Below are 72089 nucleotides of genomic sequence, written 5' to 3' on the forward strand. Positions count from 1 at the left end.
GCATTCCACCCACAGACAGATGGGCAGTCAGAACGAACGATACAAACTTTGGAAGATATGCTTCGCATGTGTGCTTTGGATTTTCAGGGGAGTTGGGAGGATTATTTGCCACTTGCAGAATTTTCTTATAATAACAGCTTCCACTCCAGCATCGGTATGGCACCATACGAGGCTTTGTATGGTAGGAGGTGTAGATCACCTATTTGCTGGACAGAGGTCGGGGATAGAGCCTTGTTGGGGCTTGAAATTGTGCAAGACACCTCTGAGAAAATCAAAGTTATTCGTCAAAGGCTCAAAACAGCTCAGGACCGACAAAAGAATTATGCAGACATTCGGAGAAGACCTCTTGAGTATGAGGTTGGTGACCATGTGTTCATCCGTGTTTCTCGGATGAAAGGCCAAGTCAGATTTGGGAAAAAGGACAAGTTGTCGCCCCGTTACATTGGGCCGTTTCAGATTTTGGAGAGGCTTGATCCAGTTGCCTACAGGATTGCTTTGCCACCGGGATTCGAGTAAATCCATAATGTGTTTCATGTGTCGAGGTTGAGGGGTTACCTCCAAGACCCGTTACATGTGATTGATTATCACCGGGTTACTGTTGATGAAAATATGGAATATGCTGAATGACCGGAACGAATTGTTGATCAGCAAGTGAAGCAATTGAGAAACAAGTCCATCCCAATGGTGAAAATGGAATGGAAAGAACACTATGGGACGGATGCTACATGGGAAAAAGAGGAGGAAATGCGACTACGCTATCCACATTTGTTTCCCGACGAAGGTAACTTAAGTTTGGAGGACCAAACTTCCTAAAGGGAGGAAAACTGTGATACCCCCGTTCCGTAATATGCTAATTGGTCCTTAATTTGAATATGATTATGTGTTTAACATGATTTTGTATGCCATTATGTGAATGTATGTGATTTTGGGATTCTATCTGTTCACCGTAGGAATATCTGTCTGAATAATCTACTTTGAAAATTAAATTGAAGGCCTTATCGGCTACAGAACCCGAAATCGATTACGCCATTGTGATTGGCATAATTTTTAGAGCTTACGGTGAAATTTAATTGAAAAATTGATTCGGACTAGATTAAGTTGATTAAATTGATGAATTAGTGCCCAATTACTCTATATTATTATAATATGACTTAGTGGGGCCCTATATACTCAAATACCCTCTTTGTTATTCTTCTTGGCTGAATTAAACTCAAGAAATAGAAAAGAGAGTCGGCTAGAGAGAGGGAAAAGAGGAGAGTTGGGTGTTTGGATAAAAATTGTGAAGAATTGGAGGATTAAACTCAAGAAATTGCTATAGTTTGGAAGATTGAGCCTCTAGGTAAGCATTTGGTCTTGAATTCATAAATTTGAAATTGTGATCTTGTAAGTTCAAGGGTTGTTTGTGATCAAGAGCATGCAATGAGTTGATTTTGTTAAGTTTGAAGTCTTAGAACTCTTGCATGTAGGAAATTACTTTGAATTTTGTTGTCTAAGTTGAGAATGTAGCAATTCATCACATGCATGTACAATTTATGAAGATATGAACTTGAATGTATGAAATTGTTATGTTAGAATGAGTTTGATGGGAGATTGGGGCATGCATGTGAATTATTTGTGAATTGAGCTCCATTGGGTTGTGATTTGGGGTCTACATCATGTTAGTATGATTATATTTGAGAATTGGGCCATAACATGCATGATTTGTTGGTTAAAAATCGAAGTGGAGCTCAAGAACTTAATCTGGAAAACCCAGATTTTTTTATGTCCGCTCGAGGGGGGTAATTGCCGCTCGAGCGAGAAAATCGTGCTCCCAGCACTTTTTGCAGAGTTGGATGTCCGCTCGAGCGGGATATTTCACGCTCGAGCGGGGAGCTTTTGTAGACAGGCCTTCCGCTCGAGCGCCCTAACTCACGTTCGAGCGTAATTTTGAAGTAACCAGTACTTTTTCAGGCCTTTTGGGTTCGCTCGAGCGGGGAAGTCCACGCTCGAGCGGGGACCCTATTTTCTGAAATTTTGTTCATGCGTTCTGTGTTTCGTTTTCCGTTCTCTTTCACTTGTAATCACTTTTAGGCGTGTGTTAAACGTTGTAAATGAGTTAATGAGATAAGAATAAAGCCTAAAGAGGAATATGTGAATCAAAGAACGGATTTAACTGTTAGTGACCCTTTTGTGTTCATGAAATGTGTAGGGTCAAGCTCCAAGGCAAATCCTCAAGCCGATCACTGTGAGTAATATCAATATTCGAAAGCTTGTCAATGTCCAAGTGTTTATTCCCTTATAAACTTTATGAGTTGCTAATTGGGATTGTGGACAAAAGTCTAACATGAATAAATGAATGGACCAAAGGTCATTTTGACAGAGATGAATGGACCGAAGGTCGTTTCGATAGAAATGAATGGACCGAAGGTCGTTTTGACAGAAATGAATGGACCGAAGGTCGTTTTGATAGAAATGAGTGGACCGAAGGTCATTTTGACATAAATGAATGGACCTAAGGTCGTTTCGACATGAATGAGTGGGCCGAAGGCCGTTTTGACATGAACGAGTGGGCCAAAGGCCGTTTTGACATAAATGAATGGGCCGAAGGCTGTTTTGACAAAAATGAATGGGTCGAAGGCCGTTTTGACATAAGTGAATGGGTCGAAGGCCGTTTTGTCATGAATGGGAAATCTGAATGGGCCAAAGGCCAGAATGTTTGGAACTACAGTCACTTGATTTGAATTTTGTATAGTTATATATCTGTTAAGTAGAAGTATGAATTGGGCCCAAGGCCGTTTGGAGCATGTTGTTCTACATATTATTATGTAACCTCTGTAATTGATATTATTTATTGGGCTATCGCTCACGCTCATTCATGTGTTTGTAGGTGAGTTAAGAGAAGTCCAAACCCAGCCCCAGTGAAGTCTGTCGGGAACAACAAAAGTTTTGGAGGGTCAGCCCTTGTGTCTCACGCACGAGACCCATCCTTGCCACTTTGTTATGTATTTATATTTTGTCTTGTTGGCAAGGACTTTTTGTATATCTGTATATAGCTTTGTTATGAGTTGACTCAGTTTGGATGATCCTGTCTGTAAAGGATTTTATGATACTGTATTTTGTTGTGGGTTATTAACGTATATGCGTATGGTTTGTTTTAAAGTGCATATAAGCACGGCTCTATGGACAAAGTTCTTAATTATTGCTTTCGTTTGGCCCCTTCTCTCTGATGAGTTATGTCTGTTTTGGTTTGAGGCCGTAGGTAATCTCAGGATTACTGGCCGGTTATGTCCTTAACCCATAGGGGCGGGTTCAGGTCACGACATTTCCTTTGCCAAGGATTGATCAATTAGTGGACCTAGCAGCAACCCACACTTGACTCAGCTTTCTGGATGTATACCGTGGATATTACCAGATCGCTATGTACAAGTCGGATCAGGAGGTCACTTCTTTCACAACTCTAAGGGGGTTGTATTACTACAAGGTCATGCCCTTTGACCCAAAAAATGTAGGGGTAACATTTCAACGAATGGTCACCAAGATATTTACGCCATTGTTAGGCAGAACAATAGAGGCTTACATTGACAACATGGTGTAACAACCACCTCCTTAATTAATTGTTAATCCTGTGATTTGCCTTGTGTAGCTGATTTTTTCTGCTCCACAGAGGGGTTTAGTCTCCTCGGGTACGGTAGCCCTACAGTTTGGACTATCATGGTTCTGAATTTGGTTTCACAAGTGCAATGTGAAACAGAAAACAAATGAGAGTCCAAATCCAACAAATCTTAGAAAATCCATTAATCATCAGAGATGCCAAAAATGGATTGCATTTTCCAAATTTTAGAGTCACAACCTAAATATTTTTGAGAAATTTAGGAAACCTGTGACTCATGCCAAAGGCCACTTGTCCGTCGTAACCAAAGTTGTCTCAGTTCGGGAACTTAGGTATGAGAGGGGAAGGTCATGAATTGAGCACTCCCCTCATCTGATAAAAGACCGGTCTCTACTAATCATGATTTCTATTTTATCAACGTTATATGCTCTTGCTCTGATTATTAATATGCTAACTTACTATGTGAGACACACAAGTATAGACTATTTTCGCATGCTTTGGAAACGACTTGATTTTATGTGATTTGTTGTTTTTAAAGAGTTTTGAGTGCACACAACTTAAAAGGAAAAATATGAGCTCGTACATACATTTGATCAAAATCATCCCGAATGCAAGTAAAATAACCTTCATACACTGGCATTCAAACAGTTCATTTCGAGTAAGCACGTAGCGTCATGGTAATATGCTAAGCATGGCAACAATCACACATATGAATATGCTAAAGCAAAAAATGCTTACCTAGTACTCTGAGGTAAGCCAAAAAAAAAGAAAGCAATTAAAAAAATGCATGATCCTAACAATGCACGCGATTAATGCAACACATACAAGAATTTAACTATTAGGTTCGGCTTATTAACATGTCATATGGATTGACTCAAAGCATGCGGTAGCACATGTATTCAAGCAAGTAGGAAATGACAATAATATTCAAAAATGATGAATCGAACCTTAATGCATGCACAAATGGATGCAAAACATGGTAATGATATGAAATGAAAACATGATACTACATACAACCATGATAAGTATATAAATAAAAGGGAGAAAGAAATAGGGATTGGAAGACATACATCAAATGTTACAAATTTTCCCTTGCACAAGAGGGTCCAAATGGCCTAATTAACTGACTATTACAAATCTGAATGAGTGAACCAATTAATTATTATAAGTTCGAATGAAAGCAACTAATTAATTACATAATATGAATCTCAAAGCTAATCTAATGGACTTGAATGAGCGGAGAGTCACATGCGTACAAGCAAGAACATCCTCCGGAAACCTCTCTGTTTACTACCAGAAGTTGCTCTATTTACAGTCAGAAAATAAGTCTGTTTTGTTCTAAAAAATCTTCTCTATTTTGCTGGAAAATGCCACTGCCGTACAACATCCTTGGCCGGCTAGCCTGATGAGATGGTCGGTTGTACAGAGTAATGGCCAGCCAGCCACTATTTTTGAGGAATCCACTGCTGCAACAAAATTGGAACAGAGCAAAACAGAGGGCTTCCAAAAGATATTCATCCTTCCTATTCCCTCTTGTCATGTAAATTGTTAATGAGGGAGTAGGTTTGCTTTCTAATCATCAATCATAGCAAGGTTGCTACATGATGATCTTGAAAGCAATAGGAGAAGACTTAGCCAGACTCAAAAAAAGTCCTATGTTCGTTACCTCCTTCCTATCATGAACTTAGTCAAGGAAGAGGTAGGCATGCTTCACTCACAAATCATCAAGTCACGAGATAGCACATGATGATCACAGAGCAACCAAAATGAACAAAAGTAACAACTCAAAAAGTGTTGTCAACCCATCTCCCTACTCATGCAATAAGGTTGAAACATCCTTTTCCATACTTCAAAGTGGAACTAGGAGAGTTTTCAACACTTGTCAATAAATAGCTCTCTAGGAGCAACAAAGCAAGTAAGAAAAAAAAAAGAAAAAAAGAGAGACAAAAAGCAAGCTATCTATCAAAGCTTAAACACACAACTTGCCAAAGTTGTTGACAACTCCTCTTTTTCATGGAACAAGGATGAGACATCCATTTCCATGTTACGAAATTGATCGAAAAAAGAGTTTTTTAACACTTTGAGCACGGAAGCTATTACCTAGTTTCAAGGTGAACAACAATAATATGAAAGTAAGAAATTTACACTAGATAAGTAAACTTGTAGTGGGGTGGCTAAGCCTAAGCTCTTATTCTCTCATGACCACAAGGTTCCAAGAAACATAATGAAAGCTAAAAACGATCAACTCAATGGATTGGCCATTATGTCCTAAACACACGAAATCCGAGAGAACTTATAACAACACAAATATGATATTTAAAGCATAGGAAGTAAGAGCACAAGTAGCGGAGAGGACTAGGACCCTGTTATAAGTAAGCCCATATTCAATTCATATCACATACAAACAACCTAAACCTAATGCTAAAAGGTACTGAATTTAACCAAAACAAGTGAAAAGAAGGTAAAAAAAATGAAAAAAAGATAAAGAGGTGCACAACAAATGAACTAGCCAATGAAAGGATGGCTAGTTTACTCACTTTTAACGCAGTTTTAATTACATTTTAAGCTTAAAAACAACTTTGAAATCAGTATGAAAGTACAAAAAAAAGAGAGAGAAAAAAGATGGCTGAAGGGTTCAAAGGCTACCTCTTGAAAGAGATGATGTTCTTCTTAGTTCACAAACCATAAACCAAGCACTCTCAAAGAGCTGAAATTGTATTTAAAATTTCAGCAAAAGGCTTCAAGTTCAAGCTTATAAGGTGTATCTATAGTGTATGTATATTACAAAAGAGTAAAAAAGATGGTTGTGCAAGCTATAGGCTCTTGGAAATTTTTTAACCCCAAACCATGAAGGGGGTGTTGTATTTATAAAAAAATAACTTCTCACATCAGAAATATTTGTAAAAGAGACAGCGGGCCCAAAGCATGTGCATGGGAGTAGCTAGCAGCTGTCAAAATATCTGTTATGCTGAACATGGCCGGCCGGCCATGAGGGTGTACGGTAGCCCAATGAAAATGGCCTGTTGGCCAGCTATTCTCTGAGTGGTTGGGCTAGAAAAAATAAGGTTTTAGTCCAAATGAGGTGCAAGGTTTAGGTTTTAAAGCCTGAAACTGAATCCTTTCGCTGAAGATTTTGAACGATTGCACAACGTAACATTTCATCATCGAGTGTTAGAGTGAGGCGCTCAAGTCTTAAGGGCAGTCAAAATGGGGTGTCTACACCTTGCTTATGTGTTTATCTATTCAATATGTGCCAAGTGTTATTTGTATTGTGATCATGTGAACAGATATATAGAGAATGGGAATTAAACCTATCTGAATTAGTAAACCATAATACTAAAATAAAGAGCTCGAGATATCTTTTCTTCATATTGTCTTCCCTTTCCCAAGTTGCATAAATGCCACAGTGATTTTGCCAATCTACTTTTACTAACAGGATATCCTCGTTCCTTAACTTCTTGATCTTAACAATCTAAATAGGTCGTTCTTCACATGTATAATCATCACTCAAAAGCACGTGGGTAGGTTCAATGACATGAAAAAGATCCTGGAGATATTCTTGTAACATTGAAATATGAAATACATTGTGCATGTGTTCCATATCAGAAGGAAGAGCTACCCGATATGCCACTAGGTTAATTTTCTCAATGATCTCATACGGTCCAATATACCGAGGTGCTAACTTGCTTTTGGTTCCAAAATAAGTCTGCCCTTTCATCGGTGTTACTTTAATAAAAGCATGATCGCCCACTTCATATTCTCTATCCCGTCTACAAACATCTGCGTAGCTTTTCTGTCGGCTTTGTGCTGTTTTCAATCGTTGATGAATTAACCTTACTTTTTTCGTTGTTTCTTGCAAAATTTCGAGTCCAAGCAAAGGTCTGTCTCTAACTTCAACCCAACAAATCAATAACTAACATTTCTTGCCATATAAAGCCTTGAATACCAAGGCTTGAATGGAAACTACTGTTGTAAGCAAATTCAGCTAGAGGTAAATGGATTTCTCAATTTCCTTGAAAGTCTAGTACACACATACGCAACATATCCTCCAGAGTCTATATTGTCCTTTCTGATTGGCCATCTGTCTCCAAGTGTCTTCCCTCTAGAGTCTTCTAGCTTTTTATGTTGAATAGGCTTAAAGAGTGTAATTAATCACTAAAAGGTTTTTAAGCCTTAATTAATTCTAAGTTTAATTTCATAAATCAAATTCACTTAAATAACTCATTCTCATCATAATCTAATTTACTCCAAACTAAACTAAGCTTAATTGAACTCGTGTGAATTAGGCTCTAATTCCCTATAAAGTTCTGTTTTGTTCATTTAAGTCTTCACAGCTCATTGGACATTATATTTTATTATTTATTGGCTTCTACCAACCCCTATTATGGCATTATCTCGAATTACTGGCCGGTCACTTCTCTAATCCCTTGGGGCAAGGGTTGGGTTGTGACACATGGTGAACAAGAGCAAGGATGAGTTAAACTATCTCAACAACCTAGTACAGATATTCCAAATCTTGAAGACTCATAAGCTACGGCTAAATGCATCTAAGTGTGTATTGGGTGTGGGATTAGGCAAATTTCTAGGCTTCTTGGTGACCAACCAAGGAATAAAAGCATATCCTTCCCAAATAAAGGCCATTCAAGAGCTTAAAAGGCTAAATACCTTTAAGGCGTTATAGCATTTAATGGGGTTAGCAGCCGCGTTGAACAGGTTCATAAGTCGGTTGTCGGACCGGTGCAAACCATTCTTCCAAGCATTTAAGTCGAAGTTAAAGTGAGACGAAGAGTGTGACCGAGCTTTGGAAAGCTTGAAGGAGTACTTGTCTTCTCCATCACTTTTAGTGACCCCAGTACCTAGAGAAGAGCTATACCTGTACCTTGTAGTTTCCCAGTACGCCATTAATGCGGTGTTAGTGTGTGTAGAAGGAATACAACACTTGCACATCTTTTATGTGAGCAAGACAATGCTAGGAGTTGAAACGAGATACTTGCTATTAGAGAAGCCTGCCTTAGCTTTAATGGTGACATCTAGGAAGTTGATGCACTATTTCTATGCCAATATTGTTGTGGTGTTGACCTCATTTCCTTTGAAGGCCCTATTTGAAAGGGCGGCCTTTTTTTGGAAAGATACTAAAGTGGGCAGTAGAGTTGGAATAGTTTGACATCAGGTTTCAACCTAGAACAACAATAAAGGCCCAAGCATTAGCAGATTTTGTGGCTGAGTTCACTCCAGAAAGTCCTTCTGTTTGCTCGATTGACCTGACTAAGGAAACTGAACAAATAGGGGAAATACCGCAAGATTAGCGCAACCCCCACTACCCAGCAACAAGTTGAATTACCACCTCAAGTAGAGGAATTGTGCAATGTGCCATTGAGCTTGGCAATGATTGCACCACCCACTGTGGTCAATGATACATTGCTAGGGGGTGATAAGGTAAGCCGCACAATGGCAAGCTCAATTTGTGATGACATGCTTGAAAAAGAAATGGTAGGGCAACCGAGCAATGAGATTGACGAACAAATGGCGGACAAAGACTTGGAGGAAATAATTGATGTACCAGACCCAAGACATCTTCAAACCTATTCACTTGTTGAAAGTTGTTCGTGGGATAGATGTGAAAGCTTTTCATGGATGGAGCTTCTAATAGGCATAAAACTGGACTGGGAATAGTTCTTATCTCGCCAGATGGTCTAACCATTGAACAGGTGATCAGACTTGGGATTCTAGCGTCCAATAATGAAGCAGAGTATGAAGCACTATTGGCTGGTCTAAAATCTACCTTTCGGATGAAGGCTAATGAGTTAATAGTGTACAGCGACTCCCAATTAATGGTTAATCAAATATTTGGCGAGTACGAAGCGAAGGGTGATAGGATGGCCAAGTATTAGGAGCTGGTCAGAACAGAGATTAAGAAGTTTGAAGTGGTCAGGATAGAACAAATCGTTTGGGATGAAAAAAGCGTTGGCCGATTTTGCGTTGATGTTAGACACTTCCATTCCAAACCCTTTACTGATTGACTTTCTTCCAAGGCCAAGCATTGAAAAACCTGAAGCGGTAGAGTATTGTACGTTGAGCCAGGACCTTCTTGGATAGACTTCATCATCACTTTTTTTGAAAGACAAGATTTTTCTAGAAGACAAGAAGTAGGCGAACAAAATTCAAGTGAAGTCATAATGGTTTTGGCTTTCCTTATCTCTGGCATTGTGTAAAAAATCTTTCACAAGGCCTTACTTAAAGTGTGTCCACCTTAGCAAATTGAGGCATTTTTTATCGAAATTCATGAACGAATATGTGGAAGTCATCAAGGAGGAAGGTCTCTAGCCTACTGAGCTATTTCACAAGGATATTGGTGGCCCTACATACAGGCAGATGCATAAAAGTATGTCAGAAAATACGAAAAGTGCCAGAAGTTTGCATACCAAATCCACCAATCGATCAGAGAAGACTAGCCCTTGGCCTTTTGCAATGTGGGGTTTAGACATAGTGGGACCACTCCCAATCGTACCGGGCAATAGGAAATTCTTCATCGCGATAACGAACTACTTCACCAAGTGGGTTAAAGCAAAAGCACTTGCATCCATTAAACAGAAAGACATGAAGAAGTTTGTCTGGCAGAACATTATTACTCGGTTTGAAATTCTAAAGGCTTTGATATCAGACAATAGCACTTAATTCGACGGGAGATTCTTTAGAGGTTTTTGTGAAGAGCACAAGATAAAATTCTACAACTCCATACTGGCATATCCTCAGGCCAATGGTTAAGCGAAAGCATCTAACAAAGTGATCTTGGACGGGTTAAAAAATAGGCTAGAGAAGGTGAAAAGGAAGTGGGTTGAGAAACTGCCCTATATCTTGTGGGCCTACCAAACTACCCCACAACAATCGATTGGGGAGACACCATGAATGCCTTTGCTTACGACATGCAGGCTGTCATCCCTTTAGAGATTGATCTTTCCACTATCAGAAGTGAAAACTTTGACCCAGATTGAATGACGAAGCAATAGCCTTAGAACTTGACCTTGCTGAAGAAAGAAGAGAGAGAGCCCTGATTCATATAACGTCATATCAGCAAGAGTTGTACAGAAAGTATAACAAGGCAGTACATCCAAGGAAATTCAAGGTAAGAGATTGGGTTCTACACAAAGTTATAGGGAATACATTAGTGCCTGGTGATGACAAATTGGGACAAACTGGGAAGGACCGTACAAAGTGGTGGGGTTGGCAGGAAATGAAGCTTACCACTTGAAAAATGTGGACGGCCAAGTTGTTCCAAGACCATGGAACACAGCCAACTTGAAGTTATTTTATTTTTAGCTACAATACTTGTAACTTTTTCCAACTTTTTGCTTGGCATTAATAAAATAAGTAGACAGTTTTCTTTTCAGACTTTACCTTGTGGTAGTTTTACAATGTAATTGTAATACTTTAGTCAGAACTATGAAAAATCTTTGACCGAGCTAGTTAGCTCAACAAAGTAGGTTAGTAGGATTGACCAACTTTGTAAAATCTTTGACCGAGTTGGTTCGCTTGGCAAAGTAGGTTGGCAAGATTGACCAACTGTGGAAAACTTTAACCGAGCTGGTTAGCTTGGAAAAGTAAGCATTTAAGTTTAAGTGAAACATAAAAGCAAGCTGGGTGAGTAAAAAGTTATAGAATTTTCATTGATGTTTGAAGTCATTACAAAAGGTGGGGCGGGTAGCCTGGTTACATTAAAAGAAAAGAAGAAGAAAAATAAGAAAATGAAAAGCCAAGTCATTACGCGGTCATAGCACAAGGTCATCTTGCTTGGTTGTAGCGCCAGTTTCACCCTCAGCTAGCACGACACCAGCACCATCTTCAATGGTCAGATCAATGACACCCTCTTCAGTGGCAACACTCGGCTGAGTCTGGCTGGCAATCTCTTGCCGAGTTGAAACATCTGTCTGCCGTGCTGGATTAGTGGTTGGCAAGGCTAGAGTGGCATTTGTCGTCTAGTAATTTTCTTCATCTACCTTAAGCAATTTTTGTTGCACAGCATTGGCATACCTCGCCATGTAACTTGAGATAAAATAAGGAGAGGGTTCATGAGACCTCTGAATCTGTGGCCTGGCTGAGCTTCTCTGCAGCCGCACTTGAAAAAGATATCTTTGGCAGCCTCCCACTGCTGAACATAAGCCTCCTTGCTGTTCGTATAACCTCGATCCTTGGCGTATTCCACTTATTTTTTCTAGCGTCATGATCTTGGCGTATTTAGCATCCTTGAGCTTCTTTAACTTACACAAGTATCTGTTCTTCTTGTCTACCAGGGTCTTCTACTAACTTTCATCAGTCGTGTGAACTTGTTTAGCTAACTGGTCTCGCTCGATACTCAGCTTGTCCAGTTGAGCCTTTAGTTCTTTTAGCTTGACGTCGTTCGCATTGTTATTAGCAATGGCCACTTTTGCAGTCTTTCTCAAGTCCAGCACACGTTGATATGCCACTTGACTTTTTTGCATGGCCTGTGAAACATGTTGGATGATAAAAAATAGAGCAAATAGTTGAAATAGAAAAGAGAACAACTAAGGATGGATGACTCACCAACACCAGCGACTTAGTGGCCAAGCTGATGACTTTCAGGTCGGTGAGTTGCTCATGCCTTTCCATGTCGGCAAGTAAGCAAAGACTCTTAGTCAACTTGAAGGCCAGTTGGTTATCTTTGTCACCATAGACCGAGTCTGCTGTGGTCACAGCTCAGCCCTTGTAGGTCATAGCCGGTGCCCACACCGAGAGGGTAGGGGGGTTAGCCTACTCGGTCTGGTTTTCCTTTAGTGGAATGTCCAAATCAAATTACTTAGTGGTTTATAATTCGGTCTTCTCTTCGTCCATCAAGTGTTGCTCGACAGGCGTAGTTTGGGCTCTTTTGCTGAAATGAAGAAGTCCTGGTCGTTGAAAGGGAAACAACAACCGCCTTCATTTATTTGGTGGGCTGTTGCTCGGTCTGGGCATCAGCGGGCGCTAAAGAGGTTTGTTCAGTGATGAGGGCCCTAAGTGCTCTTCTCTTGGCCATATCTTCTTCTTCGGGTAAGGGAATAAGGTTGATTTCAGGCAATATGGGATTTAGTTCAGGTGAAGGCTCAAGGAGGAAGTCAGTGACCTTGCTTTTTCGTTTTGTCACTATATCAATAGGTCGGCTCAAAGTTCAGCAGGTCGGTCCAATCCTTATTTCGGTATCTTAGCACGACGTTAAGAGCTTCTTGGTTTGCATTTGCAAAATGAAAGAAAAAAGAAGACCTTGGTATTCACACTCGCTGATCCTTTTTTTGTGGTTAATATACCAGCTTGGCCCTAAGGCCTTAATGTCTTCGTAATTGCCTGAGATCTAGTCGTTATCGTACAAGTCTTTGGTCGGCATTCTTTTGACGATCTTCTCACGACCACTTTTTACTTTTAAATAGTAGCACCAGCCATTGTTTATCTGCCCTAAAGTGTATTGGTGGAATAGCTCAACTAAGCCTTAATTGATGTCTAAGTGGTGGTTTAGCTCAGTCATGCCATTTATTATCCTATATGTGTTTGTGGAAAGTTGTGTTGGGCAAAGTCTTGGACCGGGAAATGTAGTCCACCCTCCATTATGGATATCACGGTGAAGGGGCAGAACCCTATTCAGTCTCAGGGCAGTATGTCTTGTTTGGCCAGTTCAAAATGTGCATCATCTGGAATGTCATAGTCTTTGTGGAATTCAGCTATAGCACCTGGGGAGCTCACCATGAAGTAGTACTTGCCCATGGAGATGGAGGTTAATAAATTAAGGGTTTGTTTGGCTTCTCAGGGCGGCCGCAGGATGGTGTATGTTTGCTCGACCAATTGGCATCGCCAAGGAGCAATTGTGAAAGCATGCCTGGCAAATCCTAGTTAAGTCTGCACGATCGAAAATGAATTGTGTTATGCTCAAATGTTGATTGAGCTAAAATAGTTGTGTAACTTGATTAAGTATAGAGTGTAATGAAGTGCTAAGCAAGTTACTCGGTTGAGAGAACATGCAAATGTTGGTCTTGGCTCGGTCATTGAGTTAGGTGTGTTGAGCTGTGGTAGCTCGGTCTCATGAATGAGTAAGGTTTTAGCTCATTTCAAAATATGAGCAAGGTTTTGGCTCACCAGAGTTTCAAGTTTTAGCTTGGTTCAGGGTATTAGCAGGGTTTTAGCTTGATCTCTCACGCTAGCAAGGTTTTAGCTCGGCCGTAGTGTCGGCAAGGTTATTAGCTCGGTCAATTTCGTAAAGATACCACAAACATGAAGTTTGCTTGGTTATGGAGTGATTTCGGATCAAACTCATGGTTCTTAATTGGTTTTTCCCAAATCAGTATGTTCATTACAAAGAATAGAAGACTAAGGGTCGTCTGAAAGCCTAATTTGATTTCAAGACTGATTTTACCCATATTACAGTAATTATGAGTGTTTCAATGTGGATTATGGGCATGGGTATCAAAATAACAACATACATGCACAAAAAATGAGAAGAACAGTATGAATTTCAATAGCATATACCAAAAATGGTAGAAAACTTACTAATTTGGGCTCGAAATCAGATTCCAATTGGTAGAACAGTGTCTTCATGCGATTCTGAGCTTACTGTTACAATGGATGTGCTTCGATTTGAGGCTAAAATGCAAAAATCTAAATAGTTAGGGCTCTGGCTTTGGAGTTACAGGTGAAGAAGATGAACGGTAAAAGGAATGGCTGCGTATGAAGGAGTTATATATGTAGAAGGCAAAAAGGCGAGACAATTCCAAATTTTAGGGGATGTGCGTGATGACTATAATAGTGCACGGGCATAATCGGGGCTAGCCACATGTCCCAGAAAGGACATCGCGTTATAGTGGTTGGTGAATGTGTTGTACGACTGATGAGACCACTTCAGACCGAACGGGTTTTAAGACCGAGCAGTCTTGGTTAGCTCAGTATGATTAAGTCTTCTAGCTCGGCAGTAAGGAATAATCCCAATCATACACTGCAGATGGAATTAAGGGGCAATTGAGAGAGCAATTTGTGTAGCGAAATTGAGTTGAGCTAGTTGGAAGTGGCTTCAAGGCTTGGGTCGCATAATGGGCCGAGCTATGTCTTGGTGATAGCCTGGTTTTGGGCCGAGCAAAGGCTAGGCCGGTCAAAGATGTTTGACCGAACTAGTAAATACCCATATTCTTGGACCTAGCTACTTCTTAGAGGCAATCAATGCTTTGATTGCGCTACAAGGGAAGACAGTCAAACGGAGCTAAGAATGAAGGTTTGACCGAGCTAGGAGAAGAGCTGCGCAATGTCAGCATAGTGGCGCGCCGTGCAAGCTGTGCACGACTAAGTCAGTAGCGGATAGAGTAAAGTAGTTTGATTGCTCGGCGGGAAGCCATGCAAAGAGTTATGTCATCTCACTTGGCTTGCAGAAATGTGATTCGTAGGAGGACTTTGCAAAGGAAAGTTAGAGTACCACTAGAATTGTACCATGCAGAACTTACAAAAGCTCAAACCATACCCTAATTTCAGGTATTGCAATTATTATTCTCGAATTTACAGAGCTTTTATCTCCTTGGTCTATTTGTTGACTTAGGCATCGGAGGGGTCTACAGCACACACACGCCAGCCAGCTCACATTTGTGATTTCAAGTGTTACGATGATGTTTGAAGGAGCACAAACTTGATTAACAAGATTATACGAGTGAAAATTATTTCATACTCATACAATGGTATATGGTATGTATTTTTGTGGTGAATGTTACATATTTTTTTGATAAAATTACGATAAATTTGTAATTCAAAAATAAAGTTACATATTTTGTGATAATGCTATACATTTTTATAGTAATATTATATATTTTGTGGTTAAAAAATGTTTGGATAAAAAAAAATATGTAACATTACTTAAAAAAATAGGTAATATTATCACAAAATGAGTAATTTTATTTTTAAATCACAAATTACTATAATTTTATTAAAATATTACATAATATTTATTATAAAAATATGTAACAAATATCACAAAAATATATAAATGGTGTATATAATACACCATTTAAAAAGCGTGTATCATAAAATTTCTAATAAAACATTACTCCAAATGGCACCATTAAGACCACCAAACAAAAAAAAAACCTAAGCTAGCCCTATTTGGAACCGGGTTGGAGAGCTTTATAAGTTAAAATAATAAATAAATATAAAATAAATTAAAATAGTTAATAAAATAAAAATGACACATTTAAAATATAATTATTTTACTTTTTTTCTCCCAATTATTAAATCACTTATAAAAAATTAAAAAAAAAAAATTTAAAAAAAATAGTTATTACTTCAAACATAATTTTTTTAATCAAATTTAAAATAATTAAAAAATAAAAAAATAAACAAAACTAATCAACTTCTCAAACCACTAACGTAACGTCCAAAGAAACTCTATGCGTTCGTCTCTACCGACCATTCCAACAGTTTTCTGTCCAATGTCAATTGGTCAGCCATTTAGTTAAATTCTGGTACTTTCCACTTATTTTAGATTCCGACGTATGGCCCTGAACACGAGATAACCTTTTTGGCCGTAGGACCGAGTGGCAAAAAATATATATATATATATTAGAAATTTTAAATATTTTATTAAGGTTAAGTTTGACAATTTAAAAATAATTTATCTTTTTATCTTTTTATCATCACATCACTTCTTTATTTTTTTACACATCTTTTCGTAAAAATACAAAAAGTACACTTATTTAAGTCATCCCAAATAACCCTAAATATCTTATACGAATGTGAGGTTCATATCATATGGATTGTATATAAGTCTCATATTCATATGAGACATTTGATAAAAATATTAATAAAATATAAGAGATCTCTATCATTACTCGCACACAAAACACCTGCCTTCACAATTTTTGTTAGGTCTCGAATCCCATTTGACAATTGCATGTTTTAATTAAAAAGTTTAAAAATTATTATAAATTATTATATCACTATTTTAATTTTATCACATCTTTTTATAAAAAATTAAAAAATTATTAAAATAATTTATTCTCAAACGAGTAACCTCACTCTTACATCGTCCGCTAAATTGTACGTGCTCTTTCTGCTGTCGCTTACTCCCCTATCAAACTCCAAAAATTATTTTGATCCAAAAAAAAAAAAAAAAAAAAATTCCAAAAAATTATTAATAAAATTACAATTCAGTGAATTGATCAAAAGTAATTATAGATGGTGAGGGTGTAACTATTCTTTTGTTTTTGTTTTTGTTTTTGTTTTTGTTTTTGTGAATTTCTTACATGAAAAGAGTTGTAGCTTCATGTTTTTGTAATTAGTTTTGATTTATTACATTGAATTGTAATTTTTTAAAAATTATTTGGTATTTATAAAAATAAAAATAAAAAATTATTTTGTGATTCAAAGACACCAAGGCTTTTGTTTGGTTTGACTTTGGGAGATAAGTTTTCAAAAAATATTTTACAACAATGGTTGGTGGCCCGAAATTCAGTGGCTCGAATGGCTTGAAACTGTCAAAACGACGTCGTTTTGGGCGCAAAACAAGCCAAAACGGCGTGCAATTTCGAGCCATTTGAACTACTGATTTTGTGGCCCTCAAACATTTTTCAATATTTTAAGAAGAGAGTTTAGAAATTTTTGTAGTTTGTTTGATTGTATATTTTGAAAATAGTTTTGGAGTTTGGGAGTTTGAGATAATTTGATATTTTATTTTAATTGAGTAGATGTATGTGAAAGAAATAATGATTGAAAAAGAGAGAAGAGAGAGAAAAAGTGATTGATTGATATGTATGAAAAAGAAAGTGATTTTGAAAAAAAATTAAGAAAAATTACAAACCAAACAAAATTTTTAAAAATTTTCACCAGAATCTTTTTTCCACAGCCAAACCAAACAAAGCCCAGTGTTTTTATCCCCTTACTATCACCAAATGTCCAGTCTCCCTATTATTTTATAATATTCAACAACACAAAATCGTATATACTTTTCTCCTTTGCCAATCACTTAATGCTACAGCTTCTCGTTTATAAGAGATTTGCATCAATGCTTCAATAAGCCTTGATGAGCTCGTAGCATTTTAGGAATGAATCACGTCTAACTATTCATAGTTTTAAAATCAACCAAGTAGGTTAGGCTGGTAAATATGGATCGGATTAGACAAATCCTAATCCTAATTTTACAAAAAAAAACTCTAATTTTTTACTAAATAAATCATATTTTATAATACAAAAAATTAATTTTTTAATTAAATAATGTTGTGCGAGGATTATGCTTCTTTTTTTTTATATTAAAAAAAATGAAAAGTGTCCTTAACAAATTTTAATATTTTATTTATTGAATAAATAAATAATATGTAATTGTCCGGCTGCTCGGTATCAATCCGCACCTCAACCAATTCCTCAACAGCCTTATCTTCAGCCTTGGTGCCCACATCATCCAAGACACCCTGGTCCTCCGGTCCCTCAATCATTTGAACGAATCCTTTGGCAGCCCGGCTTCCGTTGACCGCCACGAAGCACTGCTTGGACATGACCTGATCGCCCCAAATCTCCTCGATTGCCCCCATAGCCGAGGGGAATCTCATTACTTGGTGAAAAGTTGATGTCACGGCTTGCATGGCGTGTAGCCATCCCCTTCCAAGGATAAGGTTGTACGTCAAAGGCACTTGCAGCACCCAAAACTCAACTTGTTTGACCACGGATCCCGCTTTGACCGGCAGGATAATCTTTCCCAAAGGCCACTCTGGTTGCGAGTTGAATCCAACTAGTGGCGAAGTTGCCGGAGCCAAGTCTGTCTCGCGGAGTTTAAGCTGCTTGAACGCATCATAATACATGATCTCGACCGAGCTTCCCTGATCGATCAAGATCCGCTTAACATCAAAGTCCTTGACGCGTAGTGTTACTACTAGGGCATCGTTGTGCAGCTTCTGGATACGCTCTAGATCCCTTGAGGTGAAACTAATCACGTCTTTTTCTCCTGTCTTCCCCCTTTTGATGGCAGGCTGTACCGACAAAACTTCCCTCATATGTTCTGCCTTCTTTATCATGCCCCGGAGTTCGCAGACACGCTCCGATTCCACGATGCCGTGGATGACATTAATAACTCCTTGCGGTGGTGCGTCTCGGTCATCCTGTCCCCTGGGATCGACCAGAGCCTGATTTGGCTTCACGCCACCATCAATGTAAAGGTCTAGATGCCCGGCCGCAACCAGTTCTTTCAAGTGTTGCCGCAAAGGCAAACAATCCTCAGTCCGGTGGCCTCTCTCCCGGTGGAACGTGTAACGATACCGCGGATTATAGCCCTTTTGTCCATCACCCAACTTAGCAGGAAATCGGACATACTCCTCGTCTCAGATTTCACTAAGTATGCGATAGATTGGAATCTTGAAGACCGTGGTTATGCCAATCCTTGCCTTCATCCTTCTGTTTGCGTCTGTTACATCATCTCGGGGGTAGTCATCCCGATCATTGCGGCGTCCTCTTCCCCAGTTTTTACGGTTAGTGCCACGGTCCGATTCCTCTGCTCGGTCACTTGAGCGGCTGGACTCTTGCCCAACTGCGTGCACTTTGCCTGCTGTCTTCTTGTCCGTTACTACCGGAGTGGCCTTCACGGTAGAAGCTGACGCGTCATCCTCTACTCGGATGTGCTCATTGATGCGCTGCATGAGCTGGCCCATGGAGGTCGGCTGGTGCATGGTAAGCGAGTCTCGCAGTCTATGTCCGACCGGGAGACCACGCTTATATTGCGTGATTGCAAGGTTGATCGGGCAATCCAAGATCTCGTTGAAGGTTTCCCAATACCTTGAATTGTACGCCTTTAGTGTGTCGCACGATTCCATCTTGACACTTAGCAAGTGATCGACTTCCTTTGGTGTTTTTATGTTGGTTTTGAAGCGTGTAACAAACGCCTCGGCCAACTGATGCCACCTTTGTATGCTCCCTTCCGGCAACCGCTCGAACCACTTTAAGCCCAGCTCGCCCAAACTTGACGGGAAGATTAGGCACATAAGTCCGTCATTCCGCCTTTGTCCGGCCATAACCTGTCGGAAGTGACTCACATGCATGTAAGGATCGGTTTTTCCGTCGTAGAGTGTGAACTTAGGTTGGTGGAAGCCTGCCGGAAGTGGTGTTGTTTCAATTTCCAGGGAAAAATGAGTGGCACTCTGCCTGGCCAAGTCCATATCTTCAAGGAGTGGCACTGCTTGGCGGGGTGGAGGCATTCCGACCTCCCCGCTGGCGTGAACCCCGTAGGATAGCCGCTAGAAAGCAGGTATTCTCTGAGCTTCGCGCCGGCGGGCCCGCTCCTTTAAGACCGCCTGTAAATCCTCTGACTGAGCGGAGTAAGAGTACCTCGACGTCGTCGCCGGACGTGAGGGTTTGTAGGTACTGTCTTGCGCGCTAGACTTTTCTGCATGCACGTCGGAATCACCAACCTGGTAACTTCTGGTAATGGATATGGACTGAGTATGTCGTTGACTCTGACCGCCTGAACGGCGGGATGGGGTGCGCTCACTGTGGTCTCCCACTCCAACTACACCCTTCCCTTTGACATGCCGCTTGAGATCTTCCATCTCCGCCGTGATTCGCCGGATGACAGCATCTTGGTCCCTCAACTTGCTTTCCAGTCGCCTGTGTAGATGCGCCCGCGGAGGGGGCCTCGCTACTATAGTTCGGACTCGCGATTTTTGTTGTCGCGGTTCTTAATCTGAACCAAAGAGTCCAAATCTGGCAAATCATTTTGAGAAACAGATTTTTGAAAAAGTAGTGCCAAACATGGACTGCTTTGCCAGATACAGAGTCGCCACCTAAATATTTTTTTTAAAAATGGGGAAATTTAGGAAACCCTGACTCGGTGCCGAAGGCCACATGTCCGTCATCACCGGAGTTGTCTCGGCTCGGGAGCTTGGGTACGATCGGGGAAGGTCAGCTATGAGCACCCCCTTTCGCCCGGTCCGAAGACCGGCCTCTACTAACTATGATATCCGATTTTGAAAACGTTATGTGTTCTTATTCCATTTATTAGCCTAGAATTACTATGTCATGCGCGCAGCAAACAAGTATAGACTAGATTGCCTAATTTGGAAATAAGCATTGCATATCCGTTTGTTTTGGAAATTGTTTTGGACTTTGCTACTCGCAAGTAGGCTAAAACACGGATTTCAATGAGTTTTTCCAACTCAAACAATCCAACCTTCACCCACAGGCATTCAAAACATTTTATCACATAAGCACTTAGCCGCATGGCAGGCATACTGTCATGGCAACACTCACACGCATGCGGGATGCTAAAGCATAAATATTTACATCGTACTCCGTGCCAAAACAGTAAACTAGTTAGCAAACATGCATGTCCTAGTTCATGTTAAAAATGGCTAATGCATCACATGCAAAAATGCAATCTAGGCAGGCTCGGCTAACCCTAAACATGGCATGTGAAATGCGATCAACTACCACATATTCAATTTGTGAATTGAAGTACAGATGCAGTTAGCGTGATGTACCGAGCCTAATGTATGTAATACAAATGTATGGGTGCACGCATGCATAGCATAAGGTATGCTAATTTCAAAAATGCCCTAATCTACCATCATAAGCAGGTAAATAAAAGGGAAAAAAGAAATGGGGATTGGAAGACATACACATACTCACCCACACTTATTACATCATTGCCCTCACTCGGAGGGTCCAAATAAATATTACAGTCCCAAATAATAAATGAATAAAATTATTACAAAGTTTCTAATTAATTAAAAGGGAGGAATACAAAAGAAAGAAGAGGGTGGCCGCAGCCTTTGCCTCGGGATGCGCGAATGATGCGTGCTCGAAAGCCGTCTCGCCTAAAAAAAAAAAACGTACCATATCTCCGCCACCTCTGTTTACACTGCCCTGTCTCTCTGAAAATTGCCAAAGTCCTGGAACAGGTTCCTCACACATTGCAGGGCACCACCGGCCAGACAGAATTCCCACCGGCACTCCATAATTTCCACCGGCTGTTGAATTGATAATCGGCACTTAAAATATTGCCGGCCGGCTCTGAATTCTGCCGGTCGGCAGAAACTTCCTGCAGAGACAGTTTTGACAGCAAACAGAGAATAGACAATGCATGGCATGGGGTTTTCAGGCACATGTAAGCATAGTCATATTTCCTATCATGCTTTGAACTCAAGGAAGCATGTCCCTCGATCCCCGAACCATCAATGGTGCATGGTGGCTCAAAGAATCAAATTTGCCATTTGATATAAAGATGCATGCAACAAACAAAATGAGAACCGAAACCTTATCAAGTTGGAGTCAAAGGCCCCGGTGACCGGGAATCGAGGCACATTACATCACTTGAAGTATGAATGTACCTTGATTCCCACACTTGGTTTGACACCCCAAACCAAGCAAATGCAATGCATGTTATGCAAACATGATTCAAAATGCAATATGATACCAAGATGCAAGATACAACAAGTACTATGCAACCAACATGACAAATGTGTAATGCCAAGCATACAAGGTGCAAATGTGGTGCAAACATGGACCAATTTGGGAATGGGATTAACATGCTACAAGGCTTAATGAAGCAACCATGCGACAAACATGGAACAAGCATGCAATGGGGCCTTAAGCCATAAAGGGACAGACCTTAATCCGCCCCAAAACAGTGACCAAAAGATGTCTAAAAGGTGGGCCAATACTCATGCTAACAAGCAAACTAATGGTCCCAAGGTTAAGGCACAAAAAGAAGACATTTTACCCCTCACCAACATGACCTCTCATGGCATGATTAAAACAAGTAAAAAACAGAATTTTACAGACCAAGATAGGACTCGAAACCCTCCTAATATGGCAGCTAAGGTGACTCCCAAGAGGCATATGCACCAAGCCTCATTCCTAGGCATAAGAGGGTACACCCTCAAGGCATAAAAGAGGTCATGCGCGCACACATACAAACATGATTCTTGGACTAACATGTGGTCCTAAATGATGTTAAATCATGAGGGTGATCACAACCATGCATGCTAGAGGTCAATATGCTCAAAGCTTTCAAGCCAAAATACATAGCACTCATAACAAACATGTCAAGCATGACCAAATGGATGACCAACAGACTTTAAGCATGGAAAAACAATACTAAAAGCTTCATGGAACTAAGCCAACACACGCAAGAATCATGGCCTAATCATGAGATGCACTTCTAAGCAAAATGGAGCAATACAAAGCAAGTACTACAAGCATATAAGGAGGCACAAATCCGGCCAAAAACAGAGGTTACCTATGACCTAAAACGCCTAAAAACTTCTGAAATAAGGCCAAGAATGATCAAGCACACATGCTATCCTTTTAAGTTAAAAAGCAAGGAAACAAAACAATGAAGGGAGAGGGGTGTCCCTCCCCTATGCAAGACTTCAAACCACCTTTTTTTAACACTAAAAATTAACTAGTTTTTAGTGGTGAAAGGACTAAAACACTGAAGTGAACAAAGCCTTACCAAAGAGGCACCAAAATGGACCAAACAAGGCCTAGAAGGGTGAGTTTGCACTCAAACCACAAAACGACCTTAATGAAAGTTCTAAAGCATGAAAATACAAGCCCTTTTTATGTTATACACAAGAGCTAAAACAGCAAGCAAGATAGGTAAAAAACTATTGCAAGTTTGGGGAATATAAAGCAAGATGCTCACCCTTGAACAACCCTTGAAGAGCAAATGGTCTAGCCCTCTTCTTTTGATCAAAACCAGTCCAAAAACTCAAGAATCAACCCCCCAAGTTCCTAAATCTCGGAGTAAGGTGTAATAGTGTGTGTAATGGTGCAAAAGTAAGGTAAAATCCACCTTTAGGCCAAGGAAACACACACAAAGGAGGGGAGAGAGGGAGATATAGAGATAGAGTGTATCTATATCTCAAAGCTCTGGTTTTTGGTTCCAAAATTCTAACCTAGATCAAAGAGGAAGACCCTCCCTCTTATAAGACTCCCTCTTGCAAAGCTTATACAACAAGCTTGCTTAGAGGGAGATCCCTCTATACACGTGTATGGAGGGAGGCAGAGTTGGTGCCAGCTATCACAGCTGGCACAAAATATCTCCATAAAGTGGATGAACAGTGGTCGGCTGCCCAAAAATGTCATTTCGACAAAAAAAAGTGCCGACCGGCAACAAAATATGCCGACCGTCAATAAAATGTGCCGACCGGCTACAAATAGTGCCGATGGCAGAAAAAGACCAGCTGGTGGCCTCTAGCCACTACCGGTGGTGTGTGGGGATGCCTTACAAGGCCTTCCCTGCCCCTCCAAGGCAAAACATAAGTGTTCGGTGTGAAACCAGACACTAAACGGTCAAGTTCGGAGATCCTGAGGCAGGGCGCGCGAGCCGGGACTTCCGGGAACTCCAAACGAACACAAACATGGATAATCACCGAGTGTTCAAACGGTGACGTCCAAGTCTTGAGAACGGTCAAAAATGGGGTGTCTACAGCCTGGCGTGCGAGTCTCTCCTCTGCCGGTGACCGTCTGGACTCCGTGAATGTCCATGACTTCGTCCGCGCTTGTCCCGCGCGTCTCCTGACTGTCTGCCAGTGGGCGTTCCCAAGTCAGCCATTGAGTGGACAGCAGGAGGTCCCTCTCTCCTTCGGGTATACTCCGGGATGGCTCCGTCGATGGCGGACAACGGAAACTCGTCATTGTTCGCCATGGACGGCGATCAGATGAACCTGGAAGACAAGGTTTTGTCTGTCAAGATTCCCACAGACGGCGCCAATTGTCCGGCTGCTTGGTATCAATCCGCACCTCAACTAATTCCTCAACAGCCTTATCTTCGGCCTTGGTGCCCACATCATCTAAGACACCCTGGTCCTCCGGTCCCACAGCGCCACTGGATTGACCGGCGACAGGTGAACGAGTTACAACGCTCGGCAGCTCGGCGGATGTGGCGGTGAGCAGGTTCTTGATTCTGCTGCGCTTGGCCATCTCTTGTTCCTCGGTCAGGCGAATGAGGGGAACGTCTGGCAGAGTAGGATCCGGTGGAGGTGTTGGAGCTCGGAGGAAGTCAGTAACCTTACTCCGGCGGGGAGCGGAGTATCTATATGTGGGACTGTAGCCGAGCAGTTGGTTACAATCTCGATCGCGGTAGCGAAGCGCGGTCCTGATTGCCTCTACGTTGGGGAAATTGTAGTTGGCTTGCAAGGCTTGGATGGCTGCAAAAGAAACAAGAGAATGATTAATTTACAGAAACATCAAGTGTATAAACCGAGATAATTTGCGCGGCTTACATGTGCTCCCAAAATTTTTGCTAATCATCCAGCCCGGTACCTCGGCTGTCTCGTAGTTACCAGACACCTAGAAGAAATCATCATCGTGAAGATCCTTGTCTGGTATGCCGGTCACGATTTTCTCTCTGCCCGGTCTAATCTTGAGGTAATAGGCGAAACCGTCGCCGGTGTGGCCCAAGGTGTATTGGCGTAGGACCTCGGCTAGACCTAGGCTAATGCCTAACCGATTGTTTAGCTCATGAACGCCGTTTATTATCCGGTAAGTGTTGGTGGACACTTGGGTTGGTGCTAGCCCGGTTCGGCGCAAGAACTCGGTTATCAGTGGATTAAGTGGGAAACGAAGGCCCCCTTCAACAATGGATAGCACGGTGAAGGGGCATTCCTCCCTACCCCAAGGCGTTGTCTCCTCTTCTGCCAGCTCGAGATGGACGTCGGCCGGGATGCCGTACTCCTCTCTGAAAGCGGCTAGCGCGGCCGGAGTATCCACTAGGAAGCGGAATTTCCCCATTTGTGGCCGGCTTACTATAGCCCGGTTGAGGGGTTGGGCACGGTGGTAATTGGTTGCTGCTCGGTCCTGAGAGCCTCAGGAATGACAGTGGTCCCCTTGAACTCTGCAGGAAAAGGATGGCAAGTGTAAGAGAGCGCGGTTGCGCAAAAGGAGCTAGACTTCAGCTCGGTCATTAAGAGTGCCAAACCACCTCGGTTGTCTAACTAAGGAGCTCAGTCGCCCAAGCAGACCTAATGTTAGCCCGGTTGAGCGACCAAGTCCTTTTGTTATCTCGGTTTTTGCTGTGGTTGAGACAAACATGTTGTTTGCCCGGTTTGATTGGTTTTTTGGATCGAAAGAAGACCAAGAGCCCGGTTCGCCCCAGTTCTTCAGTGTTCTTCAGGAAGACGAAAACACCAAGAACAGTGGGAGGTTTGGGACGTTTTCTATGGCCTATGCCCTAAGAGCTACGTTCTTGTGCCCTAATGTGTATAATATGAAAGAAAATAGTAACTATAGATGGGTTGAAGGTCTTACCTGTGAAAGGCAGAAACTGCTCCTACTGTTTACTGTTACTGTTACTGTTACAGAGATCTCTGTCGGTTCCCTCGTGGAACCACTACTGTTTACTGACTGATGGCCATCATTACTGTTCGGTCTTTTAAGACCTACTGTCACTGTTATGCTAATGGATGTACCACATATGACTGTTTACTGTACTGAACAACTGAAATACTGATTGAATTGAACTGTTTTCATTACTGTAAGGACATTCATTCTAAACCCCTTTACGCTTTATGTTGTTCACTGGGCTTTAGCTCACTGCTCATATATATATGTAGGTGTACAGGCACCAGATCGGAGCTAGGAGCGTCAGGGTAACTCCAGTTTTGTCAAGCCAGCCTTTGTGCCTCACTGCGAGGTTCCGAGTTGCCATGCTATGGCTTGGGGGTGTTTTGTTTGTTTTCCCCCGCCTGTCTTCATACTGTCTAACTGTTCTGTATAGACTGAATGTTTACCGTACTGTTATCAAGGGATTAGGTCCCGGTACTGTGTGACTGTAAATTCTGTATAGACTGTACTGTTTGTGTATGTATGAATGTATGAAAAATCTTTTTGGCATGCAGACCGTCGCAGCTCATTGGACATTGTTTAATTACTATTTTGGCTTCCGCCAGGCCCTGTACTCTGTTTTACTGTATTGCTGTTCAGCAGGCCTTCGGTAATCTCGGATTACTGGCCGGTTACGGTGCTAAACCCATAGGGCCGGGTTTGGGTCGTGACAGAGTGGTATCAGAGCGATACTTACCACGAGTTATACCGCACACACGTGTCCAAATGAGCTATAGGGTGTCCTAGAAAAGTTATTAGGGCATCTCATGAGCATGATAAGTGTGTGGTTATGTTATGACTGAATACATGCTAATGTGGTAAACTGTTAAACAAATGACTGCTTATGTTTAAAACTGTTATAACTGCTTATAGTGAAATGGACAATGCAAATGAACCTGAGTCCTCATCTACTGAGGCAAGAATGGAAAGAATGGAAAGAATGATGGAACTGATAACTGCTAGACTTGAACAACAGAACCAACAGCCTCCTCCTCCTCCGGTACAGCCGGAACCTAATGTGAATGTGAATGATGGGGATATAATTGCTCTGACCCAGAAGTTCAGCAAAATGAAACCGCCATCCTTTCAGGGAGGCCTTGAACCGTTAAAAGCTGAAGCTTGGGTTCTGGAAACAGAAAAATTATTTGAAGTGTTTCCGTGCTCAGAAACGAACAAAGTATTGCTTGCTACCTTCACCCTACAAGAAGAAGCTAGAAGGTGGTGGATGTTGATCCGCGATACAAGCACTGTTATGACTTGGGCTCAGTTCAAGGAGTCCTTCTTTGAAAAGTACTTCCCTCAGTGTGTCAGGGATAGAAAAGTGACTGAATTCGAACAGCTGAAGCAGGGCACAATGTCCGTTGTAGAGTATGAAACCAAATTTACTGAACTTGCCCGTTATGCACCGCACATGGTGGATACTGAATATAAGAAGGCCAGAAAATTTGAAGGTGGCCTTAATGTGGCAATACTTGACCGGATAAATGTTTTGAAACTACCGACTTTTGTGGGTGTTCTCGACCGGGCATTGATGGCCGAGTCGAACATTGCAGCAGTGAACAATCTGAAACACCAACAACTGAATGGCATGGTAAAAGGCAGGGTTTCAAATTCAAGAAAGGCAAGCACAACCCGGCCAACAAGAAACAGAACACGGGGTCGACGACTAGCCCCAGCCAAGGGAGTGGGTTCATACCACCCTGTCCTGAGTGTGGCAAGAAGCACAAGGGGGTCTGCTACAGAATATCTGGAGCCTGTTACAGGTGTGGCAAGGTGGGCCACATGGTTAAAGACTGCCCCTCTGCTCCACAAGCCAGTAGTAAAGCTGCACCAAGCGCAGCAGCATCAACTGTAGCACCAAAGCCTAACCCCAAAGCTACCGGGAAGGAGCCCATGAGGCAGGGCCGAGTGTTCGCCCTAGTACCGGGAGACGTGCAAAATACTGAAACCGTTGTGTCAGGTATCCTCTCTATTTGTGCACAAAATGCATATGTATTAATTGATTCGGGGTCTACGCATTCTTATGTATCGCATGCTTTCTCGCGGAAATTGAATAGACCCTTAGAACCCATGAACTATCTGCTAGCCGTATCATCACCTGTAGGAGGGTCCATGACATGTGCTTATATGTACCCCGCATGTGAAATCATTGTTGGGGATATGCATCTGTTTATTGATTTACTGCCATTGAACATTGATCATTTTGACATAATATTGGGGATGGATTGGTTACAAAAATATCATGCCACTATTGACTGTGTGACCAAGCAAGTTGTTTTCCGTCCACCTGGTTTGCCTGAATTTGTGTTTAATGGGAGTGGAGTAGTACCTCCTCCGTATCTGATTTCATCTGTGAAAGCTGTTAAATTAGTTAGAAAGGGGTGCAAAGGATATCTGTGTTCTGTACAGACTGTACCTACTGATGATAATGCTAACGTGAACTGTATTCCTATAGTCAGGGAATTCCCAGATGTATTTCCAGATGATCTGCCAAGGGATTTAATTGACAGGGACATTGAATTTACCATTGATGTGATTCCGGGTACGCAGCCGATATCGAAAGCTCCTTACAGAATGGCCCCAACTGAACTGAAAGAACTGAAAGTGCAACTGCAGGAACTGCTGGATAAGAAGTTTATCAGGCCTAGCACTTCGCCATGGGGCGCTCCTGTTTTGTTTGTAAAGAAGAAAGATGGCTCGCTAAGACTGTGCATTTATTACCGTGAATTGAACAAGGTAACTGTGAAAAATAAATACCCATTGCCGCGCATTGATGATTTATTTGATCAGTTACAGGGTGCACAAGTGTTTTCTAAAATTGATCTCAGATCGGGGTATCATCAACTGAAGGTTAAACCGGAAGACATTGATAAAACTGCTTTCAGAACGAGGTATGGCCATTATGAATTTTTAGTTATGCCATTCGGCGTCACGAATGCCCCTGCTGCATTTATGGACCTTATGAACCGAATTTTTAAACCATACCTTGACAATTTTATTGTCGTATTTATTGATGACATATTGATTTACTCCAAGAGTATAGAAGAACATGAACATCATCTGAGACTTGCCCTACAAACCTTAAGAGAACAAAAACTGTATGCTAAACTGTCTAAATGTGAATTTTGGCTTGACCATGTTATGTTTTTGGGGCATGTTGTTAGCAAAAATGGGATTTCTGTTGATCCGCAGAAAATTGAAGCTGTAGTGAACTGGCCTAGACCAACAAATGTGACTGAAGTCCGAAGTTTTTGGGATTGGCTGGATATTACAGAAGATTTGTCAAAGATTTCGCCAAAATTGCCCTACCACTGACTCAGTTAACTCAGAAGGGGACATCATTTGACTGGACTGACCAAAGGGAATCAGCATTCCAAGAGTTGAAAACTCGACTTGTGACTGCACCGGTTTTGACTCTACCTTCGGGTACGGATGGTTACACTGTATTTAGTGATGCTTCTCATAAGGGTTTGGGGTGTGTGTTAATGCAGAATGGGAAAGTTATTGCTTATGCTTCCCGTCAACTGAGACCGCATGAAAAGAACTACCCGACCCATGATCTGGAACTTGCTGCAGTAGTATTTGCACTGAAAATCTGGCGTCACTATCTGTACGGGGTGACATGTGAAGTATACACCGACCACAAGAGTTTAAAATATTTCTTCACACAGAAAGAACTGAACATGAGACAGCGGAGATGGCTAGAACTGATTAAAGATTATGACCTACAAATATTGTACCATCCGGGAAAAGCCAATACCGTTGCCGATGCATTGAGCCGGAAATCGATTGGAAACTTAGCCTGTTTGCTTACAGGACAGAAAGAGTTGCTTTGTGACCTTGAAAAATCTGAAATCGAAATTGTTTTACGAGAACAAGGTGGAATCTTAGCTGCTATTTCTGCTCAACCGGCGCTGATTGGGGAGATTAAAGAGAAACAGCAACTGGATGACTTCTTGAAAAAGATCATCGAAGAAAGAGAATCTAAACCGAGACCGGGATTCAAATTTGAGAATAATGTACTGAAATTTCAAGAAAGACTGTGTGTACCAAATGATACTGAACTGAAAAGAAGAGTTCTGCAAGAAGGCCACAATTCGAAATTGTCTATCCATCCGGGGAATACGAAAATGTACCAAGATCTGAAACAGAATTTCTGGTGGCCGGGAATGAAGAAAGAAATTGCTGACTTTGTGTCCAAATGTCTTCGTTGCCAACAGGTCAAAGCTGAACATCAACGACCCGCAGGCTTATTGCAGCCCTTATCCATACCAGAGTGGAAATGGGAGCATATCACCATGGATTTTATTGTGGGATTACCTCGCTCCAGAAAAGGTATGGATTCAATTTGGGTTATTGTTGATAGACTAACCAAATCTGCTCACTTCTTACCTGTCAAGACGATTTATAATGCGGACAAATTGGCTGTTATCTATATTGATGAAATTGTTAGACTACATGGAGTGCCTGTGTCTATTGTTTCTGACAGGGATTCGAAGTTTACATCGAGGTTTTGGCAAAGCCTACAAACTGCACTGGGTACTGAACTGAGACTGAGTAGTGCCTATCATCCTCAGACAGATGGCCAATCAGAAAGGACCATCCAAACTCTGGAGGATTTACTGAGAATGTGTGTCCTTGATTTTCAGGGAGACTGGGAAAGTCATCTGTCATTAGTTGAATTCGCCTACAACAATAGCTACCATTCGAGTATTGGTATGGCGCCTTTCGAGGCATTGTATGGCAGAAAATGTAGATCTCCGATTTGCTGGGCAGAAGTCGGAGATGGGCCTTTGCTTGGGCCCGAGATTGTGTATGAAACAACTGAAAAAGTGAAACTGATACAACAGAGACTGAAAACTGCACAGAGTAGACAGAAAAACTATGCAGATGTTAGAAGACGAGACAGAGAGTATGAAGTGGGTGATCACGTGTTTGTGAAAGTGACACCAATGAAAGGCCAGACTCGTTTTGGAGTCAAAGGCAAGTTAGCACCAAGATACGTCGGACCGTATGAGATTATTGAGAAAATTAATCCGGTGGCGTATCAAGTTGCGCTCCCTCCTGAAATGGAGCATATGCATAACGTCTTCCACATTTCCATGTTGAGTGACTACCTCCGGGATCCCTTCCATGTGATTGAGCCTACTCGGATAGTGTTGAGTGATGACTACACTTACGAGGAACGGCCTATACAGATTGTAAACCGACGGATCAAGAAACTGAGAAACAAAGAGATCCCGCTAGTAAAAGTTGACTGGCAGAACCACGGTGGCGTGTATGCCACTTGGGAAAGGGAAGATGACATGGCCAAAAGATATCCTGAACTGTTTCCACTGAATCCTGTTTTCATCCAGAATGAAGGTAACTCGAGTTTAGAGGACTAAACTCTTTATAAGGAGGGGAGACTGTAACAACCCTCATACTGTTTACCGATTAAAGACTGATTGATTACCGATAACCATCGATTACCGTTAAACTGAATTGATTATGATCGATAATTGAATTGATTAAAGTACTGAACTGACTGACTGAAAACTGGAACTGGATTGAATGAGTACATCTGTTTGAATTGCATTTTATCTGTTGACTGTTTGTTTGATCTGTTCGTATTTTAGTGTTTAAACTGCTAATTGAAGGCCTTATCAACGGCCGAACCTGAAATTGATTGATGTTTTTATGATCGTCATAATTAATGAGATTTTATGGTATAATTATCCGAAAACTGATTAGGTATGCTTACATTAGATTAAATAAGCTAATTTAAGAGTTGGACTTAATTACCGTTTTGCCCTTGAGTGGGCCACTACCTCTACACCTTGAGCTCACTATACTTGAGCCAAAAACATTTTCCTCAGCCTTCTTCTTGTTCTTGCCGACCTTGAGGGAGAGAGGGAGAGAATAGAATTGTTCTTGGGGGTTTGGCTTAGTCAACTTGAAGAATTGCTTGAAATTGAAGTGTATCTGCCTATTTGAGCTCCCTCACTTCTAATTCTACACCTAAGGTAGATCATTCATCATCTTAATGGTGTCTTTGAGTTATTCTTGCATGATTCATGCTTCATTGTAGAACTAAGTCATGAATTGGTTCATTGTTGTTGAATTGAAACTTAATTGTTGCATGCATGTACATATATTGAAGTTTTGAGGTTGTAGTCCATGTTTCCTCACATGCATGTCCATCTTTTGGTCATACTCCATGAGTTCATCTTGTTTTTGAAGGTTTGAGCTCTTTTGAAACAGCATTAAAGCTTTGAAAATGATTTGAGATCATGCATGTTGCATGTTCATATTGTTCCTGAAATTGATTTGAAATTGGGTTTGAATAAAACACCCTTGGTCTTTGATTTTTCAAATTGAGTTTTGAACCATGTTTAACTATGAGTTTACATGTGTTTTCTGGAAATTTAGCCCAAGAGGTCGAGTTTTGATGCTTTTGAACTTGGTTTTGAGCTTGGAGGTGCAATCTGGGTTTTCCAGATTTCGCACTTCCGCTCGAGCGGGGGAAATGCCGCTGGAGCGTGGAATCCGAGCATCCAGCATCTCTCTGCACTGTTTTACAGTCCGCTCGAGCGGAGTATTGGGCGCTCGAGCGGAGTCTTGTCTCAAGCTCGAGCGGGCGTCGAGCGGAGATTTCACCCATCCAGTACTTTTACAGTACGCTCGAGCGGGTAAGTTTACGCTCGAGCGTGTACCTTTGTTGCGTGACCGCTCGAGCGGGGAAACATGCGCTCGAGCGGGACCCTATTTTTCTGAAAATGCTTTTAATGTACATCTTTGCATCCTCATCCCATTCTAGGCATTCTTAGGCCTAGTTTAAGGCATCTTGTTGAGGATATAGATGTAGAACACACCGAGGCATTAGGAATTAAGTTATTACCGTTCCCAATTGGGTAGCTTAGTGTGTGTTCAATCTGTTAACTGTGTAGGGTTGGTGACTGGGGAGGCACGCTCTAGCATACTGTAGCCCAAACTCTGTGAGTAACAATTGTGTAAAGATATGTTCAACTGATATCTTTTGAATACTGAACTGAACTGTTTACTGAACTGGTATTACTGAATGAATGTATGTCCTTTATTTCTGAACTGTACTGTGGCATCCTTAGTACCTACTGTTTACTGTTACTGTTACTGTTACAGAGATCTCTGTCGGTTCTCTCGTGGAACCACTACTGTTTACTGACTGATGGCCATCATTACTGTTCGGTCTTTTAAGACCTACTGTCACTGTTATGCTAATGGATGTACCACATATGACTGTTTACTGTACTGAACAACTGAAATACTGATTGAATTGAACTGTTTTCATTACTGTAAGGACATTCATTCTAAACCCCTTTACGCTTTATGTTGTTCACTGGGCTTTAGCTCACTGCTCATATATATATGTAGGTGTACAGGCACCAGATCGGAGCTAGGAGCGTCAGGGTAACTCCAGTTTTTTCAAGCCAGCCTTTGTGCCTCACTGCGAGGTTCCGAGTTGTCATGCTATGGCTTGGGGGTGTTTTGTTTGTTTTCCCCCGCCTGTCTTCATACTGTCTAACTGTTCTGTATAGACTGAATGTTTACCGTACTGTTATCAAGGGATTAGGTCCCGGTACTGTGTGACTGTAAATTCTGTATAGACTGTACTGTTTGTGTATGTATGAATGCATGAAAAATCTTTTTGGCATGCAGACCGTCGCAGCTCATTGGACATTGTTTAATTACTGTTTTGGCTTCCGCCAGGCCCTGTACTCTGTTTTACTGTATTGCTGTTCAGCAGGCCTTCGGTAATCTCGGATTACTGGCCGGTTACGGTGCTAAACCCATAGGGCCGGGTTTGGGTCGTGACAGCAGTTCGGCTGCCGGGCTCCAGCTGTGATGGCGGGCAGTTGAGATTAGGCGATGTTCAGCAAGGTCTATGCTGACAGATGGGATAAGCGGAGCCACGTGTCGGGAGACGACTGGGAGTAGATATGGGCCACAGAGGGTATATAAGCATGTCTGCGCCCCCCATACGGGGCACACGAACATCTCTGTAAGGGATTCTTACACTCAAACACTCTCTCCCTTCTCTCTATCCATCCTAAGGTGTGTGCTAACTTGATCGTCGGAGGGTTTTTCCGGCCACACACCGCCGGGTAGCTCACCGTTACTTGCTCGCAGGTGATCGGACATCGACGGAGCTCGGAAGAAAGGAGTACGGGCTTGCCGGAATATTTGCTCCCCGGACAGTAATATATCAATATTTACGAAAAATTCTTAATTCCATGTAGTCAAGTCAAGTTTTTCAAATTGAAACTTGTATATCCGTCACCTGATTAAGACTTGACTCGCAGTGGCATGTTTCTAGCTTGAAATATGACTGGAGCGTGCTATTAGGCCTATTACGGAGCCCGCATCTATGATCTGAACCATTAAAGCATGTCGAGTACTTTGTCCTTACAAAAAATCACATTGATTGAATATTGATAATCATTTGATCAGATTAAATTTGTGTCAACGATAATTATAATTTTAAAAATAAATTGTTTACACAAATATGATTTGATTAAATAGCTATTGATATTCGATCAACATAATTTTTTATAAAAATAAAATAGTCGATGAATTTTACACATTAAATAATTTAGATTTTCAAAACGGACCTAAAATGCCCCATTAAACCGTCCAATTAAACTAACCAGCAGAGTACCATCCAAGACCTTTGTAAAATTACTAGATCTACATCCGTTCACTCATTACTTTAAAAATCGCCCATTTAAAATCAAATTATGTCAGATTATATGAATTAAGCAGGTGAATTAATATTTGCCCAGCCGTACTTGGAGCAATATCCCAAAATTGTTAAACTACTTTTTGACTTGTAATCAACCGTCCCTTTCCTTTGACAAGTCAATTTGGCCATATAACACTGCAATCACGGGGTTGTTATGGAATTGGGATCCTCCCCTTCATTTCGGTCCTTCATTCTCTCCTTGCAGGGTCTTCGGGCCCATTTTGAGATTTAATTTTGATAATCTGAACCGTTCATATTTTTAGATTTATTCAATATATCATACCTATAAAAAATCAAGTTAGTCAAATATTATAAAGTATGTGTTCGGAAAACTGTTTATTAAAAAATAGTTTGTAGTCCCAATTTTCTGAACGCCTACTTTCTGATATCCGATCAACTTGATTTTTTACAGGTATAATATACTGAATAAATCTAAAAATATGAACGGTTCAGATTATCAAAATTGAGCCTCAAAGTGGACCCGAAAGCTCCTGTAGGGAGGGAATAAAGGAGGGCGCTCAAGGAGGGGATCAGGACTCGTTGTTATGGGGTGAGGGTGCCTCAATTCGCTTTTTGACTTATTTGATTAAATAAATTAAAAAAATTAAAAGTCTGTTTGTCATTAATTTTAAAAATAAGAGTCACTTTCAAATTTACTAACTTTTTTAAATTTAAAAAAAATAAATTGTTTGGTTTACTATTTTTTCTGAAAATTAAAATTTTATTTTTCTATAATATTTTATATATTTTTTCTTTTACATACACCTAATCTAACACATTTAAAAAGTATAATATTTGTAATTTTTTTTTAAATTTCACTAAATACAAAAAAATTCAATATATTTTCGTATTTTGTTGTATTTAATGATTTTTTTTAAAGATTTTTGTATAAAATTTATAATTTTTAAGTGTATTAAGATTAAGTACGTCTACAAAGTAAAAACAATGGATTAAAATATTTTTAAAAATCACTAAAAATATGAATTAAAAACTTAAAAAATTATTTTTGAAAACTCCAAACCAAACAGAATTAATTTTTTTAAATCAGTGAAAAATTCAACCCAAATGACCTATAAATTAGCACAAATCCTCTCTTCTCCAAAATTTTTTGAGCTTGGTTGTTGTAGTTTATTGTAAGTTAAAAATTCATAATTAGAAAATAAAAGTTAAAAGAATCATTTCTTCTAACTTTTAAATAATCAACTTATTTAAATTATTTTCAGCTTATAAATTATAAGCAGAAATTATACCAAAAAAAAGTCTGGCACAAACTTCCAAATATATATATATATATAAATAGTTTGGATAACCTGTACAAAACAACACCAATATTCTCCTAATTAAATCACATAAAAATTTTAAATCATACAAAATTTAAAACATTGCTTAGGCCAAAAGTCCATATCTGAATTTGTTTTGCCCAAAGATCCACATGCAAAACTATTCCGTTCATCAGGACATAATTTTACAAGATGACCAAACTACCCATCCTAGTCCTAGACTTTATTTGCCTTCTGTTGAAAACAAACTCACTTCACAGATCAAAACAAACCTACTTTCTCTCTTTATTTTTCTCTCTCTTCCTAAACCAAACCCTCTCTTTCTCTCTCTCTCTAACCAAGCCACTACCAACAGACTACTACCGCCGACGGCCTTGGCCACTATCTCTTTGCGTCGTCTCTAATTTAAGATCTACGTTGCATTTGTGATGCCTAGTTGACGTCGGCGATCCTCTATCATTTATGACCATCGCTGATCTTAGATCTGTGACCATCTTCTTCTTCTCCGCTACCATTGCCATCGGCGATGGAAGCAATTTATCATCCACCGCCTCTCCCTCTACTCCTCCAACGCGGCCTTCTTCATCACTTCCCGCGTCCTCATCGTCGACCTCCTCACTTTTCGCCTTCTCACATTCTCTCTCTCCAGCCTCATCATCGTCAACGCCCATTCCCTCTTCGACACCCTCACGTTGAATAAATACGGAAATTTTTTGAACAAATACGAAAAAAAATTTGTATTGATAGTCAAGGAAAATTAAAAAATAAAAACAAAGTTAATAGATAAATTAAAGGATAAAATTGAAAACAAAATATTCTTCAAAACTAACAAAATGATTTCTTACCAAACAATTTCACAAAAGGTGGACATCTCACTAATAAAAAAACATCCAAATCTAATGCCTTGTACTCTCCTTAGCTTAAAACTTTTTAACAATGTACTCAATTTAAAATATATTTAATAGTTTTTTTTTTTTTGAAAAGTACAAGACTTGATACATTCCACATATGACAATAAGTCATCTAATAAAGTACATCAAAGTATATATAAGAAATTACATACTAGCGGTGTGTTGGAATAAAATTTACAAAAAAAAATGATAAACTTTATAAGTATTAATAATTAAAATCATAAAACTTTTTCACTAATGTGTAATAATTTTTCAAAACTCCTCATGAGTAGTAATTTTCCCAAGTATAAATTAGGTCCCAAAAGATATAAAGAGAATCCCTACGTAGGAAAGATGCAAGTGTTCATATAGGGAGAAAAATAAATCTCTACAGAAGAAGAAAAAAACCTTTATGAAAGGATGAAACCTCTACACAGGGAAACATTATGAAACACAAAAAATATATCAAAATAAAAAATCAAAATAGTCACCACCAAACAAATATTACCAATCACTTTCGTGATCCATTCATCGCCACAATTGATAATTGTGGAATGTTAATCTCTGCCTCTATATTAGAAAATAAAATATTTTGAATATGAAATGATCGCCTAAATCTGAGTTTAGATTTGAAAACTTTGATGATTTAGATAGGAGAAGCAGTGGTAGCTAGCACATGTTGATGAATAAGAAAAATAAAAGATATGGAAGAAACAGCATAAGAAGAAACGAAGAGGCGAAAAAGATTAGGAATACCACCCTCTCATTACAAGAATTTGCACTTTTAGCGATCACTTTTCGCGATCAATATAAAAGTTGGTAGCTAAAAGTTACTTTTTGGCGACCAAATATTAATTAGTTGCGAATGATCATTATTTTTGGCGACCAAATATTATTGGTCGCAGAAGGTTATATTTTGGCGACTGAAAAATGAGTTGGTCGCAAAAAGTGGTATGCTTTTGGCGACTAATTACAAATTTGGTGGCAGAAGATCAAAAATAAGTTGGTTGTGGAATTGGGGACCAAAATTTTAGTCGCCAAAAACTTATTTTTCCCGACCAAAAATATTTTAGTTGCCGTATATTGAGTTTTGGCTACTAAAACAATTTAGTTGCCGAATGAAAAATAATTTTTTTTTTCTTTGGCGACCAAAAACTTATTTTCAGCAACAAAAAAAAATTAGTCGCCAAATTAATACTTTTAGCAACTTATATTTTAGTCGCCGTTGATTGAGATTTGGCAACTAAAAAAGTTTGTCAGCGAAGGTATCTTTTCTACGACTAATATGGTCTTTTCGTCGGCAAAAGTTTGGGAAGGAAATTTGAAATGTGGAGGTGGGAATTGAAATTTTTTTGCGACAAAAAAATTTGGTCACCAATTTTAAAACGACGTCATTTTGTACCAGGAAAATAGAGAAAAAAAATTAAAAAAAAACCCTAATCTCCCTTGTCTCTGGCTCGCTCTTTGTGTCTCTCTATGTTGGTCTGCCCTCTCCCTCTCTCTATGTTCTTTCTCTCAATCGGTGCCCACTCTCTCTAGCTCATCGAAGTCCCTCACCGCCGTTGCTCACGTCCGTCGCACATCGCCACCGCCGCAAATCTCCATCGCCCTGTGTCTTTCTCTCATACAGAGGGAGCGATTGCCGGGTATTCGCTGCTATGGTTGTTGATGTGGGCCACCAGGATGGGTTTGTTGATCCAGCCATTTTCGGCGAGGATCGCTATCGCCACGGGGAGGCACTTGACGGAACCGTATAAGGAAGAGTATCCATATTGGGTTGGGTTGTTGTTGTGGTTCTTGGCGGAGCTTGCTTTGATTGGGGCTAATATTCAGGAGGTGATTGTGAGTGCAATTGCTATCAAGATTCTCAGCAACGGGTTTTTTCCTATCTGGGCTGGTATTGTTATAACCACTTCTGACTGGTTAGTTTTCGAGGAATTTGTTTTCTGGTGATTGGTTACTGAGAAAAGATTGGGAAAATTAATTTGGTTTTTTTAATTGTTTTTTAGGATTTGAATTGTGATTATTGATCTGTTTATTGTTTAGAGCCTGAAAGAACAAATAGCTCTTCACTTTAAGCAATTGAAATTGAAAATTTCTTTTTTAGATACCAGAATAGCAAATTGACACCAAAATTGTTTGATTTATACTAATAATAATTGTTGCCCTGTTCTGTTGTTGTTAATTTCACATCATATAGTAGTTATTGGGTTGTCTATATTATTTTTTATGCTCAAAATGTCTCATTTGCTATTTTTTTTCTTGAATTTAAATCTTTTAAGACACTGTTAATTTGTCAGTTAATTGAAATGTGCTTTCTTGTTTCTTGGCCTTATTACATTGGATCTCATTAAATGTTTGCCTTTTTTCTAATAATTTACTGCTACTGATTCTGAATTTAAGCTATTGCTTCACAAAAATGAAAATTGTGCTCTGCTGACTGGCTTTGTTTTGTTTTATTGTCGTGAACAGTTTCATCTTTTTATTTTTGGAAAACCATGGAGTGAGGAAATTAGGAGCTGTTTTTGCAGTTCTCATCTCAACTATGGCATTATCGTCTAATGGAAAAGAACTTATCGTAGGTGAGAAACGTGCTTTGTTTCTACCTTCAAGAAATTTTTAAAGAAAATATTGGGGATCGTTTTAAATTGCTAGGCATAAATTCCAAGGGTATTTATTAATGTTTTCTTGTAACACTGAGATTGCCATGTTCAGATTGGCAATGCTCATGAGTTATTGAGCATAATTGTGGCATACTCTGAAAAGCTTAATCGTGAATTTGTCAGCACAAGGCCAAGTGGCTGAGTCTTTTACCTCTTTGTACTGCAAGTATGATATACTAACAGATAGTAGCATGGACTAGTGCATGTATGGATAGCACTATGCTCACTGCATCCATCTTAGCTCTTCTCTTGGAATGGACAATGCTTGTTGGTAAACCTCTAGAAGGGAAATAATAGGTGGTGGAAGATTCAAAATTTTCTAATGGGGCAAATCAGAGGACATAAAATTATTGATTTAAAACATTTGGGGTTGATGACAATTTACCCCGTGACTTGGTGTGTAAATCGCAGTTCCGGACAGCATTAGAAGACTAGAAAATCCAGTTTATGAAGACTTTCTTTAGCATGCTTTATAACACAGATTTAGTAGGGTGGTCAGAGTTTTGGTTTTGGGAGTTTCTAAGAATGTAATGTTTTCTGATCATTCCTTCTACCCAAATTTGGGTGGTTTTAGTGGTTCTGGGGAGGTATTTGTAAAGTAGGGCCCCTCCTAAGGTTGTTTTTTTTGCTTGGACTATAACTCTTGAGGCTAGTTTGGAAGTTGATAACTGTAGGATGAGGCACAGAATATTGATTGAGTAGTGTTGCATGTGTAAGTAGGCACGGGAAATTGTTAATCATCTCCTTCTTCACTGTTTGGTGGGCAGGAATTTGTGGAATTTGATTTGTTCCATGTTCAGGGTCCCATGAGTGGTCATGTTGTTCTACATAGGAGAGTGATACTGTTCCATTCTCAGACTCTTCTTTTGTCTAGTTTTAGGTGATCTGCACATGCCTATGGATGTGTAGATTTTGGGCTTTAGCCGATTGAGTATACAAGTTTTTCCGCCTCACATGTTTTTTTGTCTTTTACAATGTTACTTGTCCAAAAAAATAATACAACAAAAAAATTAAAAAGAACAACAAATTTATGTTGTAGATACTTTGCATTGTTCTCATAACCCATTCTTTAATATAAATCCTGAAATTTGTTGTTTTCAAATATGTTCCCTTCAGATTTCAAGGGAGGTTCTGGATGTAGCTGCTCGTGTTATTTAACCTAGTGTGACTACTGATGAAATTGATGAAGTGGTTCATGAAGCAACAATTGCATCTGGTAATGTTGACTCCATCAATGAGCCAGTAATCTGGCCATTTGTTTTGTGACTACTAGAGGTTGGATTTGCTAACTATTTGTTTGATTTTACCTGCTTCAGGAGGATATCCGTCTCTAGTAAAATATAACTTTTTCCCAAAGTCATTCTGCACGTAGGTACTTTTTTATGTTCACTGCATAGTCTGATATAGATTAAGTAAATATGTTATGTTCTTCCTATGTGTTACAGTTTAGTTAATGAAGTAATCTGCCATGTTCTTCCTAGAGGTTGGTGCCTTTCAAATTTATTTATTTATTTATTATTGTTTTTAATGAAAATAAAATTCCTCTCTTAAGTTTTTCTAATGTACAAACACTCACTAGTCTGATATAATAAAAATTCCGCCTATTTTCTAAAACTTATGCTTTTGGGACAATTGGTGATGCAAAAATTTGATCTTTGTTCTTTTTGTCATCAATCTTTCAAGGTCTATGAGAGATCTCTGCCAGGTTCTGGTGCTGGCCCAAATGCAACTGCTGCTGCTGCTCAGTTTGTGAGAGCTGAAATGCTTCCAAGTGCCGATTTCATTTGGCCATGCAAGGGTGGAGGGTTAATTATCCATAAAGTTGATATGTTAGTTTGGATCAGCTGCCAAGCAAGTTGATATGTTAAATCATTAAAGAATGTGAAAGGCTTCAAGTTTTGTGTCATGTTGGACTTCAAAGAGGATATAACTTTTGAGAAGACATGCTTACTATATTCAATTTGACTTGAATATGCTCTGTGCTGCACTACAGTTATATATTTTCATCTTTATTTTAAATGGAATTCAATTATTGTTTGATGATTTTGTGAAATTCTAAGAAAGGAAATTTGTTAATTATTGTTCCTAAGCTTTTTTCTTTTTCAAATGTTATTGTTCCTTAATTGTGGTTGAGTTGAATGAATTTTATTTAATATTGGATTGAATGTTTATAAACAAAAATTGATTGTTCTAAAAAAAAAGAAAAAAAAAGGAGGAGATTTGGCGACTAAAAAATTGGTCGGCAAATTCTACACTTTTGTGACTAAAATCATTGGTCGGCAATTTCTTACCTTTTGGCAACTAAATTGTTGGTCGGCGATTTCTCGACTTTTAGCGACTAATTTGTTTGGTCGTAGAATGTGACAATTGGCGACCAATATATTTGGTCGGGAAAATATCACTTTTTGCGACCAAAGTGTTTTACTGACAAAATAGATTAGTCGCAGTAATGATATATTTAGCGACCAAAAATTTAGTCGGCGAATCTAACTTTTTTCGACCAACAAAAATTTTGGTCGCGAATTACTTTTGCCGACCCTCAATTGGCGACCAAAATAGCGACAAAAAAAATTGGTCGCTGATAACTTTTATCGACTAAAAATGAGCTTTTAGCGACCAATTTTTTGATCGACAAATGTGTTATTTCTTGTAGTGTTTCTTTCCTTAAGAGTAGAGAAAAAGAAAAAAATTTAGGGTTCATTAAAGAGAAAGGAGTTAGAGTTTCTAAATATATTTAAAGTTAAGCGTAACAAGGGAGTATGAAAAATAAAAATTTAAAGATAGAATTTAGGTGTCATTTGGGATGTAATTTTTTTTTGATTTTATAGCTAAATTAGTTATAAAAAGATAAAATATATTAAAAAATTAATAAGGCCAAGTTTGGCAACATTAAAATAATTCATTTTTTTATCTTTTTATCTTTTTTTCATCACATCACCTCTCTATTTTTTTGCACATCTTTTCGTAAAAAGATAAAAAGTGCACTTATTTAAGTCATCCCAAACAACTCTAAAATATTACATTTTGTCATAATAATTTTACTTTTTCTCTCACAAAAGTTAAAAAAATCAATCCAAACGAACATTTTAGTAAGAGCTAAAATAATCAATAAATCAAAAATTTAAAAAGTCAACCTCACTTTTGAAACGAAACTTTAATGCCGAATCAAATCTCACTCTATTGTAAATTTCTAATTACACATATTTAATGTTTTCTTTATAATGATTACATTTATATTTATGTATATTAAAGGGTTGATCATACGATGTTGGTGTTTATAGTGTGTGGGGTCCATAAAATTGCAGACCCCACACCCATGTGAGACATTTGATCATTTGTTTAGTAGAAAATTTGATATCCCTACCATTACCCAAAAATATATATCGAAGAGTTTTACGATCATTTATTTCATAAAACATTTGGTAGATTTCTTTGAATTCTTAGGTCTCGTTTAAAAATAGGTTATTTTTATAATATTTAAATTTTTCATAAAAAAATATGTAAAAAAATTTTAAAAAAAATAATGAGACAATTTATAGTGACTTTAACTTTTCAACTAAAACATCTAGTCTCCAAACAATGCCTTACCATTACTCATTTTTTAATAGACTATTAAATTTAAACATGTATACTGCGAGGTCTTTTCACCATATTTCAAGAGATTCTAAATATAAATATATTTCATTTGCTTACTATTGTCTTCTAACTTTTGTTAAATGTATCATTCTTATAATGTATGTGCTATTGTCTTATTAAATTTTTATCAAATTTGTCATTCTTAAAATGTGACAATACTATTATCTTATTACATTTTCAAATATTGGTATATTTCATTTGTAATATTTTAATGTGAGATAAGACTTATAGGCCATGTTTGTTTGGGTGGATATGAGCTTGGGATTGGACTAATAGTCCAATAAAATTATTAATCCGATGTTTGGTTCAACAATTGAAGTACGGACTAATTATTTTAAACTTGACTATTAGTTAAGATAAGATACAAAATCCAACGAATTTGTAATCCTAGGACTATTAGTCATGAGAATGCTAATCCAGTCCGCCCAAATAAACATGGCCATAGATTCATAAGTCATGGATATAATAGTAAATGAAATAAGTTATGAAAACTCAATCAAATTTTTATATAATTTATTTTTATGCAACATGACTTGGATAGTTTTTTATTTTGGAAGTAAATTGAGAAACATTCCAAACATTAAAAGCCAAAGTGAAAAGAGAAAATATTTTAAGAATGAAATGAAAAAATTATGAAACTTAAGAGAACAAAATATAACTTATTCATTTTTATGCTACTTGGTTATCCACATGGCGCCATGCGACTGCTAAACGGGGTTTAAAATTAGGAAAATGAGTGAGAGTATTAATTAGTGTCATCACTAATGATGTGGCAGTGGGTCCCACCATGAATGATTTGATGTTTTGACCTTGGTGTTGTATTTTTTTTTTTTTTATTGAGTGTCATGTCATTAGTGGTCTTTTTAGAGTTCCAAAATTAGTGGTCTCTATCATTGTTGTTAAAATTATATGAAAGTTTGTTTTGAGACTTCACTTGAAAAGTTAGGTTTATAATTAAAAAATTAAAAAATTATTATAAATTATTATTTTATTTTTTTATTTTTTGTGTATATTTTTAATAAAAAGTCAAAAAAAATTAACTAAAATAATCAATTCTTAAACATATTAAAAAAAATTAAACAGAAGCAAAGTGAGAAAAGAAAATTTAAGAGTTAAAATATAAAAAAAAATTAAAAATTTAAAGGACAAAGTATAATTTATTTATTTATGTATTGGTCTTATAAAGTGGGAGTATGACAATGTATTAATGAGAAAAGAGATGACGTAATCACAGTTGTGTATTATTTTATGTGTACGTATGACATAAATATAAATATAATTATTGTAATATTATATTATACTATAAACATCAACATAATTATTATAATATTATATTATACTATAAAGGGTAAATTTCACTGACACTCTCTAAGGTTTATATTTATTACAGTTTTTTTTTTACTTTTTGAAAATTACATCTCTCTCTTGAGGTTTAAAGTTTTATTACAGATTTTCCGTCAGTAATTTAATTTTTTTAAATACCAATTTGCCTTCATTGGATAAATTACATTAACACCCCCTCACATTTTAGAAATTACAATTCCTTACCTAAGGTTTAAAGTAGCATTATCAATTGTCTCTCGATTAGTATTAGTTGGAAAAAAAATTAATTGAAAAAAAAAATTATTTGAAAAAATATTTTGTTAGTAAAATTTTTAAATTTCTGTTTAAAAACCAACGTAAACTCATTTTTTAAATTTATGTTTTTTTTTTCAAATTTACAAACTGAGACAACTATTTATAAACCAAAAAAATTATCAAATAGGTTTTTATGACATTTTTTAAAAATTTTGTAAATATAAATTGAGAACTGAAAACGAAATAGTTACCAAATAGACCTCAGATGGTAGAAATGTCATAAAATTAACAAATAATTAAATAAGTTACCAACGTAAGAAATGACTTATCAAAAGATTCTTAGGCTATGTATGGTTTGATTTTTAGAAAAAAAAATTTAAAATTTAAAAATTAATTTGGTTAAGAAATAAAAAATAAAAAATAAGTATCATTTAAGGGTAAAAAATAATTATCATTTTAATTTTTGGGCAAGTTATATATACGTATGGCTTCTTTAATTTAATTTGTAAAAAATTATTTCTAACCACTCGAAAGATAAAAATTATATAAAAATGATAAATATTTTTTATTTTTTATTTCTTAACCAGATTAATTTTTAATTTTTTTTAAAAAAATTTTAAAAATCAAATCATGCATAGCCTAAGAATCTTTTGATAATCATTTCTTATGTTGGTAACTTATTTAATTATTTGTTAATTTTATGACATTTTTATTATCTGAAACTTGTTTGGTAACCATTTCGTTTTCAGTTTTCAATTTATATTTACAAAAATTTAAAAACTATCATAAAAACTTGTTTGATAATTTTTTTGGTTCATAAATGGTTGTCTCAGTTTGTAAATTTAAAAAAAAAACGTAAATTCAAAAAATGAGTTTATGTTGGTTTTTAAACAGAAATTTAAAAATTTTACTAACAAAATTTTTTTCAATTTATTTTTTTCCAATTAATTTTTTTTTCAATAAATTTTTTTTCCAACTAATACTAACTAAGGAGGCATTTGATAATGCTACTTTAAGTTTTTGGAAAGAGATTGAAATTTCTAAAATGCGAGGAGTGTCAATGTAATTTACCTAGTGAGGGCAAAATATGTATTTAAAAAAATTAAATTATTAAAAAGAAATTTATAATGAAACTTTAAACCTCAAGACAGATGTTATATTAAAAAAAAAAATTATAATAAATATAAAACTCAAAGGGTGTTAGTGTAATTTACCCTACTATAAACATCAACATCGGATGATCAACCGTTTAACATAATTATTATAATATTATATTATACTATAACACCAACATGGGATGATCAACCCTTTAACATAATTATTATAAGGGTAATGTTAGGGATACCAAATTTTCTACTAAACAAATGACCAAATGTCTCACATGGGTGTGGGGTCTGCAATTTTGTGGATCCCACACCCATGTGAGACATTTGGTCATTTATTTAGTAGAAAATTTGAGACCTCTAACATTTTTCTATATTTTTTGAGAAAAGACTTCTAAATAAATTTTTTTTAAAAAATGATAGAAATGGGTGTAGAAAATTAATTAATGGGTGTAGTGAGAAACTCCCCACTATGCCATGTTTTCTTCTGGATCTCGCCCACCGCCAACTTCCAAACAAAGCTTCCAACAACCCGTCCATCCATAGATGGCCACGTGTGACACCTTTTCACTCTTTTTCTACACCACTCACCATCGATCCACCTCGGCGCATGTTAACCCACCCCGCTGCATAACTCCAACATCCATCTGGCCTTCTTAGACGGACATTTCAAAGACGGAGCTTACAAAATGCACTCTCTCTTTCCGTCGGCAAATTATTCAATATTGTTAGAATATTACGGGGTGTTTTGGGAAATTCGTAAAAAATTAATTTTTTGATTTTTTTTACAAAAGTTTAGGTTGTTTTGGATAAAAAAATTAATTTTTTTGACTAAAAAAATTAAAAAAATCAAAAAATTGATTTTTTTAACTTCTTTCCAAAATGCCCTGCATATCTATATTTTTTAACTAATCATTATTTAGTATCTACCAATATTTTTTAATTTAACTAATCATTATTTAGTATCTACTAATATTTTTTAATTAAGTAGCATAAATGTGGTTTGAAATGATCTAAATAAATATACTTTTTGATTTTTTATAAAATATGGGTCGGATATGGATTGAGTTTGAAGTAACGTGATAGAGAAATGATGTAACTTAAATAAGATGACGTGACTCAAATAGAATAATGACTTTTTGACTTTTTTAGATTATGACAAATAAGGCCATAATACCTCATCTACCCATCTTCTTCACTAATCATAATACTATAAAATATAACGTGTCTATACTCTAAGGCCCTGTTTGTTTTCAAAGGTATAATGAAGGGGATTGATAGTGAGAGAATTAATAGTGAGAGAATTGTTAGTGAGGGGATTAAGTAAAATTGTGTTTATTTTGATGATAGTTGTTAGTGTAGGAATTGTTAAATTATTTTTATATAAAATAAATATAAAATAATAAAACAAATACAAAAACATTAAACACTAATGTTTTAAAAAAAATGCCCAACATGTAAAAAATTTTAAAAAATAAAAAAAAATAAAAATATTTTCAAAAAAAATAAAAAAATAAAAAAAATAATTTTTACTTAACAAAAAATACAAAAAATTAAATATTAATGTTCAAAAAAAAAAATGCTCAACATGTAAAAAATAAATAAAAATAAAAAATTTCTAACCCGTCGGACTATTTTTTTAATATTAAATTCTGAAAACCTATCTGAATCTCGTCTGCAAGGCTTATCTTAAGCCTTTCAACTTAATAGCCTCTTCCTTAACTCTACAAACAAACAGCATATTAAATGAAACCCATCGTTATCTAATCGTAATCCCCCTCTCATACTTCGAAACTAACGGGGCCTAAGATTACTCAACAATTACCCCCTCTCTCTCTCTTGCAAATTGTATATTCCAAAACCACACTTGCCGTTGGATCATGTTTTAACGGCCCAGATTTATTCTTCCCTTTTCGCTTATAAAATGCCCCTAGATTTCTTCATAATCTCCATTTCTGCCCCTCCCCGCACCACAAAATGCTTCTTTGAAATACATACAGATCTTCAAATCTTCACTCTCTCTCTCTCTCTCTCTAACAACGCCATTACAGCGATGGCGTCCCTACCTCTCACCTCCTCTGTCAATCTGGGTTTTCGATCTCTGCCCACTTGTAGAACTCGGTCTTCAAAGTCATCATCATCGTCATCATCATCACCAACTCTCAATCTCAAATCCAACACTCAAAATCAAAGAAACCACTCAAAACGACACTCACTGATCACAAACCCATATATTGGAACAAGCTTCACATTTAAGTCCGTCACCAAGACCCACACCACCTACAATTCTTCAGTTCCGACCCGAAATCTCACTGTCAAAGCCTCGGCTGCTGCTTTTCCGGCGAAGCCGCCGCCGCCGCAGCCATGGCAGGGGGCGGCGATGAAGCCCTTAATTGCTTCCCTCGCCACCGGAATCATCCTCTGGTTCGTTCCTCAACCCGCCGGAGTTTCCCGAAACGCCTGGCAATTGTTGTCCATCTTCTTAGCCACCATCATCGGAATCATCACTCAGCCGCTTCCTCTCGGCGCGGTGGCTCTAATGGGTCTCGGCGCTTGCGTCCTCACCAAAACCTTAACCTTCGCCGCCGCCTTCTCCGCCTTCGGCGACCCGATTCCATGGCTAATCGCTCTCGCCTTCTTCTTCGCCAGAGGGTTCATCAAGACTGGTCTCGGCAACAGAATCGCTTACCAATTCGTTTCTTTATTCGGTAGTTCTTCACTAGGGTTAGGGTACAGTTTAGTTTTCAGCGAAGCCTTGTTAGCTCCGGCAATTCCATCAGTCTCTGCTCGAGCCGGTGGAATTTTTTTGCCATTGGTGAAATCATTGTGCGTTGCGTGTGGTAGCAATGTGGGAGATGGGACAGAGCACAAGTTGGGTTCGTGGTTGATGTTGACTTGCTTTCAGACTTCGGTGATTTCGTCGGCGATGTTCTTGACAGCCATGGCTGCGAATCCTCTGAGTGCGAATTTGGCATTGAATGCGATTAATCAGACAATTGGGTGGATGGATTGGGCCAAGGCTGCGATAGTGCCTGGATTGGTGTCTCTGATTGTTGTACCTTTCCTTTTGTATCTGATCTATCCGCCGTCGGTGAAGAGCAGTCCCGATGCGCCCAAACTCGCCAAAGAGAGCTTGGCGAAGATGGGGCCGATGTCACGGAATGAGATTATAATGGCTGGAACTCTGCTTCTTACGGTATAACACTTTTAAAAACTTCAACTTGCTCTTGGTTGTTTAATTATTGGTTTTGATCTGTTATTTCTATTTAATGGAAGTTGTGATGAATTTTGTGCAAGTTTTATAATGGTATGTACCAATTGTTGTTTATATTTGAAGATCCTGCTAGTTTCAGAATGAATTGATATGTATATCAATTCTATTAGGGAAAGATCATGAGTTCATCCTAGCTCCAAGGGAAAGTGATCCTTAGATGCCATACATTATTTGAAAGAATCAATTTGATGGAACAATGCGATGCATTGGCAAGTAAGATGCAGAAAATTAGTGTTGCTTATACCAGAATGTGATAAGACAGGGCTAGCCTTAGATATATGAAGATATGGATAATGCATTGCTCAAGTAGAATTGAGAACCTGAAAAGATAGTCCTAGATCTCTACAAAATAAACATGTTTTTTTTAATTTTTAATTTGCATAACTTAATTGTTCTGGAATTTAGATATAAAACAACTATGTTGTTGAGTTGTGCTACTGCTGCTATAACACCTTCTTTTTGGTGTGTACCATATACACATACCACTTTTGGGCACTATATTGAGACATATGGTACACACTCTGCTGTAGACTTGGACGCTGTTACTACTTGTTTGTTTCTGGTTTGCTTTGGCTTCATATCGTGTGATCATTGTTGTGCCTTTTTGTCCCAAAATTTGCATTTTATATGAATGTGTGTATATGTACTTCTGTGTATGAGTGAAGTGCTATTACTAGAAGAATGCACCAAGCGAAAAACTTCAGGTTATGTTAGTTTTGATTCATTACTTTCTATGCTGCCCAATGAAAACTGGGGAGAAAGAGCTGTAAATTTTATAGTTGACATGTCTAGCATTTTGGATCAAAGGTGCATTAATTTTCGTGTTCACCTTGATATGATTGGAAATTTGACTGACCTAAATTGTCCTCTCTCTTCACAAAATATGAATTTCTAATCAATAGGCATCTTCTGGCACTCATAGTTTTCAGTGCTCATGAGCATTCCTAGGGAATAATCTCAGCTAATGTGTATTAGATGTCCTTTTCTAACCAAAAAAAAAAAAAAAAAAGAACTGGTTGTGATGATTAAAATTATGAAACAACAATACATGTGGAGTTTTGAATTTCAACAACATCTTTCTACTTCACTGTTGTCTCCTCTTTCTTGTAAGCTTCTTTTCATAAGTATTAGTATTTTTTTTTTAATAATGAATATTTATGTATATATACACTTGAGCAAGTATTGATCATATTGTATGCTGTTCAGACAAATCAGACAGTTACAGTCTTACACTATATGTGTCATCATTAAACAATTTGTAAATAAATGAACTGTTTAAGATTTCAATTATATTGTTTGATTTGTTTTTATTTTGGAGTCCTCAAACCCAAGAAGCACAGACAGTTCTAGGGAGAAAGCATGTCGTGTTGGACACCGACACTTTCGGATACTTCTAAAAACGTGTTTGACACTTGTTCAATGTGTCTTAAAAAAAATCATATTTCTATTATTGCAATCTTTAAACCTTCGAACATGTCCTATGTGATAAATCAGTTCATAATAACAATGTTTTGCATCCTCCAAAACACAACTTATGTACTCTAAATTTATAAGATGAACACATCATGTGTATTATAATGTTTTATAATTTTTTTTTGTATTCTTTAGAATGTAATTCTTATATGAATGATATATTGAGGATTAAATTATGAAATATATGCAAGTTTTTAAAATATATTTAGTGTAATATTACAGATTTTTTTATTATTTTTGAATAAATTATTCAGATATGACATATAATAAATTTGTAAATATATAAAATTTTAACCTGTTCTAAACATTTCATGTCCTGCATTTTTTCAAAATGGGCACTTATTCATAAATCCCTCTTTACCTTCTTATGTTTTATTTAGTTCAAATTATTTTTTTATGTTTCAATAAGTCTTATGGGTAACATAGTTACCAAAATACCCTTAATAATAAGATTCACATTGACAGTGTGAATATTCCGTGATGTGAACATTCACACTGTCAATGTAAATGTTCACATCGTCAATGTGAATATTCACACGTCAATGATAATATTCACATCGTAAAATATGAACGTTCACATCACCAAGTTGCTAATTTTTCAAAAAATATTTGTAAGGGTAAAATTATTTATAAGATATTTTAAATATGAGAATTAGGATTTGGTGGATCAAATTTCTAAATAATTAGATTTATTGGAATACAAGAATATGTTATGGACTAATTGGGTTACAAGTACTTGGAAAAAGATTTACTAATAATCTCCTTTTTCAAAATCAACATGTCAACATGTTCTTGTCATGTCAATGTTGCGTGTCCGTGTCTGTCCTACTTAGCCTCAAACCATTATAGACTAGTCAATCATTTTGTTGCAGTTTAAGTTGAAATCTTTGACTAACCATAATATAGGATGGTGCTAAGTGTACATAAAATTTTTCATAGCGTTATAGCGTGTGGTATAAGACGAGATATGGAGCAAGTCGACGAAACGTGGCACATAGTAGTGGTTAATTTATTTATATTGGAGAAATTCTTAATTTGAAAATCCAAGATCTTTTGATTTTCTAAGTGGAAGCTTTATTGCTTATACTGAGTTAAAATAATTGTTTTCTTCATTACTGTCTGCTGTGCTCTAGATTTTACTGTGGGATAAGTTGATGGATCTGGCAGCTAGAAATTATTGCCTAAAGTTGAGCCTGAGTTTGACATTGTGCAATTAAACATCAATAAAGCTACTGCAACCATTTAAATTTCTTATTTAATCTGCATGCTGCTGGTTATACTTAATTCTAGATAAATTGCTTTTGAAATGTACTAGTTTTTGCAAAATTCCTTTGTTCAATTTAAGCCTTTGAATCCAGTTATTGCTGGTGTTTCACAAGCAGATGTTAGCAGCTGTGGGAGCATTTGTTGACAAATTCATATACTGTTGTGATCTATTGATTACTGTCACTTTGGATACAGTAGTTCCAACTGACATTGTTATTATCTCATTTCATTTGGATCTTTTCGCATGAATCATAGGCAAATGATAATTTTTTTTTTTAAGGTTATATCTGTTTTGGTATTTCGTATTGTATACTTTCTCACTTTTTTCTGTTTTCCATTGTGTCAGGTGGGGCTCTGGGTATTTGGAGGGGTGCTGAATGTGGATGCCGTTACAGCTGCCATCCTTGGGTTAACTGTTCTCTTGATAACCGGGGTTGTGACATGGAAGGAATGCTTAGCTGAATCAGTTGCCTGGGATACTCTCACATGGTTTGCTGCACTCATTGCAATGGCTGGTTATCTCAACAAATATGGTCTTATATCCTGGTTCAGTCAAACTGTTGTTAAGGTTTCTACTCTTACCCCTTTACCAATTGCAAATATTGCCTCTCTCTCTCTCCCCTCTCCTAACTACTTGTCTTACCAAATAGGCTTACACTACATTCCATATCAAAGTGGTTTCTCTAAAACAAATGCCTTTCCTGGATATACCATTTGTGATGATTGTTCAGGCCTGCCTAACCTGTTGAAAACCACAGCTTATTTGATGATGTACTTTAGTTTCATGGTTAAAATGCATAAGGAATTTCCAATCCGTACCCAAATGTTGACTCAAAATCAAATTGGAGAAAAAAACAAAGAAAAAAAAAAAACTCCAAACCCTTCTCCACTCCTTGGCTCAAACTCATACCAAATTAAGTTGTATTCATACTTTTACCCAAATGAAGGGAGACTCAAATCTTGACTCAAATGTCCAACGGCTGTATTGTTTCACTTGAAAATTCATTTATTTACTAAATTGCCATTCTTGAAATATGATGGGAATTTTTAAAAATAATCGGAGTAAAAATTAGTATTTACCATTGGAGTGCTTCATATGAAGTGAAGCCTGTAGTCAATAGAGCCTTTTTTTATTTTGTTTTTGTATTTGTTTTTGTTAGTCATTAGATAGGAATAAAACTTGTCATTTCTTTTCTTTTTTGTTCTTTTTTTTTGTTCTTTTCTTTTTCTGGTTAAGTGAGTAAAACTTGTTTATGACGTGTGTTATTTAAGAAAAATCCTAACTAATTATTGACTAGATGTCAAAACCAACGATCAATGGGTCATCTTGGAGGTTTACGTGAAATAAATTGTGGATGGTTTTTCACTAATAATCCATTATCTAACTATAATATTTCATTGGATATTTTGATTTCTATATTTTCAATAGAGTCCAATGCAGTTCAATTTTTCTTAACGTAGTTACAGGGTACCTTTTGGTGTTGGTCTTGCCCTATCTATATATGCTTTTGTCATATGGCTTCCCTCAGAAACTCATATTCCAAATCTGAGGCTAGAATGCAGCAGTGTATACCTAATAACTTTCTGTTAACTTTGAGATTTGAACATCATTGTTTATAAATGGATAGCCTAGTTTTAATTTCTGATTTGTGAACTTAATGAACTACTTAGCCATTCTCATGAAGTATGCAGTCAACTAAAATTAAATTGTTTACCTATCTTTGCAGTTTGTTGGCGGATTGGGTCTTTCATGGCAGCTGTCTTTCGGCATCTTGGTTCTTCTCTATTTCTATTCTCACTACTTCTTTGCAAGCGGAGCTGCTCATATTGGTGCAATGTTTACAGCATTCTTGTCCGTTGCCAGTGCTTTAGGCACCCCACCCTACTTCGGAGCTATGGTGCTTGCTTTTTTGTCCAACTTGATGGGTGGCCTCACCCACTATGGGATTGGTTCTGCACCCGTCTTCTATGGTGCAAACTACGTTCCCCTGGCCAAATGGTGGGGCTACGGATTCGTCATCTCTGTCGTCAATATTATTATTTGGCTCGGTGTTGGAGGGATTTGGTGGAAGTTCATTGGGTTGTGGTAAAGCGGGTTGGTTTGATTAATTTGCCAACCCAAATTTCAGTACTAAATTGTCTCATTTTTCAACACCCTGTGGTATGATTTTTCTTATTTATTTGTGTTTCAAGCAGGATGTTAATTTTACGTTTTCTTTTGTTGATTCTTTATCGTAGACATATGTTTTTGTTGGCCATTGGCGGAGACCGTGTAGGAAATGGTGGTAAATGTATAAGGTATGTCTCTAACAGAAAGTAGAGATATTTGTACTTGAAAATTTTGACATGGCATCAAAGATGAAATTTATGACAGTGATTAGGTTTTGATCAGTTGATATTGTTGTTTCTTGCCTTTTGTTGGTAATATATGGTGGTCTATCACTCTCATAAATTGGTAGTGTTGTACTTCAAATTTTGCATGGCATTAATTTTAAAATGCACTATTTCGTTTGGAAAGTGGGTTGATTTTTTGGTTTTTTAGTTTTTTTAGTCTGGGATTAAAAAGTTTCGTTTAGGAAGGGTTTTTTTTGTTTTTTTTTTGACTTTTTGTAAAAAAAAAATAATAATTATGAGTTGGATGCGATATTTTGTTTTATTGGATTAAAAAATTTATTTTGATTTTTTATGACTAAAATAATTCCAAATCCAACTCAATCCTTCTTCTCAAACGAAATCATGGATTAGATGTTGGATTTCTCCCCTATGCAAGAGTTAAAAGCCAACATCGCCAATTTGTGTGGAAAGATACCTACATTGGCATTATTATAAAACATCAATTTTATTATCAGGTGAATTAGTTTAATGGTTTCTATAGTTTGACATTTGTGTTATTTTGATTCATGAATTTTAATTGTGATACATTTGACTATGAATTTTGAATTTTATTTTAAATATGAACAATTGAAGACATTATTATTCCATTTCAAAGGTAAAATCGTCAATTTAATAAAACATAAATTAGTTCGACAAAAATAAATGTCAAAAATTATTTCTATCTACGAAAGATAAAATTATATAAAAATGATAAATTTTTTACATTTTTATTTTTTTATTTTTTACCAAATTAATTTTTAGTATGTGTTTGGATGAAAATCATGTAATGGGTGGTTGTTTTTGTTGATATTTTTTTACGATTATCATGTAATAGATAATTGTATTTATTATTAACAGATATTTTTTGGATAGTTATCATGTAATAAATGGTTATTAGGCTTTTAATGTGTAATCGTTTAATATATTAAATGTTTGTAGTTTTGGATTTTTTTGATTTAAAGGATTGGTTTAAGAATAACGTTAAAGTTGTTGTCATGTTTGACTTTTGAAAAAATAGAAGTAAATTAAGGAAAATAAATATAAAAAAAATTATTTTAAAAAATTATTTCTACCCTCTCAAGAGATAAAATTATATAAAAATGATATTTTTTAATTTTTTTTTCACCAATTGAATTTTTAGTTTCTTAGAAATTTAAAAAAAAAAAAAAGATTTTGAAAATCAAACTCAATAGAATTTTATAACTAAAAAAGTTTCAATATTATTAATTAAAAAAAGACAATTATATTTTAAATAACATACAAATTAATTAATACAAAATAAATTATATGACGATTTTGCCATTAAAGTGTCCAATAGACTCAAATCTTCTCGCAAGTGACAAGAAGGCATAAAAATAACACACAACATCTCCAATCCTAAGGTATCAATATATGTATTTAAAATCCCTACAAATTTTCAACTTTTCATACAATAAATTATAGCACATATTCATTTATAACATTACATTAAGAAGAATTAAAAGAATCCATATCTCAAGTTTTGAAAGTGACAGAGAAGAGAAAAAACTCTAAATTTTGAATTTGTCAGATCATCGATTGCTCCGGTCAAAATGTAGCAAATTAAGTTTGGATAAATTATGTAAATGGTCCTTGTAATTTATACGACATGTCAATTTGATCCCTGTTGTTTTAATTTGCTCAATTTGCTCCTTAATTTAACAGATTGTGTCATATTGATATAATAAATAACAGTCGGTAGGTTTAGTAGATAGAAAGTTGTCACATGCTCAAATGATATATCAATTTGGTCATTGTAGTTTATACGATATGTCAATTTGGTCCTTATTGTTTTAATTTGCTCGATTTTGACCAGGATCAAATTGACACATCATGTAAACTACATGGGCCAAATTGATACATCGTTTGAGTTTCCGTCCACCAAACTTAACCGTCGTTATTTATTTGACCAATATGATACAATCTATTAAATTAAGAGGCAAAATCGAACAAATTAAAATAACAAGGACCAAATTAACACATCACATACACTACAAGGATTATTTGCACAATTTAACCATTAAGTTTTATTCATATTTTTACTCAAATGATGGGACACTCAAATCTTGACTGAAATGTCCAAAGGCTATATTTGTTTCATTTGAAAACTCATTTCGTCTTGTTTGGCATTTATTAAAAAAGTTAAAAAGTCAAAAAGTCACTATTCTATTTAAGTCACATCATCTTATTTAACTCAAATTACCTCTCTACGTCACTTCAAATCCAACTCATATTTCATAAAAAATCAAAAAGTGTACTTATTTAGAACATTCCAAACCACTACTAAATTGTCATTTTTGAAATATGGTGGGAATTTTTAAAAAGAAAAGTGAAAATTAGTATTTACCATTCGAGTGCTTCATATGGAGTGAAAACTTTACCCAATAGAGTCTTTTTGTTTCTTTGGTTCTCTTTTTGTTACTCCGATTAGATAAGAGTAAAACTTGTTTATGATGTGTGCTATTTAAGAAAAATCCTAACTAATCATTGAGTAGATGTCAAAACCAACGATCAATGGGTCATCCTGGAGGTTTACATGGAAGGTTTACAGGAAATAAATTGAGGATGATTTTTCACTAATAATCCAGTGTCTAACTATAATATTTCGTTGGATATTTTGATTTCTATGCAGTTCAATTTTCTCAACATTGGTGGTGGCCTTGCCTTATCTATATATATGCTTTTTTCATATGGCTTCCCTCAGAAACTCATTCCAAATATGAGGCTAGAATGCAACAGTGTATACCTATTAACTTTCTGTTAACTTTGAGATTTGAACGTTACTGTTTATAAATGGATGGCCTAGTTTTAATTTTGGACTTGTGAACTTAATGAACTAGTAAGAGCATCTCCAACGTTTCACCTAATTTTTCATTAAATCTGAGTAAAAAAATGACTATTTTCTCAATCTGATACAGAATGCTCCAACGGTTGATTTTCATCAAATCTGTCCCAGGGACAACTGGTTGGTCAACCGGCCGGTCGATCGGCTGGTCGATCGGTAAGGCAAATTTTTTTTTTTGAATTGTTTGAACCTAACTATTTGAACTGTTTGAACCTTTTAGTGGTCGACCGGCTGGTCGATCGGTAAGGCAAAAATATATATATATTTTTTGAATTGTTTGAACCAACCCATTTGAACTGTTTGAACCACTTAGTGGTCGACCGGTTGGTCAACCGGCCGGTTGACAGGTTCCTCTCCTCTAACGGCCACAAACAGTAATTTGTTGAAATCTGTATCCTGTTTTTAGTTTGATGATTTTTTTGTTCATTTCTCAATTTTATACTAGTTTAGTGAAACCGTTGGAGCTTCAAAAAGTGTATTTTTCACCAAATTTTAAATTTGATGCCAGGTTTGGTGAACCGTTGGAGATGTCTAAGCCATTCCCATGAAGTATGCAGTCAACTAAAAATTAAATTGTTTACCTGTCTTTACAGTTTGTTGGCAGATTGGGTCTTTCTTGGCAGCTATCTTTCGGCATCTTGGTTCTTCTCTATTTCTATTCTCACTACTTTGCAAGTGGAGCTGCTCATATTCGTTCAATGTTTACAGCATTCTTGTCCGTTGCCAGTGCTTTAGGCACCCCACCCTACTTCGGAGCCATGGTGCTGGCCTTTTTGTCCAACTTGATGGGTGGCCTCACCCACTATGGGATTGGTTCTGCACCCGTCTTCTATGGTGCAAACTGTGTTCCTCTTGCCAAATGGTGGGGCTACTGATTCCTCATCTCTGTCGTCAATGTCAATGTTACTATTTGGCTCGGTGTTGGAGGGATTTGGTGGAAGCTCATTGGGTTGTGGTAAAGTGGGTTGGTTTGATTAATTTGCCGACCCAAATTTCAGTACTCAATTGTCTCAATTTTCTACAGCCTGTGGTATGATTTTCCTTGTTCATTTGTGTTTCAGGCAGGATGTTAATTTTACTTTTTTTGTTGATTCTTTATGTATTTTTGTTGGCATTGGCGGAGACTGTAGGAAATGGTGGTAAATGTGTGAGGTGAGTCCAACAGAAATTAGAGATATTTGTACTTGAATATTTTGACATGGCATCAAAGATGAAATTTATGATAGTGATTAGGTTTGATCAGTTCATATTGTTGTTTCTTTTCTTTTGTTGGTAATATATGGTTATCTGTTTCTCTCAGAAATTAGAAGTGTTGTACTTCAAATTTTGACATGGCATTAATTTTAAAATGCACTATTAGATGTCTTAGATGTTGGATCCTTTGATGTATACTTTTCAAACCAAATTTAAACTCAAATAAACATCAAAGAAACTAGCAAAGAAGCTCCAGATATAAACCCTAATATCCAAGAAGAAAATCTGGAGCTGTAACCCTAAAATTTGACTGAAACACATATTTATAGACAATCGGGTTGCTCGAGCGAAAGATCTCTCGTTCGAGCGAGGAGACTAAAACGCGTGTTTTTCCAAGTGTCTTCGCTCAAGCCACCAAAGTGTCGCTCAAGTGAGAAATGCAACTTTTTAGTATTTTTACAGTCAATGAAAACTTTTGGGACTAAGTATTCTTTGCTTGAGCGCACATTCCTTCGCTCGAGCGAACAAACAATTTCGACTGCATTTTCGTTTGATTCCCGACATAGTCAGCGAAGTGGCAAACATGAAAGAATAAACTTCTGAAGTATCTCTGCAAAGCACAATTTGGATTGGATTCGCATCTAAAAACTCATAACCTTACTGAAATAAAAGTTGAACAAAATTATAACTGAAACGAGTTTTGTCAAACGGGATTGTCAAGAATAAAAACATAACAGTTTTGTTTGTTGTTGTTGTTGTTGTTTTTTTTTTTTTTTTTTGAGAAACTTTTAATCAATTTTTTTGTGAGAAAATTGGAAAATGAGATACAACTGATCCATTTCATCAAAAAGCAAGTTCTTTTAATTTCATTTTTTTTTCTTTCTGTTTTTGCAATTTTTTGCCTGAACGCACATCACACAAAGTGGGATCAATTGTAAAACATGACTGAAAATTATAAAATTAGTGAAAATAAAATAACCAATTACAAATTCATGGAAATGTAAAATTGGAATTGTAACTTGATACAAGTGAAACCTGATATATGAACTTTTGTATTGGCTATTTTCGTTAATTCACATGCTCAGTTGGCTCCACACAACAAGTTTGGAAGATTTGGTCCATTACCCATCAAGGTAATATTTGCATACATATTCTTACCTTATTGAAAAAGGTTCTGTGAAATTTTTTTTTATTTGTTTTCCAAAACCTTGTTTAAAAATTGTGTGCAAAATATTTTTACCTTAATTGGGCGATTGATCGCATTGGTAAAGCGATCAATCGTAGTTGAAGAGATTGATTGGTTAGCAATTGCTATGTGTTGAAAAGTAGTGGCTTGTGATTGATAGGCGATCAATCCCACTTTGGGCGATCACTCGCCCTAGAGAATGCGATTGATTGATCTTTTGCATATTTTTGTTTCCTAATTCTATTTGTTGAGGGGTTGCTTTTTCTCTATAAAAATACCTTCTTAAACACGAGATTAGGAATCTCAACGATTGTGCTTTCGTAGAAAATTATATTTTCTCTCTAGAGAGTTGAGTTTCAAAAACTCATAAAATACTTTTGTATTCTTGCATCATTTGTTCTATACTCTTGGCTGGTTGGGTAATCGGAGTCGTTCGTTGAACGGAGATCGAAGTTGGAGTTTCGTGGAATCCTGAAGATCAAAAAGGTTGACTGGATCATGTTGTGCTCGTAGGAGTTACTACAAAAATTGTGTTAGGTAAATCTAAGTGAAGATTGTAAGTTCTATCGATTTTGTGTTTGTATTCTTTGAACATATAGTGGATTTTTTCTGAGTGTTGGGACCGTGATTTTTTACCCTGTTGGCTTTTTCACGTAAAATTTAGTGTCCATATGTTGATTGTTTATTCATGATTTAATTTGTTTAATTAATTAAAATTGAACTTAAATCAATAATTTTAATTGGATAGCCTATTCACCCTTTGTAGGCATTGAATATTCGAACTCCAACATAACTCCCACTAATACTTTTACAAATTTCTAATTATTTGTCCACTTACTAATTTGTAATTCCCTTATTTTTATAAGCATCGACAAACTTAAAATGATTACAAGATAAATAAATATTTTTTATAGACTAATGCTATTCAAACATAATTTGTATACACAAAGTTTGGAGAATCATATGGCCTCATTTATGTATGGAAACTTTTGTTTACACACTATTGATCTTCTTAATACACCACTTTGTATGGTGACTAGGAGGAGAGGAGGCGGTGTTGTCCCCGACACTAGCATCGGTGTCGGATGACAATTGTCGGTTGCGGCCAGTTCAGGTTAAAAATTTGAAGATGAGAGTAGTATAGGTGTAGACAATCCCTTTTTGACCAGCCTTAAGATTTGGATGCTCTTTCTTGGATACCCAATGATGAAAGTCGAGATATGTTAGTCCTATGAATCCCTCAGAAAGAAGCTCAAGAGTCAAGTCTTTAAACTAACCAAGCACCTGTTTTGGCCAAAATACTTTTTGACCGGTGGAGAAACCTTTTTCAAAATATGTTTGGTTGCGTAATTCCAAACAATTTTACAATATCCCGAGGCTCATCTTTTCAAAATCAAAATGTTGTATTCTTTCAAATAGACTGAGCAAGGGATATAAGGGGAATGAAAATCCTCTGAAATGCCTGTTCTTCCTTTCAATTTATGCTAACTTTATCTTGTTGATCCAATGATGTATTTTTTGATTGGCTGGACAACGTGTCATGGCCGGCTCAAAACACATCCGGCTGGACACCAAAGGATACGACTGACTAAATTATCCGGGCATAGAGCATTTTTGAGAATTTCAACTTGTTCTACACACTTCCATAAATATCATAGATATTTACATCCGAAACTCTATAAATAGAGCTCGATAGCTCATTTCAAAGGATTGGCAACTTTGCCTAAGGCTCATAACAAGGTTTGAGATCCCTTCCCTCCTTCATCATATTGAACCTACCTAACTTCACTTTCCTTGATCCAAACACCATTAAAGCTTGCTTCTAAGCTCTTTGCTAAGCATCTTGGACACTTTAAGGCATATCTAGGGGATCTTGAGGGTACCAAGAAGGAGTTTGGCAAACCAAAGAACTCACCCTCTTCAAGAGGTGAAGTTTTTGCACTATTCATCATCTTTCTCCATCTTATTCATCATTTTCAGCTCTATTATTGTTCTACACTTGTTATAAACATGTAGGAAGTCCTCATGGATATGGTTGGGGGTAGAAATTAGCCATCCATCCATTGAATTGATACTTTTATTTTTTCTTTCTCTTGATAATTGGTCTATACATTCTTGCTTTCCATAGCTAAAATCCATTGTTGCATATTTTTCGAACCTTATGGATGTGATTGGGAGTAGAAAGTAGCCATCTATTCATAAATTTGATATGTAAAGTATATTTCTTTCTTGTTGCACATTTTCTCCTCACATATCTCATCATCCAAGCATATTAATCCATGTGTCTCAACCTATGCTCAATACTAGTGAGTAATAATGGTTATTACATAGGAATACTTGGATGATTCGTGGGATTACTTGCCCTTATTTACATAGAGATAATGTAAGTTCCCATTTATTTCTTAGGCTTGAATTTGATCTTGTTGTAATCCATTTAGTTTGTTGATTTATCGCAAAATACATATCTGTTATATCTTATTGGTGAGGGTTAAAGCCTTTTTACCTCTTCTCTAAGTGGTCTCTGCAAGTGGGAGAGGTAGAAGGGAGGACCACTCTTTGGAAGTTGTTCTTGAATTCTATTCTGGAGCTCTCTGCACCAAATTGAGTTTCCCTGGAGGAAGTGTTCGGCTGGCCATGCTAGCAGCCAACCGACCCATTTTGTGTCTGGCCGGATGATCTTCCCAAGAACAGAACAGATAGTTTATGGGGAGTGCTCTCCCAGATGGTTCTGGAGCTACTGAGCAAATTCCTTTATTTATTTAATATGATTTGTTAGATTCAATAGTAATTTGGTCGATTCTATTCATTATTGTAATAATTCCTCTAATCCTATGCCCAATCCCACGTCTTTTCTTTTCATTATTATTCATTCAATTGTTGTAATAATTTCTCCCTCCTTTCTCATTTGATTTTTTGTAATAATTTTCCAACCCCACGTTTTTCTATCTCTTTTATTTATATGCTTTCTGTCTAGCATCATATTTATCATATTCATGACTTGCATCTATCCCGAGTTTGGCTCATGTGCATTCGTGGGTTTTATCCTTTTCAAATTGATTATGTGCGCTACCTCATATCTTGAGATGATACATACGTCATATGTTAGTAGACGGACCCTTTAGATGCATCCTGCATATGTATTGCATTAGTTACTTGTATATAGGATCATGCATATATTTTAATATATTCTTTCGGCTTTCCCGAAGTACTAGATGTGCATTGATGCTTTAGTATGTTGTATGTGTATGTTATTTATCATATCCATTGCTATTCCATGAGGCTAAATGCTTAGATAAAATATTTGTATGAATGCCAATAGATGAAGGATGTGTTGTTTGTGTTGAAGTGCAATTGATTCTTATGCTTATGAGTTTATACAAAAAGATTTTTCAAAACACACAAAATTAAAGTATAACCAAAACAAATGATACAATCTATACTTGATTGCCTTAGATAGTAATGTTATCATTATTAAAAAATCGGAATATGAACATATATCGACTATCAAAACCACATCATGACTTAGTAAAGGTCGATCTTTTGATTAGGTGAGTGGGGTGCTCAATTCATGACCTTCCCCTCTCATACCTAAGTTTCCGAACTGAGACACTTTGGTTATGATAGACCGTGGCCTTTGGCATGAGCCACGGGTTTCCTAATTTTTCCAAAGGATTAGGTGGTGACTTTGAGATCTAATGATGTAATCTATTTCTAACATATTTTGCAATAAATGGATTTTCTATAAAAGTTGTTAGATTTGGACTTTCATTTTTGTTTCACATTGCACTAGTGAGACTAGATCAGGAGATCGGGAGTTCGATCTGTTGGGGCGCTTGGTAACCCCAAAGGCATCCCACAATAGGAAGCATGTGGAGTGGATTAAAAAAAATAAAAAATAAAATAAAGATTGAAGATGATGTAAACTTGACGTATTGAGAATAAATGTAATTTTCTTTTATATATCTATTCATTGAAATTAGAAGTTCATCATTGTGGATACTAATTATAAAAATAAAATAATCACGTCATTTTGTATAAGAATTCGACATGTCTTACATTTTTAAAGAATAAACTTGGGACTTCAAAAATTTGTGAAAAGAAGAACTGTCCGCAAATTGGCCCTCTTGCCAAATGGTAAGGTAGAGCTACGATTCCTCATGTTTGTTGTGATTATTATTATTATTATTATAGGAGTAAAGATTGACATTTTTAATTTAGGAGCTCTAAAGAGACCCCTAATTAGGTGGTACTCCGCCTCTTCATCCATCTCATTTTTCCACTCACCAAACAATCCCTCTCATCTTTCTACTAATCTCAAGTTTCTTAAATTTCAAAGTAACCCTAAAATTTTAATATAATTTTTATAGTTAGACTTTTAAATTTAGCATAATTTTCAAAAAATTTAGTTTTCACTTGTAAGACATTATGAGTCCCTCTATCTGAGTTTTAATGGTCATCTCTTTCCTAACTTTATTTCATTTTTAGAAGATTTTCTTCATTATCGCCAAAGATATTCATAAAATCAAAATTTCCCCAAAAATTAAAATTTTGAAATGCTTTGTTTATTTAAGATATTTTAGTTTTCCTTTTTGATTGATAGTGTTGTTCTTTTAACTCCGCGACATCAATAGAATAGCTTATTGGTTTTTCAAGCGCTTTTTCTTTTTCATAATTATCTATATATAGATTTAAATATTTTTGATGGGATTATGGTTGGTCAAGTCTTAAGTTATTTGTAGATAAAATTAATATGCACTAGATTGAATTTGGAATTGTTGATTTTGTGAAAGTTGATAGAGAAGATTTGCAACTCTTAAATGAATTTCCAGCAATAGTTAAATATGCTATTACAATTATGGGAGCAAGCTCGATTCTTATTAAGGCACAAATTGTATCCACTTTGGTTGAAAGAACTAAAACTCAATTTTATCAACCATATTAGATCTGGTATCTATACCTAGTAGCCAGTCAAAACCTTTTATACCATGGTAAAAAAGAAAGATCATGGAAGGGATATGATCCTATCATCGACAAAATTGATAGGGTCTTCTTTTTTTCATAATACATTAGAAACTCTTCTCCAACATTCAAAACCAACAATCTTCTATGATGGGAAAAGAGTTGTAGTGGTAAGAAGTGAAAAAATTTTCATCGAATCCTCCAAGCTTAGGAGAAAACAAAGCAAAAGAAATACTCAAAATGCTCTAAGAAGATATAATTGAAGCACCAGACATCTTTGCAACTGTTTGGGAACTCTACAAAATCAAGAGGAGAGCTCAACTTCACTATGAATCAGTGCAAGACATGGACCTCTATAATTTTGAAAAATAAGTAGAAGTTCACATGACAAATCAAGCTAAAAAAGATGGGAACCTTTCAGACAAGTCACATGGAAGACCAAGCCAAACAAGGCTCACATAACAGAAGAATCTAAGACAGAAGAAGCCAAAAGAATGCTCACATGACAGATACATCCAAGGAGACACAATTAAGTGGATCACATGGTGAATGAAGACAAATGAGTCACATGCTAAATAAAACCAAAGTGTTAGAGATACCACTACTAAGATGTTAGTTTCAATAAATTAGAATGGAAAATGTTTATTGTCTTGTTACAAGAACTTATCTTTTAATTTTATGCATTTCAATTCCGAAGTTGAAGTTCATTCTTTGCCTATAAAAGGGTTTGGCTGTGTTTTGTGGAAGTAGAGTCAAGAAGCATAATCTTATAAGTGAGTAAGAGTGTTCTCTGTATCCTTTTTTGTAATCTCTGTAGTTTTTTAAGTATTCATTAAAATTTTTCCATTTCTATATACACTTTGTCTATTGTCTTTTAATTTTCTGGAGGTTTGAGAGTATTGATACAAGTAGAGTAATATTCACCAAGAGTCAGAGATTATGCTTTCGTCTACTCATTGAAATGCTTGAAAAGAATTTGCAGTAGATGAAGCAAGGTGGACATGAAAAACCAAAATGTTAAGGTAATTTTATAAATAATCAGTAATTAATTTCTTTGGTTACAAATATTATCTTTGTGATTGTGATAAAAAAAAAAAAAATCCACGCCATATATAAAAAGTATTATTTTATTTCACATCATCGCCACATCATCGCGCCATGTCATTAGGGACACATCTAGGGAAGGCAAGAATGAGGGATGTATCATCATCACCGTTTTTTAGATTGAAGTCAATATTTTTTGGTTGGGTGTTCAAGGGTTTGATGGAAGGCTATTATGAATATAATGGGAAAAAATGTTGTAAAGTTCATTTTTAGCGATTTATGACATTAGATGTAATGATTGTTTTATTTTGATTGCAAGAATATATTTAATGAAAACATTTTGAGAGAAGGAATTTTTTTGTTTTGAAAGATAATTTTTTATTTTTATTTTTACCCATTGTTGCTAACTGCCGAAAAAATCGCCAAAGGTGGCCACTAGCGTTGGCCGGTGGTGGCAGCCAACGATAGTTGATGGTGGTGGTGATATGGGCAAATTGGAAGATTAGGTGGATAAATTTGTGACACTAGATAGATAGGTGGACAAATAGGTAGATGAATAGGTGATGTGGACAAATAGGTAAAATAGTGGATAAATAAACAGATAGATAGAGATAATATGTTATTTTAAATTGTTATTGTTTTTATGGTTTTAAAAAATTAAAACGTGGAGTTATTAGACAAAAAAAATTTAAAATTAGATTTATGGCCGGATATAATATATGTTTATATAGACAAGAGTCTTTTTATAATCGTCAAAAACAAAAGATAAGAACGATTATAAAAATTAAAAAAAAAGATAAAAAGAAAAACCAAGAAGAATAAAGAAAAAGAGGAAATTAAGAAATGAGTAAAAAGGGAATAAGAGAGAAGTAAAAGTAAGATAATCTTTTTTGACAACGAAAATTAATAAAATTTTTAATCTTTCGAATCGAGTTAGGATTTTTTAGAGTAATCTTTCATAAAGTGATTGTAGGGTAATAAGGTCAGTATAGACACCCCATTTTGACCAACCCTAAAATTCTTTTTTGAACACTCAATGATGAAACCAAGATGTACTAATCATATGAGTTCATTAGCAGGAAACCCGAGAGTTAAGCTTTAAATCTCAACCAAGTACCTGTTTTGGCCAAAATGCTTTTTGACCAATTGAAAACCTTTTTCAAAATATTTTTGGTTGAGCAGTTCTAGACATTTTCACAATGTCTTGAGGCTTACCTTTTCAAAATTCAAAAGTGTTGTCTTCTTTCAAACAGACCGAATAAAGAATATAGTGTGAATGAATAGAAGGGGTGGAATCCTCTGAAATACCTATTTCTCCTTTCAATTCATGCTAACTTTGCCTTATTTATCCAATGATGCATGTTTTAGCTGGTCGGGAAACAATTCATGGCCAGATGCAAATATAGTCAGCTGGATATATAATGGTACGACCGGCTATATTGTTCGAGAACATAGCATTTTTGAGAATTTCAGTCTTTTCTGCGAAGTTTATCTCAAATATTTATGTCCAAAAATTTATAAATAGATGATGAAAGTTCATTTCACGGTGTTACAAAAATTGCCTGAGGTGTAGAGAGAGAGTTGAGACCCCCTTTCCCCTACTTCATCTTCAACCTTCACTTTATCAACTTCAATCATCAAAACACCATTTAAGCTTTACTCCAAGCTTCTTGGTGGGGATCTTGAACATTCTAAGCTACATCTAAATGACCTTGAGGGTGCCAAGAATGAGTTTGGGAACCCAGTTCATCCTCTTTAAAGAGGTGAAACTTTTGAAACTTTTTATCACTTTCTTTCTTGTTCTTCATTTCTAAGCTCAGAATGTCGTTGTTGGCTTGTTGTAATCATGTGATAATTCCTCATGGATGTGGTTGGAGGTAGAAAGTAACCACCCATCCATTAAGTTGATAGTTTTCATTATTATTTTTTTAATAATAGATTTGCTCTCTTTTCTTGCTTTCTAGAGGTATAATCCATTGTTGTTGCACATATTTGGAACCTTGTGGATGTGGTTAGAGGTAGCTAGTAGCCACTCATCCACAAGTTTGTTATGTATAATAAATTCTTTCATTCTTCATACTTTCTCATCACATATCTCATGATTTTAACATATGGGTCCATATGGTTCAATCCATTCTCAATCTAAATGAGTAGAAGTGGTTGTTTCATAGGGCTAGAGGGATTGATCTTTGAGATTTGATGTTGGGAGAGTGGTTAATCTTCATATTTATTGATTTTTCTTGAAAGTAAAGTAATAAATTTTAGATCAAAGATATTGAAAACTCTCTTCTTCATAACTTGTGAACATGGAAAGGGATAAAAACATCCTTCTTCCTGAGTAGAAGTGGAGTCTTCAATAGCCTTTGATTAATTTCTTGCTTTAAAGGAAAAGCTTCTACTAAGAAATAATTGGCATTAACCTACTCTCTCCAATTCATGGCATGGATTTGAGCACTAGCCTACCTTTATTCACAAAGAGATGATTGTAGGTTTCTATCTATTTCTTAGGCTTAAATATCTTCTTGTATAAATTCATTTAATTTGATGAATTATTGTAGAATATCTATTGTACATAGTTATTTGTGTGATTGCTAAGGGTTGGGGTCTATCTATCTTCTCCTAGGTGTTCTCTGCAAGAGGAAGAGGTAAAAAGGATGAGTACCCCTTGAAAAATATGCTTTGTTTCTGTTCTGGACATTTTTGCACCAAAAATAGTTTTTCTTGGAGGATATGTTTAGTCGGACATCTTTTAAGTCATCTGGATGAATTTGTGGCCGGCCAAATGAATTCTTTAGATCAGAATAGTACAACTTCTGGGGAGTGTTTTCCTGTGCATTCTAGAGTTGTTGTGTACAATTCCTTATTTATTTTAGTATGATTTGTTAGATTCAGCAGTAATTTGGCTGAATCAACTCGTTTGTTGTAATAATCTCTCTAACCCCATGTCTTATTCATTCATTTGTTGTAATAACTTCCAACCCCACGTCTTTCTATCCGTTTTATTTATATGCTTTCCGTATATTTTTTAAAGCATCATGTTTTATTTATCATACCTATGTTGTGCATCCATTTTTTTTCATGCATATGGATTCGGTTCATTTTCATTTGTGAATTTTATCAATTCAAAGATGGTTCTATGCACTATCTCATGTCTTGAAATGATACATGTGTCATGTGGTAGTAACCGATTCGGCTATATGCTTAAGTGGAATATTTGTGTGTTGCTTGTGCTAGAATGTTGTTGAGTCTTATGTTACCGATTTAATTTATTTTTTTTTTATGCCAAGTTATACAAAATGCTTTTCAAAATGCATGACATCAAAGCATAACCAGAACAAGTGACACAATCCATATTTGCGTGCCTCAATCAATAATGTTAGCATTATTAAAAACCAAAACAAGGATATATGAAGACTATAAAAGTCACATCCTGACTTAGTTGAGGTTGATCCTTGGATTATGTGAGGGGGTGCTCAATTCATGACCTTCTCCTCTTATACCTAAGTTCTCGAGCTGAGACACTTTGGTTATGATGGACAGTGACCTTTGGCATGAGTCATGGGTTTCCTAGTTTTCCCAAAAAGATTAGGTGATGATTCTAAGATTTGATGATGCAATCCATTTGTGGGAAAAGATTTTGCAATAAAATAGGTTTTTTTGTACAAATTGTCAGATCTGGACTTTCATTCATATTTCACATTGTACTTGTGAAACTAGATCAGGAGATCGGGAGTCCGAATTGTTGGACCTGCTCGGTAACCCCGAAAAGGCATCCCACAGTTTCTAGCGACTCAGCTGTGGACAGCTAAGAGAACTTGACTTGAATTTCATGGTATGAGTCTTTATTTTCTTTATATATTCATTGTATTTTCATGCATGGTGTGCTTAAGTCACTGTATTTTCCATCTGATATCTTAGATGACTTACTCTGTCACTGTGGGAATACAAGTCTCAGATTTGGATCACCAACGTATTGCTTGATCCTCTCTTCACTTATAGGTATTGGATAGGGTAGGTATATCGATGTCTTGCTGGGTACCCTTTTGGGCTAAACCGACCTAGTGCATAAAATGAGCTGTAGCACCTATCCAAATTAGGACAGAATGCTCTCCTATGTCTATGATGTGATAATACCGCTTCATTAAGTAGTGAAGCTTTAGATCGTTCTAACTCTAGGACAAGGTAATCCCAAAACCCCCATAGGGGTGTTTGTTCACTTCACTTGCTATGTGCTTTGTGTTGGATCCATATAGGAGTTCTCAGATTTAGATCAGTGGTTCAGGCATATTTTTGGGGGCAGAATTCAGTTTGTCAGTGGGTTGTATAGTGACTTTTGTAGCCAGTTGTATAATTGGTTGAGTTGATCCGAACTGTTGCTGTGTTTGATGGTGGTTTGTTTTTCTTAGTTTTTTTTTTCTTTTACTAGGTAGTTGTTACATCATAGCTCCAGAAAGTTTTGACCTCTCAAATTCTTTGGACTTGTGCTGGTAGACTCTACAAGACTTTAGATCTAGTTCAAAATTAGCCAGTGTTTGTGTCACTTCCATTAGTAGTCTGAAGAAGAAGAGTCGGACAAGTACAGCCTGTTCAGGACCCACACCAATTACCCTTCAGATTACCCCCATTCAACTCCCTCATTGTCAACTCATCAACGTTTGTAATGGCGCAAAATCCAATAGATCTGGTAAATATGCTCACCAATCTTTAGTTGACTATGGATGCTCTTAGCCACATAGTTCCTGCCCAGGCCGATACTCTTATCGGGTTACAGCAACCGTTTGGGACATCAATTGCTCATCTACCTCTGACCACTCATCCGATTCCAAATCCACCTCCACCAATAGAAGACTTTCAGGGTCTCAACCTGCAAGAAGGGATAGGGCATACTACTAGAGTTTTGGTACAACCAATTGAGGGGTTGTTTTCCTTTGACCTTACTGAGTTTGACCTGGTTATGCTAAAGATAGCCAAACTAGAGAAGTTGTTCAAGAAATCACAAGGTATTAACTTTATTCTAGACATTGAGGATGGATATACAAAAATTGTTGTGAAATTACTAGAGAGATTTAAAATGCCGCGTGTAGACAGTTTCGATGGGTCCGGAGATCCCATGGTCTATATCCATATCTTTTTAGATATTTTAAAACCCATGGGTCTAACTCGTGCTCAAAAGATGCCTCTGTTCAGAAGAACTCTGTCGAAGGTAGCTGTCACTTGGTACGCTAAATTGGAAGATTCAGTGAAGCAGAGTTGGGAGGATTTAGCTGAAGTATTTATCACTCAGTACTCCTATAACACGCAAATTAAGGTGACCACCTGAGAGTTAGAGGCTACATGTCAGGAGCCTAAGGAGAGTTTCGTGGAATTCATAACCAGGTAGAGAGCCGAGGTGGCATGATGACCAATAGCCCCCCTAAGAAGGACCAAATGCACACGGTAGTGAGAAACTTGCATGGAAAGATGCTGTAGAAAATGATAGTCCTTCCACTTTTCACCTTCAAAAATTTACATGAAATGGGAGTTCAGATTGAGGATGCTGTCAAACAGGAAATTATCATAGATGAAAAGGAGCTTGTAAGGAAGACCTTTGTTCACAATTCCAATGCTCCCACTAGTGGTAGCATAGCTACAAAGGACCTAAAAATCAACATTGTTACTACCACCACAAAAATTATCGACCCGTTTGCTAACACCATTCCACAAGCACCTAATTTAGTCTAACCCCAAACACAGAGTTTTCACCCTTTCTACATGGCCCCATCTTGAGCCATGAAGGTTTTGCTAGAAAAAGGGCATCTTAAGCTCCTTGACCCTCGATCCTTTCCTGACCCTCTTTCACCCAGGCATGACTTCTTTAAGTATTGTGCCTTCCATCAGTAGCATGGTCATGAAACTGATCATTGCATGAGCCTCTGCCATGAGATCTAGGATCTTATTGACCATAAAATCATAGCTCCACCACAAAAGCCCAATGTTACCACCAACCCTCTGCCAACCTATAATCGAGTACCACCACCTCCCCGCCTCAACTTAATCCATACATTACCCCCTATCTTCAACCCTAGTGTATATATATATCACACCATTCCATTTGCCTAAACCTGAGGTGGTTATTCCAGAAAGCATCGATCTGTGCGTGATGGATACACCCAAACCCTAATTACAACCCAAGAGTCATATGGTGATAGTGGCATTACTGTCTAAGGAAAGAGAGACAGTGGTGAAGAGAGAAGAGAAGTGGTCATGGAAGAAGAGTTGAAACTAGAAGAATCTGAGGTACCTACGGTAGAAAAGAGGAAGTTGCCGGAAGAAAGGTACGGCCCAAGTCAATATATTGTACCTGTTGGTCAACCGAAACCAAAGGTATTGTAGCCCGATTTTTTCAACATCAATGTCATTAGAGAGGATGGACTCAAACAAGCCCTAGACGGCTTGGTGAATATAGAGGAGGACTTAAAGAATCTTCATTTCTTTGAAGAGCATGATCTGGAGAATGTACAGATTGGATAGTGGGATCCAAATAACTTGGAAACTAGCAATGGCTAGACAAGAAGTGAGGAAGAATTTGAAATAGACAAGGATGAGGAAAAGATGAAGGAAAAGGCTTGGAAAGCCAAGGAGAAGATGAAAATGGATG

General features: G+C 36.9%; 1 protein-coding gene across 1 annotated transcript; it reads left to right on the forward strand.

The window, feature by feature from the left end:
• The first annotated feature begins 47603 nt into the window (after window positions 1-47603).
• DIT1 (dicarboxylate transporter 1) lies at window positions 47604-54224 on the forward strand. Its single transcript, XM_028212299.2, has 3 exons — window positions 47604-49016; window positions 52180-52401; window positions 53561-54224. The coding sequence occupies exons 1-3, from the start codon at window positions 47745-47747 to the stop codon at window positions 53921-53923; spliced, it is 1857 nt and encodes a 618-aa protein (XP_028068100.2). The 5' UTR covers window positions 47604-47744; the 3' UTR covers window positions 53924-54224.
• The last annotated feature ends 17865 nt before the right edge of the window (window positions 54225-72089 follow it).

The sequence above is a fragment of the Camellia sinensis genome, chromosome 14 (genome assembly GCF_055761805.1).
Source record: "Camellia sinensis isolate YWXY chromosome 14, ASM5576180v1, whole genome shotgun sequence".
NCBI classification, from domain to species: Eukaryota; Viridiplantae; Streptophyta; class Magnoliopsida; order Ericales; family Theaceae; genus Camellia; species Camellia sinensis.

Bases quoted from the DNA above. Each gene is read 5' to 3' on its own strand.
- DIT1 (XM_028212299.2), top strand. From the start codon at position 47,745: ATGCCCCTAGATTTCTTCATAATCTCCATTTCTGCCCCTCCCCGCACC. The intron at 49,017-52,179 runs GTATAACACTTT...CCATTGTGTCAG, and splicing joins CTGGAACTCTGCTTCTTACG to GTGGGGCTCTGGGTATTTGG. The intron at 52,402-53,560 runs GTTTCTACTCTT...CTATCTTTGCAG, and splicing joins TCAGTCAAACTGTTGTTAAG to TTTGTTGGCGGATTGGGTCT.